The following is a 70988-nucleotide window of genomic DNA, read 5'->3' as shown; positions in this document are numbered from 1 at the left end:
TCCGACAGTGCGGCGCACCCTCAGCACTGACCCTCCGACAGTGCACGCTCCCTCAGCACTGACCCTCCGACAGTGCAGCACTCCCTCAGCACTGGCCCTCTGATAGTGCGGCGCTCCCTCAGCACTGACCCTCCGACATTCCCCACTTCCTCAGCACTGAACCTCCGAATGTGCGGCACTCCCTCAGCACTGACCCTCCGACAGTCCCCGCTCCCTCAGCACTGACCCTCCGACAGTGCGGTGCTCCCTCAGCACTGGCCCTCCGACAGTGCGGCGCTCCCTCAGCACTGGCCCTCCGACAGTGCCCACTCCCTCAGCACTGACCCTCCGACAGTGCCCACTCCCTCAGCACTGACCCTCCGACAGTGCCCACTCCCTCAGCACTGACACTCCAACAGTGCATCACTTCCTCAGCACTGACACTCCGACAGTGCGGCGCTCCCTCAGCACTGACCCTCCGACAGTGACCGCTCCCTCAGCATGACCCTCCGACAGTGCCCACTGCCTCAGCACTGGCCCTCTGACAGTGCCCACTCCCTCAGCACTGGCCCTCTGACAGTGCCCACTCCCTCAGCACTGGCCCTCTGACAGTGCCCGCTCCCTCAGCACTGGCCGTCCAACAGTGCCCACGCCCTCAGCACTGACCCTCCGACAGTGCCCACTCCCTCAGCACTGGCCCTCTGACAGTGCCCGCTCCCTCAGCACTGGCCCTCTGAGAGTGACCACTCCCTCAGCACTGACCCTCCGACAGTGCGGCGCTCCCTCAGCACTGACTCTCGTGGCAGTGGGTAATTTTGGCAATCTCTGTTTTGTTTTCCTCTGCTGTGCCTGTGCCCAGTTGAAGAACTCCGTTGTTGAAAAGTTGAATCGCCCGCTGCATGTTTACCATGCGATTTCATATCGCTCTCAAGTGGTGGCTGGACAGAATTACTTCATTAAGGTCTGTAAACAGTATCCACCTGTTTTCCTCTGACAGTTTTATCCTCACAGAATCTACATAAAAGCTCCATCTGAGGAAGAGATAAATTTTAAAAAGTGTTGTGCCTGTTCAGCTCCTCAAGACTGTTCTTGCATTTTTCGGGATCTGACATTGTCCTGAACTCCTCTTTTCTGCTGACCCCCAGGATGTCCTTCTTCCTGCTTGTAGCAGTCCCCTGCCTTTGTGATCTGCTGTCACACTTGTATCTCTTATCTCATCCTTACACATACGCCGGAGCATGCCCTGTGACATCCATTCAGTTTCGGGCTGCCCCCCTCTTCCTCCTGCTGTCCATGCTGCTTTCTCTGTTTCGATCCGATCTGATCACATCGTCCATCCACTGACATCCTAGCTACACTCTTCCCTCTCGAGTTCCCACCTCACTTCCAAATCCAGCGTGCGCTTCACCGTTCTCTGTTACAAAGGCTTTTTGTTCCTGCCTTTGGTCAACATCGAGATCATATCATTGGGAAAACTCAGTCAGCTCCGCGCTTGAAAATGGTTGAACTCTGTTGAGCCCGGTTTCTCTACCTTTACCCCATTGGAATAATGTCTCAGGTAACTAGGAACACATTCCTCTGTGTGTATTTGATCTTAAATTTCTGGAACGCCTCCAGTAAAGGACAAGAGAGATAGTAGCAACTCATAGACAACTGTGAACTGTAGGGCCTGGAGGGGGCTACAGAGATAGAAAGGGGAGTAAGAGCTTGGGGGACTTACAGAGATAGGGAGGGGGTGTAGGGGCTGGAGGGGGTTACAGAGATAGGGAGGGGGTGTAAGGACTTGGGGGACTTACAGAGATAGGGAGCGGGTGTAAGGTCTGGAGGGAGTTACAGAGAAAGGGAGGGGGTGTAGGGGCTGGAGAGGGTTACAGAGATAGGGAGGGGGTGTAGGGGCTGGAGGGGGTTACAGAGTTGGGGGGGTGTAGGGTTTGGAGGATGTTTTAGATATAGGGAGGAGATCTTGGGGATGGAGTGTCTTACAGAGACAGGGAGGGGTGTTCGGGCTGGAGGACCTTTCAGAGACAGAGATCGTTTCTGGGGCTGGAAGTGGTTACAGAAAAATATCGGTTTGTCGAGGTTGGAAATACAGTCCTGAGGCATGGTACACCGTCAGAGGGTCAGTGCTGAGGGAGCGCCGCACTGTCGGAGGGTCAGTGCTGAGTGAGTGGGCACTTTTGGAGGGTCAGTGCTGAGGGAGCAGGCACTGTCCGAGGGTCAGAGCTAAGGGAGCGGGCACTGTCAGAGCGTCAGTGCTGAGGGAACGCCGCACTGTCGGAAGATCAGTGCTGAAGGAACAGGCACTGCCGGAGGCCAGAACTGAGTGAATACTGTACTGTCACAGAGGTGTTGTGCTGAGGGGTTTTGCTTCATGTTGTATGCGTCAGCTATGAGAAACATTCTTTGTAAACTCATTGATGTGTTTTTATTTTGAAGGTTGTGATTGGGGATGCAGATGATTACATACACATGCGGGTGTTCCAGCCACTGCCCTCTTCAGATGCCAAACTGTCCCTGGAAAAAATCCAGACAGACAAGAAACTGTGTGATGAGCTCGAATACTTCTAGGATAGGCCCAGAGCATCGCTTGAGTCTCCCTTCCCTCACGGTCAAATGACGTTTGTGAAGAAATTCCCTGCCTTTTCCTTTTATTTTCATCTTGACCACTGTACTCTCCCTGCCTCACAACTGCCCCCACCCCAAATAGACTGAAGTGGTTTAAGAACCATTAGCTCACTATTAGCTTCTTCAGGGCAACTATTAATGGAGCAATAAATGCTTGTTCTGCGCTTCTTTCTAATGCTAATGGCATAAGTGATTCCAACTCCAAAAGCCCAATTCACCTTGAACACAAAACATCTCCAATGAGAAAAGGATTGCAATTCCCATAGAATCTTGCTCTGTACAAAATTGCCCCAACTCATTCAAGGAAATTTGAAGATCTGAACAGCCCCACTGACATGTCAGTCTGCCAATGGAAACCCCTCATCCATGTGACTGGGCTATTCAACTGTAATTGCATCGCACAGCAGTCAATAAAAGAATTTTGAAGCACTTACTTGTGGCCACTGATTCTATCAATTTTGGAAGTGCGATCAGATGGGTTCCAGAAACAAAATGGCTTTAGCTGAGTGACCTGAGAAGTACTAGCTTCCAACTGAAGACAGGGAAAATGGTATGACAGGTTATCATTTGTAAGTTGGGTTTTGAAGTTGGATAAAATGGAGGTGTGGATTCAATTCTGTTAAAGTACTTTCCCCCCAGTGGTCAGAAAGCCATTTGGAATGGTGAACTAAAGGTATCATTTCCAAGAAAGCCTGTGACTTTAGTTGAGTTCTAATTAGATATCTATGGTGATAGCTGATAAAGTAAATGTTAAACTTTTGTGGCATGCAGGAAAAAAAGGACCAGGGGCACGAATTGGTTGAATACATTTCTGAACAGTCATATTTACAGGACAGAAAAGCTGTGTCAGCCCAGCAGTAGGGAAGTCTGCTCATTTGCATAAAGTTCCAGCTCAGGAGACAAGTTCGTAAAGTGTCTGGGCTGTGAGAGTTTGTGTCAACTTTTCTAAAGTTGTCAGAACTGGAAAGATGTTTGGGTCATCTGCGCTGCAAAAATCTCTCAAAGCCGTATGAGCTGTAAAGCGTCCATTAAGTTAGAAATTAAAGTTAAGCGAAGAGTGACACTTCATTGGGAATGAGTATCGGTAAAGGATATTGTGCGGAGATATGTGAAATTTTGTTTTCCTGTTGCTGATAAGATCATTTTGTTGTGTAAGGGCTTTAGGACACTGAAATAATCTTTTGTAGATGTCACAGAACTGTAGCTCACCGATAACCTGATAAGCATATAACTACAGAACAAATAAGACAAATTAGTCTTAAATAATCTAACAATAAGGTTAGAGTTGTGTATATGGATGATTGCCAGGCATTTTAACTGAATCTATAATAAATAGTGGTATAAAACTCTCAAAACTGAAAATAGATCTTCAATTTTCATTCTCCTTGGCCAGTCTGTCTTCAACGCAAATTCTGACATAAAACCGATTAATCTCTATTTTGTCATCGACATCAAGATTTTTTCTTCCTATTGAGTGATAAACTTGTGTAGTTCTAACAAAGAACAGAGGTAGCCATGAGTGATTACGTTCAGTAACTAAGCAAGCAGGTGCAAAAATGATCTATCAAGCCAGATCTTACGCTGGAATTGGACTTGTTCATGTAGGACCGTGATGTCTGTTTCAGACAGGCAGTGTTTCCATTGGCTCTGGTCCCATTTTCTACATTCCGTCAAATGTTGCCTTCATGTCAAGAGAAAATAGCCCTCACTCCTCACCTGAAGTTCGGTTTTATCTAGTCCATGTTGAATGCAAGGACTCAACTATAGTCACTTATCTTGTTGGAAACGACACTTTTAGTTCACTGTTCCAAATGGCTTTCTGATCACTGGGAAACAAAAATACCTTGACAGAATTGAATCCACACCTTCGTTTCTTTCTCAACTTCGAAACCCAACTTAGAGATGAGGCCAGGAGCTGAATGGACCTAGCAGAATGCCGAATGAGTTTCAGAGAGTTGGTCATTCTTTTACAAAGATTTGTTGATGGCACCTTCCAATGCTGAGCTGATAATTGAGAGCAGTTGGTGTGGCCCTTCAGCGTGTAAAGGATACAAATCTGAAAGCTACATGTTGCTTGGTAGATGCCAGTGTTGTTGTTGCACAGTGGTGCCAGGGCTACAGCCAATTTGAGAGCAGCAGTCTTCAGCGCCATTGACAGAATGTTGTCAGGGCCCATAGCATTGGCACTATGTCGCGCCTTCAGAAACTTCTTGAGCTCCAGACAGATTGAATAAAACTGGCATCAGCAATGCTATGGACCGCGGGCAGGACAAGATGGATATTCGACTCAACGGCTCTAGCCGAGGTTTGTTGCAAAAATAAAAATTGACACATGCACATTGAGCATAAGGACATTTCTGGAGCCTTGGCTCCCCTTCCAGTAAGTTGGTGAATGGTCATATTACAAAACACATTCGGATGTTGAAGAATTTCAGACAGATGAGATTAAGTGGGTGTGGGGTCATTTGTGGTAATGTCAGATGGTCAGCACTGACGTACTGCCGCACTGATGGAGGGTCAGTACTGAGGGACTGCCGCACTGTCGGAGGGTCGCTACTGATGGACTGCCGCACTGATGGAGGGTCAGTACTGAGGGACTGCCGCACTGTCAGAGGGTCGGTACTGAGGGACTGCTGCACTGATGGAGGGTCAGTACTGAGGGACTGCCGCACTGTCAGAGGGTCGGTACTGAGGGACTGCTGCACTGATGGAGGGTCAGTGCTGAGGGAGTGCCGCACTGTTGGAGGGTCAGTGCTGAGGGAGTGCTGCACTGTTGGAGGGTCAGTGCTGAGGGAGTGCCGCACTGTTGGAGGGTCGGTACTGACGGACTGCCGCACTGATGGAGGGTCAGTACTGAGGGACTGCTGCACTGTCGGAGGGTCAGTACTGAGGGACTGCCGCACTGTCGGAGAGTCGGTATTGAGGGACTGCCGCACTGTCGGAGGGCCGTTACTGAGGGACTGCCGCACTGTTGGAGGGTCAGTACTGAGGGACTGCCGCACTGTCAGAGGGTCGGTACTGAGGTACTGCCGCACTGTCGGACGGTCAGTACTGAGGGACTGCCGCACTGTCGGAATGTCAGCACTGAGGGACTGCTGCACTGTCGGAGCGTCAATAATGAGCAAGTGCCACACTTTTAGAGGGTCAGTACCGGGGGAGTGCCACACTATTGGAGGGTCGGGTCTGAGGGGGAGCCACGCTGTTGGAGGTCAGTGCTCAGGGAGCACCGCATTTCCATAACCTAAGCTGTACATCCTTGTGCACTATGGGACAATCTCGCATGACCAAACTACCTAAACCTGTATATCCATGCATAACCAAATATAGTAAGGTGAGAGATGACAAGGTGTAGAGCTTGATGAACACAGCAGGCCAAGCAGCATCAGAGGAGCAGGAAAGCTGATATTTCGGGTCTGGACCCTTCCTCAGAAGTAGGGGAGGGGCAGGGGATTCTGAAATAAATAGGGAGAGAGGGGGAGGCGGACTGAAGATGGATAAAGGAGAAGATAGGTGGAGAGGAGACAAACAGGTCAAAGAGGCGAGAATGGAGCCAGTAAAGGTGAGTGTGGGTGGGGACATAGGTGGGGTTCAGACTGACCTATCCCACTAACCGATAACTCTGCATTTCCTGCCACCAATCCACCCTAACTTGCACATCCCTGGGCATTATGGGACAAACTAGCATGGCCAATCCAACCTAACCTGCACATCCCTGGGCACTATGGGATAATTTAGCACGGCCAATCCACCCTAACCCGCACATCCCTGGGCACTATGGGACAATTTAGCATGGCCAATCCAACCTAACCTGCACATCCCTGGGCACTATGGGACAATTTAGCACGGCCAATCCACACTAACCTGCACATCTATTGACTGTGGGAGTTTTCCGAAGCACCTGGAGGTACCCCATGCAGACGTTGGGAGAAGCTGCAAACTCCACAGTCAGTTGCCAGAGGTTGGGATTGAGCCTGGGTCCCTGAGGCTTTGAAAAACAGTGACACACCCTTTCTCTGTACTTAGACAGAAAACTTCTGAACTGTCATTTAAAGATTTGTTTGTTTTTTTTTTCTCTCTGTTGTGATAAAACTCTGTTCTTCTGTATAAGAAGGCTCATGTGAATATGTTCAGTGACACACTAACACGGTTTCAATGGTTCTTTCCTCAGCACTGACCTTTTTAGAATGTAGAGCTCACTCAACACTGATGCTCTGACAGTGCGCTGCTCCCTCAGCACTGACCTTCCAATCGTGTGGCATTCCCTCGACACTGACCCTTCAACAATGAGGCATTCCCTCAGCAATAAACCACCAACAGTGTGGCACTCCCTCAGCACTGACCCTCCCTCAGTGCTGGCTCTCCAAGAGTGCTATGCTCCCTCTGCACTGACCCTCCAGCAATGCTCCACTCGCTCACAGCAGACCTTCCAACAATGCAGCACTCCCTCAATACTGACCGTCCAACAGTTCATTGTTCCCTCAATACTGACTCTCCGATAGTGCAGCTCTTCTTCAGTCCCGACACTCTGACAGTGCAGCGCTCCCTCAGCAGTGACACTCCATCAGTGTGGTACTCCTTCAGTGCCAAAATAAACCCCTGCCAACTGCTAAGTTTTGCTGAATAAAGCAAGATTCTTATGGTATGCTGTTCCAATACAACAAGTCTCACTTATATAAAGAAAAGAGTTCAGCTTTTCAAGCAGCTGCCAGGTTACTTGTCTTTGGGCATGTTATCTGCCTTCTCCATTGATTCTTCTGTCAGGAATATTAACCAAGTAGTGTCAATATGTTGAAAAGCAGAGTCAATTTTTCAGATCTGGTGACCCTTCATCAGAACGGCTCTGAGGAAGTGTCACCAGACCCGAAATATTGACTCTGCTTTTTTCCTTCACAGGTGCTGCCAGACCTGCTGAGCTCTTCCAGCAATTTCTGTTTTTGGACCAAAGTGTGACTTTGTTTTTTTAGACGGCGCTTTCTGTAAGACATAGACGAGGCTGTGAGAGCCAGCAATTGTCTCCTGAGAGCTGAGGGCTGCCGGTGCTGGCAGATGGCAGTAAGCTCCGGGGTTTTGTCCATCTGCCCCCTTCTTTTATACCCTTGATGATATATCAACATTTCTTACAATAGGATAGTCAAAACCGTCAGGTTTAAATTTAATTGGTTTTTGGTAGCTAAGTGCCTCATAGAAATTGATGGACTAAATTCAAAAGCCTATTTCCTTGGTAAACAAAAAAACTATGCTTTGGCCTGCTAACTGTACAGTCTTTTGATGCAAATGTTTCAATGCAGGTGCATTGTAGAATCATGGAATTTCACAGTATTGAAGGAGGCCAAGTGACCCATCGTGTCTATACCTGCCCCTGAAAGAGCTAACCATCTAGTCCTCTTCTTCAAACCTATCTCCACAGCCCTCTAACTCTAAGTCTTTTAAATACATATCCAGCTCTCTTTTAAAACCTCCTATGACATCTGCCTTCACCCCTCGCAATGGTATATTCCTAATCCTGAGTAAAGAAGTTTCCTCCTCATCTCACTCCTATTTCTCTTGATGATAACCCTGAAATTGTGGCCCCGACTAACTGTCAGACCAACTGGTGGAAACTTCAAACGAGCTTCATTACCTGGTGTGAAGTTCCTGCCTTCGTCCGCAAGGCCTTGCGCAATGTTCCAATTCAAAAAAACAATCCATGCCTTCTCAAAAGCCTCAATTGAATCTGCATTCTGTCATGTTTCCCTGAAATGCAGCATGTCAGCTCTCAGTTCCCTCCATCTGGAGCACACCTCAAACGGATAAGGAACATACTAAAAGCCATTTTTTGGAACGAAATGGGATATTTTTGTGGAACGAGAAGGGATTTTTTGTGGAACGAGAAGGGATATTTTTGTGGAACGAGAAGGGATATTTTTGTGGAACGAGAGGGGATATTTTTGTGGAACGAGAAGGGATATTTTTGTGGAATGAGAGGGGAGCAAGCAGCAGGTCAGTGATTTAGCCCCAGGCTGCCTTTGTCTGTTTCTTTCTTGCCCTCCTCATACTGGACCAGGACCTGAAATAAACACAGATACAACACTGCACTTTCAAATCTGGAGCACGCTGAACATGTGTTTAGTATGCAAATAAACAAAGATTTTATGCAAAGGTGCAAGGCTTTATTGCACAGAAGAATGGAGGATTATTGCATCATGAATGCAAGTTTAACTGAAACTCATGCGAATTAATAAAACCAGCAAGTTTACTTTTATGAGCTTGAAATTTTGACAAATCAACATAAGTCGATTATACAACTTAACATAAGTTTATTGCTCAATTTTGATGTATAATATAACTGACCATAGATGTTTAGACTTATCATAATATGTTAAGATTTAATCTGCAATTTGAGAGGGAGAAGGGAGAATCGGAAGTGTCAGTATTGCAGTTGAATAAAGGGAACTATGGAGCTATGAGGGAGGAGCTGGCCAAAGTTCAGTGGTACAGTACCCTCACAGGGATGGCAGTGGAACAACAATGGCAGGTATTTCTGGATATAATGCAGAAGGTGCAGGATCAGTTCATTCCAAAGAGGAAGAAAGATCCTAAGGGGATGCAGGGGCGGCCGTGGCTAACGATGGAAGTTAAGGACTGTATAAAGATAAAAGAAAAGAAGTATAACATAGTAAAGATGAACAGGAAGCCAGAGGACTGGGAAACTTTTTAAAGAGCAACAGAAGATAACTAAAAAGACAATACGCAGAGAAAAAATGAGGTACGAAGGAAAACTGGCCAAAAATATAAAGGAGGATAGTAAAAGCTTTTTTAGGTATGTGAAAAGAAAAAGAAAATGTTAAGACTAAAATTGGGCCCTTGAAGACAGAAACAGGTGAATTTATTATGGGGAACAAAGAAATGGCAGAAGAGTTGAATAGGTACTTTGGATCTGTCTTCACTGGGGACGACACAAGCAATCTCCCAGATGTAATAGTGGCTGAAGGACCGAGGGTAATGGACGAACTGAAGGGAATTTATATTAGGCAGGAAATGGTGTTGCATAGACTGTTAGGTCTGAAGGCTGATAAGTCCCTGGGACCTGATGGTCTGCATCCCAGGGTACTTAAGGAGGTGGCTCTAGAAATCGTGGATGCATTGGTAATCATTTTCCAATGTTCGATAGATTCAGGATCAGTTCCTGTGGATTGGAGGGTGGCAAATGTTGTCCCACTTTTCAAGAAAGGAGGGAGAGAGAAAACAGGAAATTATTAACCAGTTAGCCTGACGTCAGTGGAAGGAAAGGCGCTGGAGGCGATTATAGAAAATGAAATTATGACTCATTTCGATAGCAGTAACAGGATAGGTAAGAGTCAGCATGGATTTATGAAGGGGAAATTGTGCTTGACTAATCTTCTGGAATTTTTTTGAGGATGTAACTATGAAGATGGACTAGGGAGAACCAGTGGAAGTAGAGTACCTGGACTTTCAGAAAGCCTTTGATAAAGTCCCACATAGGAGATTGATGAGCAAAATTAGGGCACATGGTATTGGGGGCAAAATACTGACTTGGATTGAAAATTGGCTGGCTGACAGGAAGCAAAGAGTAGTGATAAACGGGTCCCTTTCAGAATGGCAGACAGTGACCAGTGGGGTACCACAAGGTTCGGTGCTGGGACTGCAGCTGTTTACAATATACATTAATGATATAGACGAAGGCATGAAAAGTAATATTAGCAAATTTGCTGATGACACAAAGCTGGGTGGCAGTGTGAAATGTGAGGAGGATGTTCTGAGAATACAGGGTGACTTGGACAGGCTAGGTGAGTGGACGGATGCATGGCAGATGCAGTTTAATGTGGATAAATGTGTGGTTATCCACTTTGGTGGCCAGAACAGGAAGGCAGATTACTATCTAAATGGAGCCAAGTTAGGTAAAGGGGAAGCAAAACGAGATCTAGGTGTTCTTGTACATCAGTCAATGAAAGCAAGCATGCAGGTACAGCAGGTAGTGAAGAAAGCTAATGGCATGTTGGCCTTCATAACAAGGTGAATTGAGTATAGGAGCAAAGAGGTCCTTCTGCAGCTGTACAGGGCCCTGGTGAGACTGCACCTGCAGTATTGTGTGCGGTTTTGGTCTCCAAATTTGAGGAAGGACATTCTTGCAACTGAGGGAGTGCAGCGTAGGTTCACGAGGTCAATTCCCGGGATGGCGGGACTATCATATGCTGAAAGATTGGAGTGACTGGGTTTGTATACACTTGAGCTTAGAAGGATGAGAGGGGATCTGATTGAGACGTATAAGATTATTAAGGGATTGGACACTCTGGAGGCAGGAAGCATGTTTCTGCTGATGGCTGAGTCCAGAACCAGAGGACACAGTTTAAAAATAAGGGGTGGGCCATTTAGAACAGAGTTGAGGAAAAGCTTCTTCACCCAGATAGTGGTGGATATATGGAATGCTCTGCCCCAGAAGGCAGTAGGGGCCAAGTCTCTGGATACTTTCAAAAAAAAACGGATGGAGTACTTAAAGATTGTGGAATCAAGGGTTATGGGGATAAGGCAGGAACAGGATACTGATGGTGGATGATCAGCCATGGTCTTAATGAATGGTGGTGCTGGTTCGAAGGGCCGAATGGTCTCCTCCTGCATCTATTGTCTATTATCTATTATCTATTATATACGTCCTTCATTCATAATAACATTTCAAAGGACAATACAGGGCCCCTGCACTTTTTTTGTCGACAGTTTAAAGACAAAAGCTGGAAAGCAGCTGAGTAAGTCACGTTGTGTTAAAGATGTTTAAACTCACACATGCACATACGATTAAATACTGGAATCACTCTCTGCTGAGCTCTGTGAATATGTCTCAGATATTTACAGAGTCACAGCTTGATCTCCATCTGCTGGGGCTTGTCAATATCACACATGCAGTTGCACCTTCATCTCCATCTGCTGGGGACTATCAATGTCACACACAGATCATCGCAATTTGATCTCCATTCAATTCGTATCTAATTCGTATCGATTTATGAATATCATTTCTCATTCAAGGTTGATATTGAACCAAATATTATTCCATAATAAAATGTTCATTTTTAATTTATCATTAATTTATCCATTTATCATTAATAGTCAATTGTTGATTTTGATCCGTTCTTTAAAGAATGATGATCCTTCTTTATCATTCATCTTTAAATTTATGTTTCATAATTTGCCTAAATGCAGAGACGAATTATTTCTTTTTAAATCTATTTTTAACGCTCAGAGTTGTCCACTGATCCAGAGTTATTAGTGTTCCGGGTTCAGGCCCAACGTTTAGCAGCAGCCGGAAAAATGGCGGCTCCCGTCCCACAATCCAGCGCGGTTATGAAAGGCCTCTATCACTGACACGGGGCCCCTCCGCTTCCGAGAGGAGACGTATTGATGGCAGCTTGCGGGAAGATGCAACCACGCCCACAAGATGGCCGCCGCCTATGGCCTGGAGGACTGACAAGGAGGGGACTGGAGGGGACAAGAGGTAACTTTGGTAAGCCCCAGAGGAGGGCGCTGCAGCGTGTCAGAGAGCGACCCCTGTCTATCACTTTGAGTCCAAGTGCAGGAATACGGTTTTCTTTCGTTAAAGGTTCATCCAGAGGATGCTCGCTTTGCCCAGCATTTATTGACACTCCCTTCCATTTGCCCCTTGAGATATTGGTGGTATGCCACCTTCCTAATTCGCTGCAGTCCCTTCAGTGGAGGTTAGATTCCACCTTGGGGCTTATGGAGGGAGTTCCAGGATTTTGACACATGACACTGCAGGTGGCAAAGTTTCCAGGTCGAGGACTCCCAAACGCCCATCTGATTTACGTGGGCTTTGAATTCAACCACAGTGGAACTGGGAATGAAAGCAAAAGTTGCTGGGAAAGCTCAGCAGGTCTGGCAGTATCTGTGAAGGAAAAAAAAAGAGTTAATGTTCCATTAACACTGAGGAAAGGTCACCGCACCCGAAATGTTAAATCTGATTTTTTGTTCACAGATGCTGCCAGACCTGCTGAGCCTTTCCAGCAACTTCTGTTTGTGTTTCAGAGATGGTAGGAACTGCAGATGCTGGAGAATCTGAGAGAACAAGATGTACAGCTGGATGAACACAGCAGGCCAAGTAGCGTCAGAGGAGCAGGAAAGTTGACGTTTCGAGTCTAGACCCTTTTCTGAAGGTTATCTCTCATTTCTGTTTTTGTTCCTGATTTACAGCAACTCTAGGTATTTATATGGTAGAACTGGGAGTAGGAATAGGCCATGAGCACAGGAAAAATCTGAATGAGCAGGCATATAGTGGAAACAAAGACAAAATAAGATGTTTAAGAAAGCCAAGACAATAAGATGTGAGGCTGGATGAACACAGCAGGCCCAGCAGCATCTCAGGAGCTCTGATGAAGGGTCTAGGCCGGAAACGTCAGCTTTTGTGCTTCTGAGATGCTGCTGGGCCTGCTGTGTTCGTCCAGCCTCACATCTTATTGTCTTGGATTCTCCAGCATCTGCAGTTCCCATTACCTCTGTTTAAGAAAGCCATATGTTTCTTGGGTAATGAGTGTCTCAGTTTGTGTGAGTAATGTGGAGTAACAGATAATTAACAAAGTAAAACAATCTCTTCAATCCTATTAATGATGTAACATTTTCAATGGGCTGAATGTCCTCCTCCTATTCAAATAGCTTCTAGTCCTTATGATTTTATGTTGAATTATGTGACATGCTAAATGGGGCGAATGGCCCACTGAGGTTCCTGTATCATATGGCCCTTATGTAGAAAGATTTAGGAGGCCTCTTCCTGATACTATTTTATAAGTTTCAATCAGAGTGTTTTGTTTTGTTCCTGCTCTGGGAGGTACTGATGGGCTCACAGTCACCTACTCTCCCACCCCATGATACTGACCCTCTTAAATTCCAGCAAACCCCTGTTGCCATACAGCTTCTTTCTGCTCCTCCACCCACATTCCTCAATCTCATCAAACCCCTCACATAGGCATAGATAGAGTTGATAGCCAGAGACTATTTCCCAGGGCAGAAATGGCTAGCACGAGGGGTCATAGTTTTAAGCTGGTTGGAGGAAAGTATAGAGGGGATGTCAGAGGCAGGTTCTTTACGCAGAGAGTTGTGAGAGCATGGAATGCGTTGCCAGCAGCAGTTGTGGAAGCAAGGTCATTGGGGTCATTTAAGAGACTGCTGGACATGCATATGGTCACAGAAATTTGAGGGTGCATACATGAGGATCAATGGTCGGCACAACATCGTGGGCTGAAGGGCCTGTTCTGTGCTGTACTGTTCTATGTGCTATGTTCTATCCCCTCACCTCCCTGTTGTTGAAACTCTTCAATCTTCACACCCTGCTGTTGCTGCCTCTCCTCATTCCTCCACCAGCAGCCCACACCCGCTCCCCCCCCCCCCCCCCCCCCCGACACCACTGTTGCTGACTCTCTTCAATCTGCCCCACAGCTTCCCCTCACCCTCCACTTGGCCAAAGTTGTCTATCTCTTAAGCTGCAGGCAAGGATGCCCCTAGGTATATTGGCAAGGCCATGCAGGTGCAATGACAATGGATGAATGGACACTGCACAATAATCGCCAGACAGGGACATTCCGTTCAAGTCGGGGAAGACTTCAGCGATCAGCATCATTCAGCCTCGGATCTTCAGTTAAACATCCTCCAAGGCAGACTCCATGATACATGACAATGCAGAGTTGCCGATTGGAGACTGATAGCCAGGTTTGGTACCCATGAGAATGGCCTCAATTAGGATCTTGTGTTCACGTCACACGGCAGGTGACCACCCCCCCCCCCCCCCACCCGCCCGACACTATACACTCTCACACACTCACATGCACGCGCACACACACGTTCTCTCTTTCCCTCTATCTCACACACACAAATCAATGGAGTGGATTTGCATTTGCAGATTTTTAATTGCAGATGTGTGCTACCTTTTTCTAAAAGCACAAAATTTGTAGACAACTAATGTGGCATTTTATAAATTCCTACATGAGAAATAAAACCAGTCTGACTCCAACTTGATACACAGCCAGGTTCTAAACGAGGCCTCCCACTTGAAATGATTTGTCCGACCCGCGATGTCACCTCTGGTACACTTATAAAATCTTCAGTTATCTTGGGGCCGTGACTTGAAAGAAGTTCTGGGATTTCTGTATTAATCCTTCCCAACTAATAAAAGATTTAACAGCCAGCTTGTTCGGTCCATTCGCATCGGTTCTATGACCCTTGTATCATTTGGTGATAAATTCTGTGTGTGATGCTACCTCTCTGAAGGAGCGAGACTCCAAAGGTTTGCATTTTCAAATAAACCTGTTAGACTATAATCTGGGATAGTAGGAAGTGCAGATGCTGGAGAATCTGAGATAACAATGTGTACAGCTGGATGAACACAGCAGGTCAAGCAGCACCAGAGGAGCAGGAAATCTGACGTTTCGGGCCAAGACCCTTCTCCAGAAATGGGGGAGGGGAAGGCAATTCTGAAATAAATTGGGGGTGGGAGGCGGATGGAAGATGGATAAAGGAGCAAATAGGTGGAGAGGAGACAGAACGGTCAAAGAGATGGGAATGGAACCAGTAAAGGTTAGTGTAGGTGGGGAGTTAGGGTGGGAATTGGTCAGTCCAAGGAGGACGGACAGGTCAAGGGGGCGGGTTGATGCTAGTAGGTAGGAGATGGGGTTCAGGCTTGAGGTGGGAGGAGGGGATAGGTGGGAGGAAGGACAAGGAGATGTGGACAAGTTGAGCTGGTCTTGGGATGCGGTGTGGGAGGGGAGATTTTGAAGCTTGTGAAGTCCACATTGATACCATTTGGCTGCAGGGTTCCCAAGCAGAATATGAGGTGCTGTTCCTGCAACCTTCGGGCGGCATCATTGTAGCACTGCAGGAGGCCCAGGATAGACATGTCGTCTAAAGAATGGGAGGGGGAATTGAAATAGTTCATGACTGGGAGGTGCAGTTGTTTAGTGTAAACCAAGTGTAGGTGTTCCACAAAGCGACCCCCAAGCCTCCGCTTTGTTTCCCCGATGTCGAGGAGGCCACAACGGGAACAGTGGATACAGTATACCACATTAACAGATGTGCAGGTGAACATCTGCTTGATGTAGAAAGTCTTCTTGGGGCCTGGGACGGGGGTGAGGAGGGAGGTGTAGGGGCAGGTATTGCACTTCCTACGGTTGCAGGGAAAAGTGCCGGGTGTGGTGGGGCTGGAGGGGAGTGTGAAGCGGACAAGGGAGTCCCAGAGAGGGTGGTCCCTCCGGAAAGCAGATATGGGTGGGGAGGGAAAAATGCCTTTTGTGGTGGGGTCAGATTACAGGTGGCGGTGGTGTCGGAGGATGATGGGTTGGATCCGGAGATTGGTGGGGTGGTACGTGAGGACGATGGGGATTCTGTTTTGGTTGCTATTGCGGGGAGGATTTGTGAGGGATGAGTTGCGGGAGATGAGGCTGAGGTCATTCTCAACCACCAAGGTTGGCGGGGGGGAAGTTGCAGTCCTTGAAAAACGAGGACATCTCAGATGTTCAGGAGTGGAACTCGTGTACCTGGGAGCAGATGTGGCGGAGGCGAAGGAATTGGGAAGAGCGGATGACATTTTGCGGGAAGGTGGGTGGGACAAGGTGTATTCTAGGTAGCTGTGGGAGTCGGTCGGCTTGAAATGGATATCAGTTACAAGCTGGTTGCCTGAGATGGAGTCTGAGAGGTCCAGGAAGGTGAGGGATGTGCTGGAGATGGCCCAGGTGAACTGAAGGATGGGGTGGAAAGTGTTGGTGAAGTGGATGAACTATCCAAGCTCCTCATGGGAGCACAAGGCGGCGCCGGTGCAGTCATCAATGTACCGGAGGAAGAGGTGGGGATTGGGGCCTGTGTAGGTGCGGAAGAGGGACTGTTCCACGTAACCTACAAAGAGGCAGGCATAGCTGGGGCCCATGCGGGTGCCCATGGCCACCCCCTTAGTCTGTAGGAAGTGGGAGAAATTGAAAGAGAAGTTGTTGAGGGTGAGGACGAGTTTGGTTAAGTGGATGAGGGTGTCGGTGGAGGGGGATTGGTCAGGCCTGCGGGACAGGAAGAAGCGGAGAGCCTTTAGGCCATCTGCATGAAGAATGCAGGTGTACAGGGACTGGACGTCCATGGTGAAGATGAGGTGTTGGGGGCCAGGGAATTGGAATATAATCAGGTGTTGGGTGAGTTTTGACCCTGTCCAACCCAGTTCAACACCAATACATCCACACCACCCCTCCCCCTTCTTTGAGGAATGGTTGGACCGTGACATCACATGAAACCCCTCTATCAGTGCAGCATGGCCTTCATATCTTCTGTTTTGTAGGGTGAATTTAGAAATTAGGAATCCATCCCGTTCGCACAACCCCCTTAATGTATGATTTTCTCATTAAAACGTAAATTATTATAACTGGATATTTGGGGCTAGCACCTCTGATTCAATGTCCTTGAAAAATCAGCGTGAATTGGATTCAGAGCCGAGCTGACGTCCCCTACCTTTTGAATCGATCAGTCTCTGGCCTGTTCCATTGCGGATAATCTCTCACTAATGAAGAAGGGCTGTTTTTTTTACTACAATTTACTTATCAATTTCAAGATGTTGTACATTGTAAAAAGAACATAGCTGTAGTCTGAATTGAATAAAAGTGAGTAGGGTGATCAGAATCACGACAATCATCAAATTAGATCAACTGTCTGCCCTAAAGTCTTTCAATGGTGAGACCCAGCCTGCTAGTTATTCCAATTGGAAAAAAGGGGAGTAGAATGCTGATGGTTGTGTTAAAATACTGCGCACAGAGCATTACATGGGTGGATGGGTCTCAAGGTATGCAAATATAATAATAAGCATGAGTCTGCTTGTTGAAGGAGGAGAACTACGGTTGCTTCTGAGTGTCTGTTTTGGAAACTCGCCCCATTCCCCCATTTATGAGGGAATGGTCTGTGCCAGCATGCGGGGCGGGGCTATGGTTGGTGGGCGCGGCTGAGCGGTGAGTGGGCGTTGCGCTGACACACGTGGGCGGGGCCCCGCTCCGTCTTGAGTCAGTGGGCGGGGGCACACTGTGGGCGTGGCTCCGATGTGTGGGCGGGGCGATGTCAGTCTGTGGGCGTGGCCCCGGCGGACCGCCCTTCCCGTCGCTGCCGAGCTGACAGCCTCAGTCGGCGGGCGGCGGCGGCGTGGGAGGTAGGTGTGTGTTGCGCTGCGTGTTTGCAACGCAAGGCCTGGCTTGGGGCCTATGGCAGAGAGAGACCAGGGAGTTCCGGGAGGGAAAAGAAGCGACGAAAACAACAGCCCTCTCTAATTGCGGGTGGGGAAACGAGAAAAAGAGTATAGAACCAGAGGGAGGTAGATAACTTCTTTCTTCGCGCTCTACGGACACCTGTTGCTGGGGCAACAGTCCCCGCTGACCTTTGACCGTGGTGACCTCTCACCTCTACTTGTCCTCCCTGGGAGCAGCCTGGGATGGAAATGAAAGAGGAAGGGACCACTTCCTGCTGGCACAGCAACCTGGAGAAGAGTAGGAAGTGCTAAACTTTCAAACAAAGTTCACTCCCTGCCTGCTTCCCTAACCTGCTTTTCCTCTCACCCATCCCTTCCTTCCACCCCAAGCCGCACCTCCATCTCCTACCTACTAACCTCATCCCACCTCCTTGACCTGTCCGTCTTCCCTGGACTGACCTATCCCCTCCCTACCTCCCCACCTATACTCTCCTCTCCACCTATCTTCTTTTCTCTCCATCTTCGGTCCGCCTCCCCCTCTCTCCCTATTTATTTCAGAACCCTCTCCCCATCCCCGTCTCTGATGAAGGGTCTAGGCCCGAAACGTCAGCTTTTGTGCTCCTGAGATGCTGTGTTCATCCAGCTCCACACTTTGTTATCTTGGATTCTCCAGCATCTGCAGTTCCCATTTATCACTCCCTCGTTCTGTTTGCCCTGAGCTTGGAAAAGGGTTGACTTTCTGTCTCAACCCCGGACCGGGGTCATGCAACCCAGGATGCAAAGGAAGTGAGTGCTGATTACTTCTTTGGTCATCTCTCTATTCCCCACACTGCCACCCCCCAACCACCACCACCTCACTATCTCAGACCCAGACTGGCAAAGTTACCTGAGATAATGGGAACTGCAGATGCTGGAGAATCCAAGATAACAAAGTGTGGGGCTGGAGGAGTACAGCAGGCCTGGCAATGTCAGAGGAACGGGAAACTTGATGTTCTAGGTCGGACTGGCCTAACCCCTGAGATCCTCCAGTAGCTTCTGTTTTGTTTGTTTTTTTTTAGTTTCAGATCTTGTTCCAGCGTCCATGGGTTTTCGTTTGTTTCATTTCTTCACCCTGCCTCACTGCTTTTTTTTTGTCTTTTGTGGTCTAGGATTTGAAAGGTGGGGATGTCGACTTCCTGTTTGGATTGAGCCTCGCGAGGGAGGGAATTCTGCTGCACCTTGGGTTCGGGAGGATTCTTTTCCTGAAGCAAGGAAGAGAATTTCTTGCATTAGCGTCGGTGCCTTACAGAAGAATTGAACTGTCACGTCTGAGACTACCCCTGGGCAGGTGGGGAAATGGCATTCCTGATTTTCCACACTGTGTTTTGAGGTTCTAGAGTCGTGAGGAGATCCTGAATTCTAGGATCCTGAGAAGGGTGTCGTTTGATATTGGGATTCCGTCCATTTGCCAGGGTGAGGTGGAAAGGAGATCAGGCTTCCAATTGGATCACCATGTGTGGGGACGGAGTTGGCTGAGTGTTGGAGCAGTTGGGAGTTTATTTTGAGACAGGCTCATCCTTTCGAAGATAAACGCTCCCCCAGCTTATTTTGGGCAAGGAAGCTGGACACCAGGACCCCATTTCCATAACTGCACTTCTACCAGGAAGATTTGAAGGATCCTGGCTTGTTTTCTGCGCCTTGCCGACAGGTTATCAGTGGCTCCTGCGTTGGGTCACACCTAATTTGGAGCCGCCATACCAGGGAAAAGATTGGTGCTCCCTTTCAGTGGGATCGGACTGTGCACAAAGGTGTGCATTGGCGAGGAGGATTTGTTGTGAGTGGAGGTAGTGACGCCACGGTGTTCCTCTGACGGTAAGTATAGCACAACCCAGGCCCCATGAATTCCCCACAACTGTCTGACATCGCTTAATGGAATGCCAGCTCATCGCCCTCACCATCTGTTAGGCTCTCACAGGGTCATGCCCCAGTCCAGAGTCCTGGCCCAGTGCCCATGTGGATGGAGTGTGACGCTGTTGGAGATGCCATCACTCAGATGAGCGTCAAGAACCCTGTCAGCCACTCATGGGTGTGCTTTTGACAGAGAGGAGCTTCCCCTCCCCAATATCTGTACGTGCACTAAAGTGTCTCTTGACATCTGGAAGCATAGAATTTTATGGTGCAGAAAGAGATCGTTTGACCCATCCTGCCTGTACCAGCTCCCGAGAAAGCTACCCAGCTAGTCCCACTCTCCAGTCCTATCTCCGTAGCCCTTGAACCACTTCACTCTGTAACTTAGTACGTGACTGTTAGTTTTATCAATGCTGTATGTGTGTGCAAGCTTACTCTGTGCCAGTTGGCCACTGTGTTTCCTTCATTAGGATAAGTGCCTACGCTTCCAAAAACACTTAATTGACTCGACAGCACTTGGTGACATCCTGACATTGTGATATGTGCTGGACAAATGCAAGACCTTGTTTCCATTGGACAGTAGAATGTAGAAATCACCCATTCAGCCCATCTTGTCGAATGAGTTAATCCCACATTCCCCCAGCACCATGATCTTTCCACTCTTGTTTGAGTGCATTTCCGACTTTTGGATTGCTTTACAATTCCCTTTTCAAAGTTAGTGAACAGGAGTGTGTCATTTGTGACCAACCTAACGCTGTCTGCTGTGCTGCTTTCTTGTCTACTTTCTATCCCATTTGGCTCCCTTGTCAATTGAGTGGCTAATCGATCTCAAAATGTTCAGTTGCCTTGCTTCCCCTTCTCTCTGTGTGAGAGAGAAATTCTACAGTCACAAAAACCCTCTGTGAGGAAAATATTCTCTTCGTCCCATTTATTTTTAAACTCCACCCCTTTCTAGTCTCTTCCAGAAAGGAAAGCATCCAAACAGATCTGCTTCCACCAGCCTTACGGGTGATAGAAAGGCGTCACACGGAGGGGTTTGAATTGAATTAGCTTTATTGTCAAGTAGCCACTCACGGCACCATGATAGTTACAAGCTACCTCGATATGGATTCTTCAGTACAAGTCCATGGGGAGTCGGGGGGAAACAAATTAAAGATCAACAAGTCCAGCATTGCAGATAGAAGGAATAACTTCGTAAAATAGAGAAATAAAAAGTTAAGAACAACCCAGTCCACTCTGGCACCTAGACCTTGATTCCAGACTGTGCCAGGCTTCACCTCGAGGCCGGGGGACCGCTCTGAAATCGCCCCGAGGCCGGGGGACCGTGCTGAGGCCGCGCCAGCTGCCCTCAGACATGAGTCACGAAAAGCTAGTATCTAACTTTTTAAGCAGGTAAAGGGGAATGCAGAAGGACCTTCAGCCTTTACCTCAGAGCAAACAGAGTATGGAAGTTCTGCAAGAGCTATACAAGATGCTCATCAAACCACAGGTACAATACTGTGATAGCAAGGTGTAGAGCTGGATGAACAAAGCAGACCAAGCAGCATCGGAGGAGCAGGAAGGCTGATGTTTCAGGCCTGAAACATCAGCCTTCCTGCTCCTCTGATGCTGCTTGGCCTGCTGTGTTGATCCAGCTCCACACCTTGTTATCTCAGATTCTCCAGCATCTGCAGTTCCTACTATCTCTGGTAGAATACTGTGAACAGTTTTGGTTCCCTTGGGTACCGGCCACTGGCGGCAGTCCAGAGAAGATTTCCTAGATTGACCTTTCTTTCAGAGAGATTTTCTTATGATAAGTAGTTTGGGCTTGTACTCATGGGAATTTAGAAGAATGCAAGGTGACCTCTTTGAAACATGCAAAAACCTTATGGGACTTGACAAAATAGAGGCAGAGAGTTTGTTTCCACTGTGGAAAAGTCTAGGACCAGAGGACGTGAGCTGAGTAAAGGGCCGCATATTTAAGACAGATGAGGAGGAATTTTTTCTGAGGGGTGTGAGCCTGCGTATTCTTTTGTACCATCAAGGCTGGGGCCATTGAGTATACTCAAGGCAGCGATAGACTCATTTTTAATCAGGAACGTAATCAAGGATTATGGGGGGAAAGGCAGGGAAATTGATTATTGGATCAATCGTGAGGTCATCAAATAGCGGAGCTGACGCACTGGGCCGAATGACTTATTTCACTCCTACAGCTAATGGTCATATTGTCTAAGACTGACGTCAGGATAACCCACTGTTTAAAAACACCAAAAACAAACGTTCTCTTCTTTGAATCTTAAATTGAGTTTTAATCTGAGTCCTCTGGTTATCGCTTCCTGTGCATCTACTCGTTCCAAACCCTCCTGGTCTTGAATACTTCAGTCTTGTATCTCCCACCCCCTTTGGAATGCAGAATCACAGCAACAAGTGGAGGTTTAGTAGTGACAACCTTGTTTTAAGCACTGTCAGTGTCTGTCGGTGAAATAAGCGATCTGGGGCCCTGTAACGTCCGTGACAACAACACCGATTTGGAGCCTGCACCTTTGTTGTTCTCTGTTTGTGGCTTGGGAAGGGTCACAAGTAATGTTTCCAACTTTGCAATGGGGTCAGTGCATGGCTACAGATGTTGTCTTGAATGAGCTCTCTCGCTCGCTCTTGCTCTCCCTCTTTCAGTCTCTCTGTCGCTGTTGATCTCTCAGCACACCCCCCCCCCCCCCAAACCTGGTTTCATATTAACCATTTGCCGTTGGCCTGTTTTGAGTGAAATCCCTTTGCAGCCAGTGTCTGTGCTAGAGCTCTCGCAATGTGCTGTTACATTCCAATTTTAGACTGTGATTGTTCAGCTGTGACAGACTTGCATTTATGTAGTGCCTTTCGCAAGATCAGGCCAAGCATTTTGCAGCCCCCCCACCCCTTTACAAGTGTTGTCACTGTGGCCAGTGTGCGCTGCAAATTCTCACACTCGGACATCTGATAATGACCAGGTGATGTGTTAATTCAGCGATGTTGACAGAGGGATAAAGATTACCTCTTAGCCAGATCAACATGGCATTCCCATCCAGGAGATTGTGCAGGCACCATCACAGTTTCAGGCCTGTCCAAATACTTCTGGTAGTGCTGCTGTCCCTCTGTCGGTGCGGTGCTTATCTCATATGACATGTGAGCTTGGAGCAGGAGTAGGCCGTTCATCCCCTTGAACCTGTTGCACTGCCAAAAGGTCATGGCTGATCTGATAACTCCACATTCCAGCTGACCTTTGGTAAGGTTTCACCTCCCTTGCTTATGAACCGACCTCCCCTTAACATTTATTAAAGGCTGTGTTTCTCCTGCCCTGACGAAAAGTGATCTAGATGCAAAATGTTAGTTTGCTTTCTCTGCGTGGATGCTGCATGACTCGCTGTGATTTCCAGCATTTTTTTTTTCAGTCTGCTTCCACTGTCTTTTGAGAGATCCCAAATATTCGTGACGCTGAGAAAAATATTACTTCCCACCTTTGTATTAAATGAGTCACTCCTTACTACTGAAGCATAGGAGACTGAGGGGTTTCCTTATCAAGGTTTATAAAATCGTGAGGGACATAGATAAGGTGAATATCAAAGGTCTTTCTCTCCCAGCGTAAGGGAGTTCAAAGATAGACGTCATGTTTTTAAGGTGAGAGGAGAAAGATTGAAAGGGGCTTGAGGAGCACCTTTTTCACACAGAGGGTGACCTGTACATGGAATGACCTGCCAAAGGAGGTGGTGGATGCAGGTATAATTAAAAAAGACAATTAGAAGACATGTGGACTACAACATGAATTGGAAATTTCCATAAGACGTAGGAGCAGAGATTGGGCCATTTGGCCCATTGAGGCTGCTCTGCCATTCAATCATAAGTTCCTCAACCCCATTGTCCTGCTTCCTCCCCGTAACCCTTGATCCTCTTGATAATCAAGAACCTATCTATCTCAGTCTTGAACTGACTCAATGACCCGGCCTCCACAGTCTTCTGTGGCAGTGAATTCCATAGTTTCACCACCTCTGGCTGAAGAAGTTTCTCCTTATCTCCGTTCTAAAAGATCTTCCGTTTACTCTAAGGCTGTGCCCTCGGGTCCTAGTCTCTACTGCCAAGGGAAGCATCTTCCCAATGGCCACTTTGTCCAGGCCATTCAGTATTCTAAAAGGTTAGATTCCTCCTAAACTCCAATGAGTGTAGTCCCAGAGTCTTCAAATGTTCCTCATATGTTAAGCTTTCCATTCCTGGGACCATTCTCGTGAACTTCTTCTGAACCCGCTCAGGGCTTTAGAGCAACACGGACCAAACGCAGGTAAGTGGGATTAGTTTAGTTTGAGAAACTTAGTCGCCGTGGGTTTCCGTGCTGTATGACTCTCCAAACAGCAACCTCTCGTTCTAGATTCTTCCGCAAGAGGGCCCATCCATTTCATGTGCTCCCTATCAAGACCCTTAAGGATTGTGTACGCGTTGCCTTAATTGAAACATCCTCTTCTAAGCTCAACCGCACACAGGCCTAACCTGTCTAGCCCACTCATTCCAGAGACCAGACTGGTAAATCTTCTCTGACCTGCCTCCAAAGGATTTTTGCCCTTCAAATAACGGGATCAATACTGTGCACAGTATTCTGGATATGATCCCACCAGTCCCCTGAATAAATTAAGCATACTTCCCTACTTTTGTGTTCAATTCTCCTCACTGTAATTATGACAATCTGTTCACTTTCCTGATTACTTGCAGTCCCTGCATGCTAATCTACTCTGATTCACATACGATGACACCCAGATCTCTCCACACACTCTCTCCACTGAGAAAGCACACTTGTTTTTATTCTGTATGCCAAATTGGCAAGTTAACATTTTCCCCCATAATGCTCTTATCTTGCTAAATCTTTGTTCAGTCAATCTATCCCTTTGTCAAGTATGTTAATTTCACGATTCTATCTTTGTGTCATCAGCAGATTTAACAAATGGACTTTCCATTCCTCCACCCAAGTTATTTATATAAGTTGTAAGCTGTTGGCACCGTGTCCTGAGACACACCACACATTACATTCCTAGTGAACAGGAAAAGGTCCATTTATACCGACAGCTTCCTGTTAGTCAGCCAAGATTTTATTCATGCCAATATTACCTCCAAAACCATTAACATCTGTTTTGCAAAATAAGTTGAACAAATGACTTTTGAAAATCAAAAAATATGTTTAACCACAGCACCTGTTACTTCTCCAAATCACACCACTAAGTTGGTTAAACATGAGTTCCCCTTCATAAAACTATGTTCCCTCTGCCTATCTGCATGTCATTAATTGTTTCAAACCTCTCCCGTGTGACACATGTTCAGAGAATTGACCTGTGAGATTTCCTGCTTCCTGTCCCTTCCCCTTGTTGACTGGAGGAGTTATGTTTGGTACTTTGCAGTTAATGGAATATGCTTTGAATATAGGGAATTTTGGAAAATTAAAAGCAACGCATCAACTATCTCACTGGCTGCTACTTTTAAGGAAAAATTGCCAATTCAGTTCAGCCAGCTCTACTTTCATGCTGTCCTAAGCTTCAAATACTTGTCTCGGACTAACTTTCTGATGAAGGGTCTAGGCCCGAAACATCAGCTATTGTGCTCCTGAGATGCTTCTTGCATTATGCCACATTATGCTTTGTGGTTTGGTCCACAAGGTGCTGTTCTGAGGCCCCTGACCCCCATTCAACACCACCCCCCCCCCCCCCCAAACGCCAGGAGGGCCATAAAAAAGCGGCTCTTCAAGCCTGCTACCTATTCAATAGGACCATGCCTGATCCAACATTTTCCTGGTAAATTGTTAGAAAGTGTGAGATCATGCACTTTGATAAGAAGAACAAAAGCATGGACTATTTTCTAAATGGGGAGAAATTCAGAAATTCCGAAGTGCAAAGAGACTTGGAAGTTCTAGTCCAGGATTCGCTCAAGAAGTAGTTTGGAAGGCAAATGCAACTTTGGCATTTATTTTGACAAGACCTAAGTATAAAATCAGCGATGTACTTCTAAGGCTGTGGTCAGGCCACATTCGGAGTATCGTGCACAGTTTTGGGCCCCATAATTCAGGAAGTATGTAATGGCCCTGGAGCAGGGTCAGATGAGGTTCACGAGAATGGCCCCAGGAATGAAAAGCTTAACATGTGAGGAATGTTTGAGGACCCTGGGTCTGTAGCTGATGGAGTTTAGAAGGATGAGGTGGGATCTAATTGAAACTTAGAGTACTGAATGGCCTGGACGGAGTGGATGTTGGGAAGGTGTTTCCATTGGTAGGAGAGTCTAGGACCCAAGAGCACAGCCTTAGAGTAAAGGGAAGACCTTTTAGAATAGAGATAAGGAGCAATTTCTTCAGCCAGAGAGTGGTGAATCTATGGCGTTCACTGCCACAGAAGGCTGTGGAGTCAGGCCATTGAGTCAGTTTAAGATGGCGATAGTTTAATTGTCAAGGGGATCAAGGGTCACAGGGAGAAAGTGTAAGAATGGAATTAAGAAACTTATCTGCCGTAGTTGAACGGTGGAGCTGACTTGATGGGCTGAATGGCATAATTTCTGCTCCTGTGTCTTATGGAAATTTCTCATGTCCACTTCCCTGCTCTTTCCCTGTAACTCATGATTCCCCAACCAAATGCAAACCTATTATCTCTCTCAGCCTTAAATATACACAAGAGTTTTCTGTAGCAAGGAGTTCCCAAGACACTCACCTGTCTGCGAGAAGACATTCCTCTTCATCTGGGTCTTAAATTGGCGTCCCTTTACTCTGACAGACTGCCCTCCCGGTCCTAGAGTCTCCTGCGAGGGGAAACGTACCATATCCAGGTTTGAATCCTGCCGTGGCAGATGCTGGAGTTTTAATTTAGTAAGTACCTGGAATTAGGAGTCTAATGATGACCATTGTGGATTTTCAGGGAAAACAAACCCATCTGAGTGACTGAGCTGCCATCCTTACCTAGTTTGGCCTACACGTGACTCCAGACCCACAGCCATTTTGTTGCCACTTAACTGCTCTCTGGACAATTAGGGATCAGCAATAAATTCTGGCTCAGCTAGTGCTGCTCTCATCCTGTGAATTATTGAAACTCTGTTTGGAGGTTGACAATAGAGAGAGGGGAGAGAGACCGATCCACATCCACTGAGCTTACGAATAGCAGCTAATAGCCAGAGGGAGCAGATACGCTTCTGTCACGCAGCAATCTTCATCCAGTTCCCTCTTCCTTTCAGATTCCTGATGGAGCCTCTCCAGTCGGTGTCTCTGATGAATAAGCTGAAGGGTCTGAGCCAGGAGCAGCTCCGAGAGGTCCTGCACAGCCAGGAGAAACAAGAGACCCTGGTATTGGACAGTGAGGAGGTAAGAGAGTCAGCCTGCTTTCTCAGTCGCAGCGAGTCTCAGTTGGGTAACAACGTCTTTTAGCCCATCCTGCTGCTGAGTCCTGGACGGGCTGTCTTCAGGCCAGGTGTATACCCAGGGTAGGCGGTGCAATCCATCAGCTCTGTCCCTGCAAAGCACAGCAGCATTCTCTCAGCATCTACCCTGTCCGTGGTCGTCGGGAGACTTGCCTGACCGCTGATGGCATTTGGAAGAGGAGCCAGTCGAGGCCATTCTGCCCCTCAGCCCCGCTGAGGGCCTTGCTGACTCCTTTGACCTCACCCTACTCTCCTGCCCTAGCCTTAACAGTCTTATAGCAACAGACTCCCTCCTGCACTGATTGTCTGCACGTTTTGGAACTCTCACATCTCTGAGGCGCCTTCGTCCGGGAGCATGGCTTTTGTTTTTCACGGTTTGGGGGGGTGGGGGTGTGGGCAGGGGGGGGAGGGGTTGATGGGGGGTGTGTGGGGATCCGGTTAAGCGTAACATTGTTATTGGTCCCTGCCCCAAGCCCTGTTTTTGAGCTCCCTGCTCCAGCCGAGATCGTCACAACCTACAATCAGCCTCACCATCTCAAATCAGCACCGGCATTCAGACTGCCCTGTTTCTGACTCTGCGCCTCCGTCTTTTCTGCTGTTCTCGCCCTCCTCTTCGAAACTGGAAGCAAAGCTGCCCCTGCCAGCTCGCCCTATCCACTGCCTTTGCCATTCCTCCGCTGCCTTCAGGCTATGATATCCCGAGCTTCTCCCCCATATTTTAAACTCCATGAGAGCATTGTTATTATGTTTGCAGATGACACAAAGATAGGTGGTGGTGTGGAGGATGCAGGGAGGTTGTGGTGGCGGTGAGGGGACGGCAAAGAAATGGCAGATGGAATACAGTGTGGGAATGTGTGAGGTCATGCACTTCTATCAGAAGAATAAAGGTGTAAGCCTTGAGAAACCTGAAGCACCAAGGGACTTGGGAGACCTCGTTCAGAATTCTCTTAAGGCTAATGTGCAGGCTCACTTGCTGGTTTGGAAGGCAAATGCAGCGTTGACACTCATTTCGAGAAAGCTTCGATACAACAGCAAGGATGCACTGTGAAAGCTGTATAAGGCTTCAGTGAGAACACATTTCAAATGTAGTGAGCGGTTTTGGGCACCACATCTCAGGAAGGATGTGCCGGCATTGGAAGCCCAGAGGGGGTTTACAAGAATGATCCTGGAGATGAAGGGCACATCGTATGAAGAGTGGTTGAGGGCTCTGGGTCTGCACTCAGTGGAGTTGAGAAGGATGAGCGGGGATCTGATCCAAACGTACTGAGAGGCCTGGATAGAGTGGAAGTAGAGAAGCTGTTTACCCTAGTAAGAGAGACTAGGATTGAAGGGATGGCCTTTTAAAAGTGAGATGAGGAGGAATTTCTTCAGCCAGAGGGTCATGAATCTGTGGAACTCATTGGCACAGAATGCTGCAGAGGCCGTGTCATTGAGTCTCTTTAAGACAGGGGCAGGTACTTGATTAGGAAAGAGATCAAGGGTTTTGGTGAGAAGGCAGAAGAATGGATTCGAGAAATTTCAGCTACAGTCGAATGTTGGAGCAGATTCGATGGGCTAAATGGCCTAATTCTACTCCATACCCTCGGCTGTTATGAGCCACACCTTCAGCTGCTTCAGGCTTCGATCTGTGAAGTACGCTGCCTCCAGCTGTCTCTGGTTTGGTGACAATCGAAAGTTGGAGTAGAAAGGAGAGAAATGACGAGAGAAGCCAAAAGTGACATGTCACAGTGGAAATTTCCCCAGCTCGGTGATTAATGCAAACCCTGATGAATAGGAGAACTTGTTTCCTGACTTACTGAAATCTGAACCAGCTCCGTCACTGACCTGCTGAGTTGTGCATCGAGTGTAAGTTTTGTTTTCTGTAACTTCCTCCCTGCATTCGGGAAAACTGCCCTCTGAGACACGTGAGGACATGGGCCCAAGCCCTGCCTTGGGTGAGTGGGGTCCTCGGAAAATAGTCACAGGTGGGAGGGGGGTGGGGGCATGAGTTAGAAACAGTGCCCTGGTGGAGAGAGGGGAGAGGCAGTGGGGGGAGAAGTGGAGGCAGATAAAAGGGACTGCTGATTGTAAGCCGGGAGAGAAGTAAATACTGAGAATGTGCCAGCAGGAAACGTGAACAGTTGAAGATGGGTTGACCGTGCTGGGAGTAATCCTTACATCACAGGACCTGGGTGCCGGGGAGTGGGTAACAGCCATGAAGGGTCATGTTCGTGTTCTGAAATTGATAAACTCAATGCTAAGCCCTGGGGACTGTGAGGGACCTGGGTGGAATATGAGGTTTAGTTCTCCCAGCTTGCAATGAGCTTTGCTGGAGCACTGCAGCAGGCCTGAGACAGAAATGTTAGCGTGGGGAACACAGGGGCGTGTTGAAGTGGCAGGCAGCTGAAAGATCAGGGTCATTTTTTTAAAAAAACAGAGAGAGAGGAGATATTCCTCAGAGTGGTCGCACAGTCTACGTTTTGAATGTAGACTAGATTGTGGGAAGTGCAGGTAAAGTGCTGCTTCACCTGGAAGATACGTTTGGGCCCTTGGATGCTGAGGAGGTAAACGGGCAGGTGCTACATATTGAGGAGGAACGGCCCAGGGAGCAATCACGAGGTAATGCTGACAAAGGAGGTGAAGACGGAACAAAAACAGAAGCAGCTGGAGGAACTCAATAGGTCTGGCAGCAGCTGCGCAGAGACAGCGGACTCAATGTTATGCCTCCAGTCACCCTTCCTCAGAACCGATATACCGAGGGGATGAGGGGGGTAGGTAGTGGGTGGCAGAAATGGCAACTGATGATGTAAAGTGAGGACTATAGGGGCATTATCGCTGTTGTGGGAGGGAAGACAAGAGATGAGGGCCAGGTGTGGGTGATGGGTCAGACGTGACCGAGGACCCCCTCAACCACAGTGGCGGTGAATCCTCCTTCAGTTGAGGGAAAAACTGGACTTGCCTGAGGCCCCTCCTGCAAAAGCTGGTGTCGTCAGAACAATCGCACTGTTAATAAAATGGCTTGGAGAGTGGGATGGAGTCCATACTGAGTTGAAAAGATCCTGCAGAACGCAATTGTCCAAAGATGTGCGGGTTAGGGTGGATTGGCCGTGCTGAATTGTCCCATAGTGCCCAGGGATGTGCAGGTTAGGGTAGATTGGCCGTGCTAAATTGTCCCATAGTGCCCAGGGATGTGTAGGTTAGGTTGGGATTGGCCGTGCTAAATTGTCCCGTAGTGCCCAGGGATGTGCAGGTTAGGGTGGGTTTGCCACCTATGAGGGATGTCCTTCAGATGACTGGTGTCAACTTAATGACTGTGGGAATTCTGAGTTGGATGACAACTGGGGTGGCTCAGTGTCCTGATCTCCTGGGCCCTCAAGTATCTGAAGAACAGATTCCATGCATAGCTCCTTTGTGGAATCTTGCTGTGTAACATCAGTTGCCATAATGCAGTCTGTCGTCAGCGGTGAGGCTCGGCTGTGGAGAAGGGCTAGCTGAACCTGCGGGGAGCCAGGGCGGTGGGGGGAGGTGTGAAATACAGGAGGCACCTCTTTGCACGAAAGTCGAGCGCACATGTGCCAGCTGTTGCACAAGACAACTTTGGGCCCCAAATATCTGTTGTCTTCTTGATTGGGCTGGTAAGATTATCGAGGGGTTTATAAAAGCAAGGGTGCAGATTCATGCGGCCAAGGGACTGAGCATCCAAAATCCAACGGAACGGCAAAGCCAAGGGGATGCTCTGCGGAGGGTCGGTGCACACTCAGTGGGTCAAATGACCTCTACGCACTTGTAGGAATTCTGTGTCTGCGAACGTGAAGACCTGAGGATTGATCCGACAGAGTAGTTTCCGAGGCTAGGAGGTGCTAGTGGGGTCGCTGTCTACTTGGTGGAGTCAGGAAGAGCCGCTGGAGCCGGAAACTTCGGAAATAGCGGTAACCTCTTCGGATGAAGGGGTAGTGCGCATATGCCACCTTTATTCCAGCTTACATGAGAACACCAGACGTTGGAGCTCGATCAGAGCTCATCGGACTGAGATCAGCCATTTATTTGGGATGGGGGAGGCTGCTGAGGGCGCAAAGCAAGTAGACTCTGTGTCGCTGTAGTGGTGTCGAGCGGCCTAGGGTCGAACTTCATGACCAAACCTGATTGTAGAAGCTGAACGGCATCCTGCTAATCGCATGCCCCCATCTTGGGATGGACCAAATGGCCTCTTCCTGTTCTTGGCTCAGTAATTGTTGCCTTCTCTTCTTGTGTAATGGCCCTGGGGATTTGGTGGAGTGGGGGGTGCAGTTGACAGTGAGGTCTGGGTTTAGTTATTTGTGCAGAAGTTTAGTTGAGACGCTGAGAGACACAAGTACACGAAGCACGAGCTGGAGATGGCTGTGAAAAGGAACAGATTTTTTTTATTGAGTTTTTTTTGTGTTCGGGCTGATATTCTCTGCTACTTGGAGCAGTAATTATTACAAATGAGCTGCCAAAGGAAGTGGTGAAGGCCAGTACAATTGCAACATTCCATTGGCATGGGCACGTGAATATGAAGGTTTCTGAGGGATATGGTGCTGGCAAACCGGATGAGATTAATTTAGGATATCTGGCCAGCACAGATGGGTTGGCCCGAAGGATCTGTTTCCAAGCTGTTCAGCTCTATGGCTCTGTGGTCTCCTCAGAAGGCTCTCAAAAGAATCTAGAGAAGGATCTGCAGGTGAACCTTGTTTTTATTCCTTTTTTGGGTGGTTTTCTGGAACTTCTTGTAGTTCTGGCCAATCAGGGAGACCCGCTTAATAGTTTGAAATGTTATCAGTCATTTCGATGGCTTACCACTGTTAGTTTCTTTGTGTAGCAGGAGCTTTCTGTCTGGGCCCTACTTTGTTTAGTGGGTAAGTTGTTGGGGGTATGTGTGGCCAGGATAACTATTGACTTTTATATTGTGCTAATGTAATTAGCCCCTGGCCGCTGTGCTTGCACGATGTCTGGTCTGTGGATTTTGTCATTTTGGAGTTTTACTTGGCCAATGTACCCAGCATCCCTTGCTGCTTGGCCAAGTTAGCGATTTAGCTGCATGGCTGCTAAACCTTGATGAAACACAGGAAGGACACAGTTCTGAGTTAGTCTAGCTGGGGCCTAAAGTGGGTAATTCGGAGCAGCTTTTACATCAATGCTTTGCATGTTTGTTCTGTTCTTTTCTATTTAACCCGTTTTTCTAATCAACCTGTTCAGAGGTTACTATACACGTCTGCTGGGACTTGAACCCAGGAGCTCCCGGTTTGGGGCTTAGCACGCTGCACAAGAGGGCTCAATTTGTTCTTTAATCTGTCTGTGCAGGCAGCTCAGTGTTCTCTCCTCCTTGCTAGGTTGGCACTTCATCGGGCCCGATCAACTCTGTCTGTTTCTTTCCTGCACGCTCACACGGCACACAGTGTTTACAGGGAGCATCAAGAAGGGGCGAGCTGAGTCTCTGGCTCTGTTTGAGCTACCCAGGACCGGTTGAACCAGACGGGAAAGCTGCAGGGCTGCATTCCCAACCTCCCAGCTGCAGGTGAACAGAGCTCGCACACTGCACTCTTTCCAGTCTACTTCGGGCCTGGACAGCCAGTCGATGATGGCTGACGTGAGAGAGAATGACGAAATAAAACGATTGTCCCCTCAAAAGGATGGGTCTGGAGGATGAGTGAATGGACTGCAGCGGCTAGTGTTTTGTGGTAAAAGGCACTAAAAGCGTCTGAAGAATTCTAGTGGTAGAAAACCAAAGGGGTATCAATAGAGAGAGAAATTTCAAACTATCATGACCCAAGAGGAAATGGTACTGGATTAAAGGATAACTGAGTCCCCTGGACCTGTAGGCCTGCATTCAAGGTGTTTGGCAATTGGCTGTAGAATTAATGGACCACGCACACGCACACGCACACACCCTCATCACCCATCATCTCCTTTTCTTGAGCATTTGCCTTCCTTGTGTTTTCACTCTCACTTCCTGCATCTTTTCCTTGTGCTCCCCTCTGTAACACACACTGGCAGGGGCTGACTATGAACCAAGCCCTTTGACTGGATGGTAACTGATCAGAGTGAATATCTGGTAGAATGACACCTTCCATGACTTGTGTGTCTGTGTACTGGGCTTCGGTGACCCCAGACCACCTAGAAGGAAGCAGATTTAAAACCTGCAAGTTCCCACCTAAGCCAAATACCATCCTGACTTGGGATTACGTTGCTTTTCCTTCAGTATCACTGGATCAAAGTTGCAAATCCCCTTCCTAACAGCACTGTGGGAGCATATGTTCAAAAGAATACAGTTGTCAAAGAATCTGGCTTTCCCCCAACACCACCTCCGGTCACAGATTGCTGATATGTGTCCCCATCACCTTGGCTGCCCACAGCCTCAGTGCTGTCAGGGGCCTGCCAACCATTTCTCACTCCAGCATGAATCATTTTCGCCCCTTACCCAGTGGCCTGAACACTTAGCCATATTGTGGCATTGTGCAATTGCTGCTCCCCTCCATCATGAGGCTGTGATCTGTGCTGCCCCCCCCCCCCCTCCCCCACCATCCACCACCCTCCAACCACCTCTGTTGTGAGGCTGTGTGATTTCCCTCTGCACTGGGGAGTGCCCTGACCACCTCCGTTGTGGGGCTGTGTGATTTCCCTTTGCACTGGGAAGCACCCCCACCCTCTGCCAACGTCTCTCCACTGGGCTCTGCCTGACCACCTCTGTTGTGGCTGTCTCTGATCTCCCTCTGGTCATGATGTCTCTCTGGAGGTGATCATCGTGAGGTTTTATGATCTCTATCTCTCCTCACCTGGGCCTCCAAATGTCCTCATTTCGGGGCTCTGTGACCTCCCTCCACACTGGTCGCCTTTGATGACCTCCATCGCGGGGCCCTGCCATACCTCTGCAGTCTGCCCTCCGACCACCTCCATGGTTGGGGCCTGTGATCTTTGTCCCCCACCTTCCCCACCCTACACTGAAGTGTGCCATCGCTGTCCGAAACCGCCTCATCTTCCTCTTGTCTTTTTCCCAGGTGCAGAACCTGCAGCTGGAGCGGGAGATGTCACTGGCAACCAACCGCAGCGTGGCAGAGAAGAACCTGGAGTTCAAGCCACGACTAGAGGGCGGTAAGGGCCGGCTCCAGGAGAAATACACAGAGCTGCGGAGGCTGTATGAGACAGTTGAGGAGCAGAGGAAGCAACTGGGTGCGTACACGTGTGCACTGTCGCGGCCGGAAAATGAGCTTAAACTTTGGAAGGAGTTCCTCAAATTTCCCACAAGGAGTTGTCTCCAGCTTGTAGAGCCATTCCACGCATTGCTTTCTCTGCACTTGCTACATTCACTTCATCTTGAGTGCAAGGTGTCCCGAAACTCAGAAATATCACCATGTGTAATGAAGATGCTAACAGATTTCAGGGGAAGGTACGAGTGTACTAATTAGGGGCAGGAGCAGACCACTTGGCTGCTCAATCCTGGTCCACTGCTTCATTGAATCACGGCTGATCTAACTCCGACCTCGACTCCACTTTCCCATGTCAGCCAGAAATCCGTCCAACTCCGCGTGGAGCATATTCAACAAAACGGTCCTGATTGTCCTCAGGCCCAAAGCCCGAGAAGCCTCGAAAGCTGGGAAACCCCTCCTTAACTCTGCCCCAAACAGGTGACCCACTCATTTTTAAACTGTGCTCCCCTAATTTTTGATCCCGCCCCCCCCCCCCCCCACCAACACCGGAGGGGAAACATCCCCTCGGCCCCTACTCTGACAAGCCCCTCAGAATCTTTTGATGGCTTCCACGTGGTCAGCTGTCTTTCTTCTGAGCGTGTGTGCATAGGCCCTTTCTTCGCAAACAGCCCTGTCATCCCACGAATTAGCCCCAACGCAGGTTCTGTCCAACGACCTTCCGTAGGCTGAAGAAGGGGCAAACACAGTGTAGCATGCTCAAGGACAGTGCAGTAACGGAGCAGCTCCATCAGCCCACCACATCCCACTTTTCAAAACCCTTTGCCTCTACATGTTCCTTATCCCTCTATTTCCTGCCAGTTCATCTGGCAAGATGCCTAAGTGTTGCTGTTGCATCTGCTTCCACCACCAATGGCAGTACATTGCAGGTACTTGCCGTGTTTTGTGTAAAACAAAAACGCTTGCCTCTCCCATCTCCTTTAAACTTATCGCCCCCTTTTACCCTAAGCCAATGTCCCTTAGGGGCAACACAGTGGCTCGGGGGTGAGCACCGCTGCCTCAGCGCCAGGGACCCGGGTTTGATCCCACCCTCGGGTGACTGTCTGTATGGAGTTTGCGCATTCTCCCCGTGTCTGTGTGGGTTTCCTCCGGGTGCTCCGGTGTCCTTTCACAGTCCAAAGATGTGCAGGTTCGGTGGATTGGCCGTGCTAAATTGCCATGGTGTGCAGACATGTGCAAGCTAGGTAGGTTAGCCATGTTACAGGGGTTGGGTCGGACTGCGTTACTCTTGGCAGACTTAATGTGGATTTTATGGGCTGATTACCTACTTCCACATTTTGAGGATTCTCTCATTCTTAGTGATTGACATTGCGACCCTGGGAGAATGACTGACTCTGATTATCCATTTAATCCAGGCCCCTCATAATTTTATTAACTTCGGTCAGGGCACCTGTAAGCCTCCAATGTTCAAGTGAAAACAGACCCAATTTGTCATCCAAACCATGCAACATTCCGGTATAGCTTTTCGCACCCCTCTCCAAAGCCTGCACATCGTTCCAGTAGTGTGGCAACCAGAACTGGACACAAGATTGCACGTGTGGCCTCACTAAAGTTCTATATAGCCACAACATGACTTGCCAATTCTTATAATCCGTGCCCCGATTGTTCAAGGCAAGCATGCCACCTGCCTTCCTGACTACCTTATGCGTTTGTGTTGTTACTTTCAAAGAACTGTGGATCTGTAGGTGTAGATTTCTCTTTCTCTCTCTGTTAATGCTTATAAGTGTTCTGCCCTCTGCGGTGCTTTTCCATCTTGCATTAAATCTTCCAAAATGAGGGAGTACACTGCATGCATACAGACTAGAGAAGCTAGGATTGCTGTCCTTATAGCACAGAAGTTACAGGGAGATTTGATAGAGGTGTTCAAAAGCAAGGAAGGTTTTGATAACAGTAAAATAAGACGAAACTGGTCCCAGTGGCAAGAGGTTCAGTATCCAGACGGTCATGTAAGTTAATGTCTGATAGCCATCTATTCACAAGCCCTAACACTAGTTTATCAAAATTAGGAGTGCTTTTTTTCCATAACCAAAACAGTCCTCATCTTCCCTAAATCCTATTTTCCTTCGAAATGTTTTTGAATTGTTATTGAAAGGTTTCTTTATTCATTTGTTCACAGGATGGGGGCATCGCAGGCTGGGTCCTACTTGTTGCCCACCCCTAATTGCCCCTTGAGAAGGTTGTGGTGAGCTGCCTTCTGTTTTCTTTTGAACTGCCGCAGTTCAGTTTGTTGTAGCTGCACCCGTAAGTCTGTTAGGGAGTGAGTTCGAGGTGACGCTGAAACAGGAGTGATGTATTTGAGATGGAGATGGTGGGAGGAGGTTGGTGTGATGTAACCGCTGTCATGGATGGTTGTGCTGAATGGCCTCTGAAGGCTGTAAATTTCTTCGTCTTATGATCCTAGCTGGTAGCAACAGCGGACAAGTTTCTCCTGGAATGAAACCCAATCCTATAGGCCATAAATTTTTCTTTGCAATCTGTTTACCGTGATAATCATTCTCCGAGCAATTTCTGAAAAGGCTGCCAATGTATTTTTAACAGTAAAGCACAGACGTTTGAGACTCGCAAACAAAACTGCTCTGCTACACAAGAGCCGTATGAAATTGTCTAGTTACGTAGGACATAGAACAGTGTAGCACCCCCAAGGCCCTTCAGCCCACAATGTTGTGCCCACCTATTATCCTACTAAGATCAATCTACCCTGCATATCCTACATGCCTATCCATGAATCACTTAAAAGTGTTTGAAGTGTCTGACTCTACCACCACCACCACCAGCACATTCCACACACCCACCACACTCTGTGTGAAGAACCTACTTCTGATATCATCTCCCCTATATCTTCCTCCAGTCACCTTAACATTATGCCCCCTCATAATAGTCATTTCCACCCTGGGAAAAAGTCTTTGACTGCCCACTCTCTTTATGCCTCATCATCTTGTACACCTCTGTCAAGTCACCTCTCATCCTTCTTCATTCCAGTATAAAAAGCCCTAGTTCCCTCAACCTTTCCTCATAAGACCTGCCCTCCAATCCAGACTGTATCCTGGTAAATCTCCTCTGCACCCTCTCTAAAGCTTCCACATCTTTCTTATAATGAGGTGACCAGAACTGAACACAATATTCCAAGTGTGGACTAACCAGAGTTTCATTGAGCTGCTGCATAACCTCGCAGCTCTTAAACTCAATTCCCCTGCCAGTGAAAGCCAACACACCATACGCCATCTTTATAACTCTATCAACTTGTGTAGCAATTTTGAGGGATCTATGGACATGGACCCCCAAGATCCCTCTGTTCCTCCGCACTGCCAAGAATTCTGCCATTAACCCTGTATTCTGCATTCAAATTTGACCTTCCAAAATAAACCACTTCACACTCCTGCGGGTTGAATTCCATCTGCCACTTCTTTGCCCAGCTCTGCATCCTGTCAGTGTCCCATTGCAACCCACAACAGCTCTCCACGCTGTCCACAACTCCTCCAACCTTCATGTCACGGGCGAACTTACTAACCCACCCTTCTACTTCCTCACCCAAGTCATTTATGAAGACCACAAAGAGCAGAGGTCCCAGAAAGGCTCCCTGTGGAACACCACTGGCCACCGAGCTCCAGGCTGAATACTTTCCATCTACTACCACCCTCTATCTTCTATTGGAGAGCCAGTTTTGTACCCAGACAGCCAAATTTCCCTGAATCCCATGCCTCCTTACTTTCTGAATGAGCCTACCATGGGGATCCTTATCAAATGCCTTGCTGAAATCCATATACACTGCACCCATATACACCGCATCCACTGCTCTGCCTTCATCGATGTGTTTTGTCATATCCTCAGAGAATTCAGTAAGGTTTGTGAGGCATGATCTGCGCCTGACAAAGCCATTCTGACTATTCTAATCAAACTGTGCTTTTCCAAAATAATCATAAATACTATCTCTTAGCATCCTCTCCAATAATTTGCCCACCACAGGAGTAAGACTGACCGGTCTGTAATTTCTCAGATTATCCCTATTCCTTTTCTTGAACAAGGGAATGACATTTTCCGCCTTCCAATCTTCTGGTGGTACTACAAGTAACATCTGTAAAAACAGCTCTTTTCCCTCAATGATGGTCTTGCAGATTCTCAGTCACAGTGAAAATTCAACTTCTGTCCATACATCAAGGCTGCTTGTTCATTTGGCTTGGCTGTAATTGATTTGTGTAAATCTCTGTATTCACTCAATGTTATTGCTTTAGTTCAGGCGTCCTCCTGTAGCCCTTCAGCAAACTAGTAACATAAGTCACTTATTTCTCAACATAGGTGTTCCTAAACATTTTTACAGGCATTTGTTTCTGGACGTTTTCTCTTCCACTAAATCACTCAGGCAGAACTTTTCATCTGTCTTGACTGTTATGGAGACTGCTAAACTGCTGTTGTTATAGACCTGCACTAAAAAAGAAACCTACGCCTTGTGTTTCAAAATGAAATTGTTTCTGCCTCTTTGAGTCATTGGATGTTATGTTGTCAGACAATAATACCTCAATGGTTTATCTTCTCTCTCCAACTTTGTTTCTAATGCATAGACCTGTTCACTGCAAGAGTTTTAAGGAGCTCATTTAAATGGATGTAAACAAACTTCCAGACAATCAAATAACACTAGCTATAAGAAAATGCAGCTATTTCCTCCCTTTTTAAATTGCACAGTGTATAAATACTTAAAACTGCAAGCGATGCATGGTTCTTTGACATTGCAACCAAAATTTTGAAAGACTAAAGATAATTATCACAAACTTTCATTACAAGCTACACAAAAAATAAACAAGATGCACAGTTTGTCTCTCCATGGCTATGTAACTGAAATGCACGGCCTCTGCAAGTTTATTTCCAACTCACTTTAGATCTAAAACAGATTAGTGCCATTTTCCATATGAAACGTGTTCTCTGGCAGCGAGTGACTAGTTGTTGCAAGTAGAAGGGCAGCTAGGAATGAGGTCAGCACAGAGTTATTCATTTTGTAAACACAGATCTCTGTCATCTTTGCAGAAAGATTTTCAAAGGCAGCAAATACTGATCATCTGCTGTTGACACTGCAAGCAGAGGGAACCAAGATCGAGGAAGAGTCTGAGGTGAGTGGCTGGTTCTGCTCTGTCAGGGAGTGAGGACAGGCTGGAGGTTGGAGGTTTCCCGCTGCATGTTGTCTGGATGGGCCAGAGGTCTGTGTTGATGTCAGTCTGGAAGGAGTGGGTTGCATAGAAAACAGCAGTAAGCGTGGACCGCTGTAGGATCCAAGAGGAGGTTACAGGGACAAGGAGGGATGTAGGGGCCAAGGGTGGTCGCAGACAGGGAAGGGGCTGAAGAAGGTTACGGAGATGAGAGGCGTGTAGAGGTTGAAGGAGGATGCAGAGATATAGAGCAGTTGTTGGAGTTGAGGAGGTGATAGAGATAGGGAGGGATTGTACAGGCTGGTGGAGGTTGCGGAGATGGGGAAGGGGTGTATGGGCTGGTGGAGGTTGCGGCGATGGTCAAGGGTATAGGACCTGTACTACCCTTTGTGTCGAAATGCTTCCTAAAATCTCTCCTGAATGGTCTGGCCCTAATTCTCAGATTATAGCCCCTAATTCTAGAATCTCCAGCGAGTGGAAATATGTTATCTTCATCTACCCCGTCCTATCTATTCCTGTTAACATTTGATCAGATCATCCCTTAACTGTCTAAATAGTAGAGAAAACATGCAGAAGTTTTATAATCTGTGCTCATAATATAACGACTGGACTTCAGCTCTGATTCTTAGTAACCTATGTGGTACTCCTTCCAAGCCTTCGTCTGTAACCTGTTGCTATAGCATTTCAAGAGCTCATCCAAAGACTTGTTAAATACTGTGATAGTTCCTGCTACTGCCTTGCTTTCAGGTGCTCCCTGGAGCAATTCTTGTGATTTTCATTTCACACTCTCTCTAAAGCCTTCAAATCCTTCCCAAAGTGTAGTGCCCAGAATTCAACAATTTTCCAACTGAGGCTTGGTCATTGTTGTACAAAAGTTTATTCTGTTTTCTGTTTTTTTTTGTTGTTCGATGTGCCTCTGTTTTATAAGATGCAGAATCCCATTAGTCTTCAGTTCTGGCAGCATCTGTGGAGAGGAGAGAAACAGAATTAACACCTTGAGTTTAATGGTTCTTTCATCCCTTAGTTTCCCTTGGAATCTTGTCCTCTGTGACAATCTCACTTTTAGAGTCATATAGCATAGAAACAGCCCTTTCGGTCCAACCTGTCCGTGCTGAACGTAATCCCAATCTAAACTAGCCCCCTACCTGCCTGGCCCTGGCCCACATCCCTCCAAACCTTTCCTATTCATCTACCTATCCAAATGTCTTTCACACATTGTAAATGTATGCAAATCCATCACTGCCTCAGGAAGTTCATTCCACCCTGTGGGTGTAAAATAAAATTTGCCCTTCTTTTTGAAATCTTTCTCTTCCCACTTTAGAAGTGTGCCCCCTTGTCTTGAAATTGCACATCCTAGGGAAAAGGTAGCATTAATGTTTTTAATGATAGAATTATTTATATCCCTCATTGTAAGGTCATCTCTCAACCTTGTACACTACAGTGAAAAATGTCTCGGCCCATCCAACCTTCGTACCTGGCAACATCCTGGTAAATCGCTTCTGAGCTCTCTCGGGTTTAATAATATCCTTTCTATAACTGGGTGACTAGAACTGGACACAGTGCTCCAGGAGACACCTCACCAATGTCCTGGACAAACCTCAACGTGATGTCCCTATACTCCGTTTGTAGCAGTGGAGAATTTCAGGGAGGCAATTCCAGAGCATTAGGAGCTTGCAGCATCTGGTAGGAAATTCTTATCGTACCGGAACAGGGTTAAGGTAGCAAGTCTATTTGCACTCTTTCTACCCCCCCCCCCCAACCCACCCACCCTTGGCAGGGCTGCCCAGCACAGCGGGAGGGGAAGCAGTTCTGTTTCACCTCACCTCTGGTATTCCAGAGCTCAGCGTGTCCTGTTCTTCAGCCACGATCAGCACCGTTGCAACCCTCGCTGTGACCAGGCGCCAACGTGACCGTGTTTTAATGGTCTCTGCTGGCAGGCCATGCAGGTGTAGAATGTGGGAGCCGCGAGCAAGAGCGAAGCGCCCTCCCTTCCTCAGCAAAATCTTTCTGAGCTCCAGGCTCGACCGTTGCAGCAGATTGTTCCGTCGGTCTCCACTGTCTGGCCCGTACAGGGCCTTGGTGAGACCACACCCTCGAGCACTGTGCACAGTTTTAAACTCTTTATCTGAGGACGGATGCTGTTTGTTGCAGAGGGAGAGCAACAAAAGTTTCCCAGACTGATTCCTGGCATGGCAGCACTGTTACGTGGAGAGAGATTGGATCGGATCAGACTATATTCCCTGGAGTTCGGAAGATCGAGGGGGCATTTCTCGTAGACACGTACAAAATTCTAACAGGACTAGACAGGATAAACACTGGAAAGATATTCTCCTTGGTGGGGAGTCCAGGACTAGGCATCTCCGTCTGAGTAATCGAGGTCAGGCTGTTTAGGAGTGAGATGAGGAGAAATGAGGGGCCCATGAAATTCTCGACCAGAGAAAGCGTTTGAGGCCAAAAAGGAGTTGTACATAGTTTATTGTGTCAAACAGATCTCAGGGTACGGGGAAGAAAGTGGATGCAGGCTACTGAGTTGGAGAATCAGCCGCAATAGTATTGAATGGTAGAGCAAGCTAGAAGAGCTGAATGGTCTACTCCTGCACCTCTGATATTTTTCCATCTTACCTCCTGACCTACGTTAGTTGTTTTGTAGCCTCCTTTTGTAGCCCCCTCCAGCCCCTGCCCCCCCCCCCCATCTCTTGAATCCCCTCCGGCCCCTGCCCCCCTCCCTATCTCTTGAATCCCCTCCGGCCCCTGCCCCCCTCCCTATCTCTCTAACCCCCTCCAAACCCCTGCCCCCCCCCCATCTCTGTCACCCCCTCTGGCCCCTGTCCCTCCTCCCTATCTCTGTAAACCCCTCCGGCCCCTACACCCCCTCCCAATCTGTTACTAGACCATCTTTGCTTCCTTGAAGGACAGTCCTAAAGTTGATTGGGTTTTTTTCCAGTCATTTAATCATGAAACTCTTTCTGTCCTCCTGATTTTATACAGGTGGGATTTGGATACATCCACAGCATTAGTCTGCGCCTCGGTAATGTTACCACGATGCTACCATTCCTAATGTCATGAGTGCAAGATGCTTACTTAGACCATTCCCATTATAAATGACATATTTACATAGATAAATCCCATTATCAATGGTTTACAGTATGACACATTTAATGCCACAATATAGGTCACTGAGTGTGACATGTTTATGTAAATAATTCCCTCTGTAAATGGTTTTATGCAATGAGGCAGTTATAAAGCAGTTCCTATAATGTCAGTGAAACGTGACATTTTTACACAGGAATTCCCGTCCTGATGTCCCTGTGGGCAGATCCCTCAATAAGCTGGTTGTCCAATTCCTGTTTTGTCTTTCAGGAGCTGGCAGAGAGGTTCCTCGAAGGGCACTTTGCCCTGGAGGTGTTTTTGGAGCAGTACAACGAGCAGCGAAAGGTGGTTCACCTCTGCCGGGTCCGGATTGAGAAGCTGCAGGAGATCCTGAGCCAGCCCAGGCAACCCCTGGCCACGGTCCTGCCCGGCCCCCCCGACATCCTCTCCGAGCCCCAGCCTAGCCCGAACCTGCCCCAGCGGCCCCCGCCGCCCGTGCCCCGTCCCCCAGCCGCGCAGGCCCTGCCCTACGACCCCAACCCGGGAGCGGCCGGCGTCACCCGTCAGGTGATGCCCCCTTACCCCCCTGCGGCTGCCCCCCCTCAGTTCTACCCCCGGCCTGGCGAGGCTCAGCGCCCTCCCTACCCCATGCAGGGGCCGTTTCCAGCTGGGCAGCCCCCTTACCCTCTCTACCCCATGCCCCCTTATGGGTACGGCCCTCCGGGACCTCCCCCTGTGCCACCCAGGCCTGGGTACAGACCCCCACAACCTACTTACCGTATGCCCCAGCCTTACTGAGCATTCGGAGGACTGTGGCAGTGTGAGCCACCAAACTGCTGCTGCCGGTCGATACCTGACTGTATGCGTGTGTAAATATTATATAGACTGTAATATTTATTTTGTTGTATCTGAGTTATGTAATGCAATTTGTACATTTCGACACTTTACACAAGCACAGGGCTGTGTCCCTCTGCCAGTGCGACGTATGCATTGGTCTTCGCCCCACGCCTATTGGAGACCAATCCCTTCACCGCTTTTGGCTGCTGCACCGCTGCACGATTCATCCGGTTAGGCCCAAGGTCCAAAGGTCTCGATTTTGACCCAACAAGGGTTGAGCAAGGATTTCTGTACTTCGGGAGGGCCGTGCCGTCGGAGGGTCAGTGCAGAAGAAGCGCTGTGCCTGTCACACAAACCATCTTCCAAACCTAAAAGCGGAGACTCCCCCTGTGGATGGATGTGAATATTGTCAGGAAACACTATTGGAAGGAAAGCAGGATGTTCTCCCCCGAGCCTGTTGTCTGTCCCTTGGCCAACTTGTATTGAAGAGAAAGGAAGTGAGATGATCAGCGATTAATTACACTGCTGTTTGTGGAGCTTGCTGTGCTGAAATTGGGCACCATCTTGTCCATGTGAGTGCCATTTTTGTAGAAAAAGTACTTCATCGGTTTTATAGCTCTGTGAAGTATTGTTTGATCAACACTGACTGCATTGATGCAAGTCTTCTTAGCTCTCAGTGCCGAGCATGCTTTGAAAGCAGAGAGATTCAGGGTGCAGACTGAGGAGAGGCGTAGGTGGCATTCCCACAGGCTGGAAGGTAGGGTCTGAGAGACGTGATCAATTTCACATGTGGAACAGCTTCCTGGAATGCAGCCACAGCTTTTACTGGATCATCCTACCCTCCCCTCACTGGATTGGTCCCGTAGCTCGATCGGAGGAGTTCATTCAGCCCCTCGGGCTTGCTAACTAAGGACCAGGAGTAGATTATTCTTGCAATTTCTCTCTCTCTCTCTCTCTCTCTCTCTCTCTCTCTCTCTTTCTCTCTCACCCACCTCTGATTCACTGCACAGTAAACAGGAGCAGGGTCTGTTGGAGTTGCTAGCTTTTGGCCAACATGTTGAGCTAAGACTCTCGCTGCGCTTTGTGGGTTCTGGTCTGTGCAAGGGGTTGCCTTCTCCCAACTGGTGTTCGTTGGCCCTCTTCCTCCTCTTCTGTCTTCACCGCCTGAACTCTGCCGTAGCTGGAGCCTTGGTGTTCAGTGAACCTCCTATGCTGACCAGTCCGCTCGGTTCAAAGCCCTATTCTGCCCTGCACGAGGCAGGTCACAAGTTCAGACAGTGTCCCCTGCCCATTTTTGTACATGGGAGTGATCTCAGTGGGTGCTTCTCCCTGCAGTTGCACAGCGGCCTGGATTCACTAGAGACCTCAGGCTGAGCTGGTGGGGCTAAGGGTGTGCCAGAGCTTGAAATGCGGCATGCTTAGGCCTCACAGCCCCTGGATGTGGTGGGAAGGAGTGAAATACAGCAGGACGTGATGCAGCCAGCAGAATGGATTGACCTACCATGAGGTTGATTCTGAGCTTGCCTTTTCTAGCTTTATAAACACAACATTGCGTGTGGGGTGTTGTGAGAGATGAATGTACTCACTATTTACACAGATAATCGTTCATTGACTTTGTCTTGCAGAATTTCCTGCTGTTCTCTTGCACAGCCTGTGATCAGCAAATTGATTGGAACAAATCCAGGAGTGTACTTAAAATATAATGTAAAAGAAAATCGCTGCCACAGTTTCCAAATTAAAGTTTTTGCTTGGCTCACTGCTTGTTTGTTTTGTTTTGTTTGTATCTACACCTGTACTTGTGTCAAAGCTGCTTTGAGATACTTGTTTTTTTAACGTGGGTGGGGTGGGATTTGCTCATTACAGTTACGCTCAGCACTAATTGCAGGGTAGAGCTGCCTTTTCACCGTCTCCCATTAAATACTCTCAGAAATTGATCGCCAGTCCCAGAGTGCCACAGCGAAAAGCTGTAACGAGCTCCTGAAAAGACCGATACGGGATACGTTCGATAGGTACTCTGTCGACTAGCACTTCCTGGGAGCGGAGAAACTACACAGTTCGTCACAGCCTCCAACACATTATCGAGCGCCGCCGCACCTCCACTTCTCACCTTCAAGTAACTGCTAAACCTTAAACAGACCATCGATCGCAGCAAGCTGCCCAGCCAGCTGCCCAGCCTTCCAGGTAACATCGACCACAACACTGTACAACGCTGTAATGGTAACCTCTGCAAGACAAGTCAGATCATCGCCATGCACACTACCATCACACGTAGGGGAATACCATCCATCACGTGCATGGCAGATACTCATGTGACTCGACCAACATGGTCTGTCTCAAACGCTGCAGGCAAAGGTGCCCCGAGGCATGGTCTTTTGGCAAAACCATGCAGACGCTATGATTACAGATGAATGGACACCATGCAACAATCACCAGACAGGAATGCTCCCTCCCAGTGCGGGAGCACTTCAACTGTCAAGGATGTCAGCCTTGGATCTCAGGTAAACGTCCTTCATGGCTGACTTTGGGATAAACAACAATGCGAGGCTGGTAGCCAAGTTCGGTCCTCATGAGGACGACCTCAACCACGATCTTAGGTTCGTGCCACACTACAGGTGACCCCACCGTACTGTGCGCACACATGCACACAAACTCCCTCAAGTGCTTGCGCACACATTCTCTTGCTCTCCCTCACCCACCTGTGCACCGTCTCTCTCACTCTCCCTGTCTCTCTCTCACACAGGCTCTCCCACTCCTCCCTCCCCCTCCCCCCTGCCACGGGCGTGCTCGTTCTTTCCCTCCGTCTCTTGCGCAGAGACTTTTGCTTCACCTTTGCACACTGGTGAAGTTCTGGAAGGTGGTCGATGTTGTTCCGTTGTTTAAGAAAGGTAGCAAAGACAGGCCAGTGAGCCTGACATCAGTGGCAGGCAAGTTATTGCTCAGGATACTGAGGGACAAGATCAACCAACATTTGGATATCAGAGTCTGATTAGTGATAGCATAAATTTGTGGGTGGAAATTCATGTCTGACAAATCATCTAGAGTTTTTTGAAGAGATAACTTAAGAGGATACATGGGGATAAGGCAGTGGATTTTGTCTGTATGTACTTTCTTAAGGCCTTCGACCGGGACCAAATCCTATATTTGTTATTTACGTAAATGATCTGGATATGCAAGTTTGTGGATGATACAAAATTAGAAGGTATCGTTGATAGTGAGGAAGGTTATCAAAAATTACACAGGGACCTGGGTCAGATGGGGAAGTGGGCTGAGGATTGGCAAATGCAATTCAATACAGATAAGTGTGAGGTGTTGCACTTTGGAAAGTCAAACCAAAGTAGGACTTATACAGTAAATAGTAAGGTCCTGAGGAGTGTTGTGGAACAGAGGGACCTGAGTACAAGTACGTAGATTGTTGACAGTGGTGTCACAGGGAGACAGGCCGGTGACGAAGGCATTTAGCACGCTGGCCTTCATCAGCTGACACGTTGTGTACAGGAGTTGGGACTTATGTTACTGTTGTACAAGTCGTTGGTGAGGTCGCACTTGAAATATTACGTACAGTTTTGGTCACCCTGTTACAGGAAAGACACAGTTAAACTGGAAATTGTGCAAAGATTTACGAGGATGTTGCCAGGACTACTAGGTCTGCGTTATGGGGAGAGGTTGGCCAGGATATTCCTTGGTGTGTAGGAGATTGAGGGTGACCTTATTGAGGTGTATACAGTTATGAGGTGTATGTATAGGGCGAATGCACACCATCTTTTTTTTTCCCCAGGTATGTGGAATTGAAAACTAGAGGGCACAGGTTTAAGCTGAGAGGGGAAAGATTTAAGAAGGACCTGAGGGGCAACTTCTTTTGTGGAGAGAGTGGTGCATTGGTGGAACGGGCTTCCAGAGAAAGTGGTTGAGGCCGGTACAATAACATTTAAAAAGCATTTGGATGGGTACGTGGATGCGAAGTGTTTAGAGGGGTATGGACCAAATGCAGGCAATTGGAGCTTGCTGATTGGGCATCATGGTCAGCATAGACCAGCTTGGCCGAAGGGCATGTTTCCATTTTATACCACTCTATGACTCGACAACGCTGTCCTGTTCAAACTCTCCCAGGTTCGGGACAGCATGGGATTAGATATAGAGTAAAATCCTCTCCAGTCCTTTAAAACTGAAAAGAAATGGAAAATAAAGTTGTCTCGAAGCCGACCCCATCAGAAAATCCTGGGACAGGTTCAGCGCAGGGTTAAATACAGAACAGAGCTCCCTCCACTCTTAGAAATAAAAGTAAACTGTAAGTTAAGTTCACTCAGCACCATTCCCAACAAAAACTGCCAGATCAGGGACAGCAGAGGGTTAGATACAGAGGAAAGGTTCTTCTGCAAGGTCCCCGTAAACAGTCCCAGGGACAGGGCCAGCATGGGGTTAGATACAGAGTAAAGTGCCACGACACTGTAACCATCGAAGGTTCCCAAAACAGGCTTAGGGTGGAGTATGATACAGAGTAAACTTTTCTCTACTCTTTTAAAATGAAAGTAAAGCTCCCTTGACACTTTTCCATGAAATACTCGTGGAATAGAGTCAGCAGAGGGTTCAATACAGGGTAAAGCATTGCCCACGCTTTTAATATGTAAGTAAAGCTGCTCTGCTCTTAAATTGAAATTAAATTTCCCTTGACACTGTCTCAGGATACATACAGCATAGGGTCAGGTACAGAACTGAGCCTCCTCAGTGTTGTCACCATCAATCACTCCCAGGGCAAACACAACATGGGCTTAGACACAGAGCATATCTGTTTGCACTTTCCTCCTCAAACATGCTTTAGGAAGGCAAAGTGCAGATTAGCTTGAGTTTCCATCCTGCATTTCTGGCATGATACGCACACATTTGCCTCATAATGTAGGTTTTTGTACATAAAGGAACCCACGACGCCACACTAAGGATGTGGATTGAATTGTAGTAATAGTTTCCATTCAATCATACTTGCTTTGGTTACCATTTGAGTGGTTTGGTTTGCTCCTGGCTACATACCTTCAGTGAATTAACTTTTTCACGTTATATTTTCCATACATTACATCGGAAGTGCAGAATTTGCTCAAAGAGGACATTCAAGTGAGTGCTGAATGAATTGACAACCCTTTGCACGAAATTCTGAATCTCCTACTCTCACCAGAAACCTTGCCACATTACAGTCTATTATAGAATCCCGACAGTGTGGAAGCAGGCCATTAGGCCGATGGAGTCCACTGTGACCCTCTGAAGAACATCCCACCTAGAACCACCATATTTCTGTAACTCCTCACCTAATCTGCACGTCCCTGAACATGACAGGACAATTTAGCACAGCCAATCGCTGGACACTACAGGACAATTTAGCACGGCCAATCCACCCTAACTTGTCAGTTCCCACCAGCTCTTAGCTGAGTAAACCTGCTCTGCTCTATCATCCCTTACATAAGGGGACCAAAGCTGTTTGTAATATTCCAGCTGTGGTCTGCCTAGACCCTTGTGTAATTTTGTACCCCATTTCCTTCAAAATAAAAGCCAACATTCCACTTGCCTTTCCCTGGAACTTGGATGCTAATTTTTTGTGTGTTCTTTTTTGCACGGAGGTCTGTCAAGTCCTTCTGTCGTGCGGCTTTCCACAGCTTTTCTCCATTTAATACGATTCTGCGCTGTGCACAGGAGAAATGGTGAAACGTGAAAACTCAGCCTGAACTTATCATTTTAAGAACTGGAGGGGATGGGATAGTAATTGAGAGGTGGGAGGGTACAAATGGCAGGAAGGGGGCAGGGATAGGAGGAGGAGGACTGGGGAGTGAAGGCAAGGAGAAGGGGAGGTGGACTTCAGTCATGTTTGGAACACATTTCCGACTGTGCTGCACCAACTGAGGAAGAAAGCTCAGGGGCCATACAGCGTGGAAGAGGTCCTACAGCCCATTGAGCCTGTGCTGACCCATCTACACTAATCCCCAGCACTTGGCCCCAGAGCCTTGAATGCAATGACATTTCAAGTGTTCATCCAAGTACTTTGTGAATGTTATGGGGTTTCTCATCGCCATTCCTCAAAGTGGAGGTGATGGCCTCGCGGTATTATGGCTGGGCTGTTAATTCAGATAACATTCTGGGGACGTGGGTTCGAACCCTGCCAATGGTGAAATTTGAATTCAATAAATATCGGGAATTAAGAGTCTAATAATGGCCACAAATCAGTTGCCAATTGTTGGGAAAACCCATCTGGTTCACTAATGCCCTTTAGTGAAGGAAACTACCATCCTTACCTGGTCTAGACTACACGTGACTCCAGACCCACAGAAGTGTGGTTGATTCTTAACTGCCCTCTGGGCAATAAATATTGCCTAACTAGTGATACCCTCATCCCATGAATGAAAAAAGCAGGACGGGAAAAAAACTCTCCTTCCAGAACTCCAGTACCCTCTGGGTGAGAAATCCTCAAATCTCCTGACATTCACTTCATAATTCTGTCAAACTAATTTTTGACCCTTCGACCAAGGGGCACAGCTGCTTCCTATCGAACCTGTCCATGCCCCTCATAACCTTACACATCTCTTTCAGACTCCCCCTCAGCTCCGAAGAAAACAACCCCAGCATACCCAGCCTCTCTTCATCGCTGAAATGCTCCATCCCAGGCACCATCCTGATGAATCCCCTCTGCACCCCTTTCCTGCGCAATCCCACCCTTCCTGTAGTTTGGGGAGCTGGAACATGGGATATGTTCAGGGAGTCATCCAGTGGGAAACAGAAACTCACATGGAATCTCTGTACTGGTCAGAGCGTACTCTCTTGAAGGATGATAATACAATGGTGGGCCCCAGTGATACATTCTTCCAGTTCTGCCCATTGCCCATTGTAATGGCTTTGAATAAAAATCTAGCACATAACAACTAGTAACTGGAGAAGGCCAGTCAACCTCTTGAATCTGCTCCACAATTTAATACAATCGTGGCTGATCTCATCTTGGCCGCATCTCCACTTTCCTGCCCGCTCTCCATAACACTCCAACCTTTTACTGATTAAAAATCTTATCTCCTCCTTAAATTTACTCAATGTTCCAGCATCCAGCACACTCTGGGGGAGTGATTTCCCCATATTCAGGATCCTTTGAGAGACGTAATTCCACCTCATCTCTGTTTTGAATCTGTCCCCGTGAATTCTAAAACTAAGGCCCTTTCTAGAATGCCTCCGTGTGAGGAAACATCCTGTCTACATCTATGTTGTCAATCCCCTTTTCAGTATCTTATGGAATTCAATTTTATCTCCTCTCACTCTACTAAACTCGAGATATGTCAGGCTAAACTACTCAATCTCTTTTCATAAGGCAAAGCCCTCATTTCTGGAATATATATGCATATCACAGATGAGGGGAAACATTACAGGAAGAGAGGCTGGGCTGTTAGCCTTTTAAGCTGAGAACATTTGGTAGGGTTTGATATCACTGAACATGATGGGACATCATTGAAGGCATCAATAGCTCGGGAACAAAATGCTTCTACTGTGAGGGCACAGTACAAAGTGAAGAGCTGGATGCTGATGTTTCCGATCTGGACCCTTCTTCAGAAATCTGATGATTTCTGTGTCTGTATCTGAGGAATTCTAGCCTGTGGTGTTCATCCAGCTCTACGCCTTGTCATCTCAGACTCCAGCATTGGCAGTTCCTGTTATCACTTTCCCACTGTTGGGAAGAGCCCATGTTGTTTTTATTCTCTGAGTGAGCTGGAATGCCTGAAACTAGTGTATTTATTCACTAGATGAGGACATTGCTGACCAGGCAGCATTTATTACCCATCCCTAATTGCCCAGAGGGCAGATAAGAGTCAACCACATTGCTGTGGGTCTGGAGTCATATGTAGGCCAGACCAGATAAAGATGGCAGTTTCCTTCCCTAAAGGGCATTAGTGAACCCGATGGGGCTCCCCCTGCCAAACAATGGTCATCGTTAGACTCTTAATTCCAGATTTTGATCAGATTCAAATTCCCACCATCTGCTATGGCAGGATTTGAACCCATGGAGCCATCACCTCCCTCCGTTGAAGGAAGTAAAAGTTCAGAATTAACAAGGCAGACGAAGAATTGGAAACAGACATTGTTGGAAAAGCTCAGCAGGTCTGGCAGCAATCTGTGCAGAGAAAGCAGATTTTAATGATTGAGGTCCTTTCTCTGCAGACGCTAGCAGTCCCTGCTGAGTTTACCTGACCAGTTCTGTCTGCTGTTTCAGATCTCCAACGTCTGCAGTTCCATGTTTCTTTTTTACTATCCTCCAACCCAAGAGCGATGAGAGATCAGTGAGGCACTTGAAGAGCAGGGGAGAGGGACTCGAGTTGACAGATGGAGAGCGCTCGGGAGAGGGAGTCGAAGCACTCTGGCAAAAAAGGGCAACACAGGCTCGATTCCAAAAGAACTGTGGATGCCGTAAGTCAGGAACAAAGACAGAAGTTGCTGGAAAAGCTCGCCGGATCTGGCAGCATCAGTGAAGGAGAAAACAGTTAACGTTAACTCTGTTTTTTTCTCTCACAGATGCTACCAGACCCGCTGGGCTTTTCCAGCAACTTTGTTTGATACTCGATGAAGCTCGCCATGGGACAGGGGAAGCGGCAGGAAAGAGCTGTTCGGCAGGGGGTGGCTTTCATTGTCTCCAGCAGCAGCATGCTAAGGGATAACAAGGCCTCATGGATGGTTTTATTTTGCCACAGAGATAGCAGGAACTGCAGATGCTGGAGAATCTGAGATAACAAGGTATAGAGCTGGATGAACACAGCAGGCCAAGCAGCATCAGAGGGGCAGGAAAGCTGACGTTTCGGGCCTAGACCCTTCATCAGAAATGGGGGAGGGGAAGGGGGTTCTGAAATAAATAGAGAGTGGGCGGGAGGTGATGATGGAAAGGGGATAATGGAGCAGATAGGTGGAGAGAAGGCGGGCAGGTCAATGACATGGGGATGGAGCCAGTAAAGGTGGGTGTAGTTAGGGAGTTGGGGTGGGGGTCAGTCAATGAGGAGAGAGGGACAGGTGGGTAGGTGGGAGGATGGACAGGTCAAGGAGGCAGGGATAACCTGGGCTGCCGTTGGGATGAGGTTGATGGAGGGGGAGATTTGGAAGCTTGTGGAGTCCCCATTGAGACATTTGGGCTGCAGGGTTCCCAAGCGGAATATGAGTTGCTGTTCCTGCAACCTTCGGGTGGCATCGTAGTGGCACTGCAGGAGGCCCAGGATGGACATGTCGTCTGAGGAATGGGAGGGGGAGTTAAAATGCCTCGCGACATGGAGGTGCAGTTATTTCTCGTGAGCTGAGCGGAGGTGTTCCACGCAGTGGCCCCCCATTCCGCTTGGGATCCCTGCAGCCCAATGGTATCAATGTGGACTTCACAAGTTTCAAAACCTCCCTCCCCCCGACCGCATCCCAAAACCAGCCCCGCCTCTTTGACCTGCCCATCTTTTATCTCACCTATCCGCTCCTCCCACCACACTGACCAACCTCCACCCCTACTTCCTACCTACTAGCCTCATCCCCGCCTCCTTGATCTGGCCGTCTTCACTCCCAACTACCCACCCCTGCCTGCCAACTGACCAACCCCACCGCAACTCCCTTGCCACACTCACCTTTACTGGCTCCATCCCTGCCTCCTTGACCTGTCTGTCTTCTCTCCACCTATCTGCTCCGTTATCCACCGTCCATCTTCGCCTTCCCTTCTTTCTATTTATTTGAGTCCCCTTCCCCTTCCACATTTCTGAAGAAGGCTCCAGACCTGAAACGTCAGCCTTCCTGCTCCTCTGATGCTGCCTGGCCCTGCTGTGTTCTTCCAGCTCCACACCTTGTTATCTCAGCTGATCCCAGGGTTGTTAGGATTCTCTTGTGAGGAAAAGGTGAGTTGGTTGATCTTGTTCTGGTTGGAGTAGGGAGGAATGAGAGGTTAACATCATGAAATATGTGGGTGGCATGGTGGCTCAGGGGTGAGCGCTACAGCCTCAGCACCAGGGACCCGGGTTCGATTCCAGCCTCGGGTGAGTCTCTGTGTGGAGTTTGCACATTCTCCCTGTGTCTGTGTGGGTTTCCTCCGGGTGCTCCAGTTTCCTCCCACAGTCCAAAGATGTGCAGGCTAGGTGGATTGGCCATGCTAAATTCCCCGTAGTGTTCAGGGGTGTGTGGGTTATAGGGGGATGGGTCTGGGTGGGATGGGGCAGTGTGGATTTGTTGGGCCGAAGGGCCTGTTCCCACACTGTAGGGAATCTAAACTTGAGGAAATTGAAAAGGGTAGTTACAGAAGACAATTGCCCCTCATGGCAAACTCCAGGACAAAATCTCAGAGTAAAGGTGTCTCACACGTTAAACAGAAATGAGGAGAAATTTCTTCGCGGGGAGTGAATCTGTGAAATTCTTTATCACAGAGGGCTGGCGAGGCTGGGTCATTAATTCATTGGAGGTTGAGGCTGATTTTAATTCGGTGAGGGGAATCGAGGATTGTGGGAGAAAGGCAGGAAAATGGATGAAAAAGACTTAAGATCCAGGAGCGGGAGCACCGTGTGCATTTCTGCTCGCCCTGTTATAGGAAGGATATTATTAAAGTGGAGAGGGTTCGGGAGAGATTTACCGGGATGCTGCCGGGAATGGAAGGTTTGAGTTATGGGGAGGGGCTGGGACTTTTTTTTCACTCAAGTGTTGAAGGGTAACCTCAGAGGGGTCTATAAAACCACGAAGGGTATAGATAAGGTGAATGGCAGTGTCTTGGGGGTTGGGGATTTCAAAACTGGGGGATATACTTTTTAAGGCGCGACGAGAAAGATTTAAAAGGAACACAGCGGGGGGAGCAACTTCTTTATTAACGGAGTGGGTGGCTCACGTGTGAAATGAAAATCCAAAGGGTGCAGTTACAATCAGATAAGTACAAGGATGAGAAGTGTTTGGAGAGATATGGAGCAAGTGCAGGCAGGTGGGACTAGTTTAGTTTGGGAATTATGGTCGGCATGGGCTGAATGGTCTGTTTCCTTGCTGTATGGCTCTATGACTTTAGGCCATTCGGCCCTTCAAGACTACCCTTCCATTTAATGTGATTGGAACTGATCTCATCTCATCCTCAACTCCCCTTTCCTGCCCGCTCTCCATAACCCCTGCTAATTAAAAATCCACCTCCTGCTTTCATTTGCTCAATGTCCCAGCATCCACGCCACTCTGGGGATCAGATCAGTGATGATGTTATTGAATGGCAGAACAGTCTCAATGGGCTGAAGGAATTGGCCCTGCTCTGATGACCTATGCCCAGGGCATTGGTGAGGTCACTTTGGGTCTCCCGGCTACAGGAACGATGTTGCGAACCTAAAACGATTCTGAAACGACGTACAAGGGAGTCGATGGGGTTGGATGGTTTGAGCTACAGGGAGAGGCTGAAATAGGCTTGGGGATGTTTTCCCTGGAGCGTCGGAGGCTGAGGGGGTGAGCTTATAGAGGCTTATAAAATCGTGAGGGGCGTGGATAGGGTGAACAGCCAAGGGCTTTTCCCCCCAGGGTAGGGAGAGTCAAAAACTAGAAGGGCATGGGTTTAAGGTGGGAGGGGAAGGGTTTCCAAGGGACCGAAGGGGCAGCTTATTCAGAGAATGGTGCGTGTGTGGAATGAGGTGGCAAAGGATTCGGTGGACACTGCAACAGAAAGGCATTTGGATGGGTAAATTGACAAGAAAGGTTTAGCAGGATATGGGCGAAATGCTAGTACATGGGACTAGGATATCTAGATGGCATGGAAAAAGTGGGCCGAAGGGTCTGTTTCAGTTCTGCGCAACTCCACGACTCTATGCCCCTATCATTGCAATTCCTTGTGAGCCAGGCAGGGGGCGGTGCTCCCCAGCACGACACAACTGTGACAGATCTCTGCCGAAAATCAACACAGCGAAAAAACAGAAATGTCATCATCTCCTCACAAGGGGTTATGTCTCGTTGGATCATCGCAAGCTAAGTCGAACAGTTAACTGTGCAAGTATGCGACCCCAGCTGAATTCTCCCACTGGGCAACAGACTGTTCGAAAAGGCTTGATCAGGGGCTATCCCAGCTTGACCAGCGAACTCTGAACAGTCCACTCAGTTGGCCATTCCGCAGCCTGCAAGCCCACGTCTCCTGAGTTGAAGGCCCATTTAGAAATGTGACGTTAAAATCTGCAGGACTGCACCCAAGCAGTATTCAGTCAGTGCTCAGGGAGCGCCTCACTGTCAGAGGGCCAGTGCGGAGGGAGCGAGCACTGTCGGATGGTCAGTGCTGAGGGAGTGGACACTGTCAGAGAGTCAGTGCTGAGGGAGTGGGCACTGGCAGAGGGTCAGTGCTGAGGGAGTGTGCATTGTCGGAGGGTCAGGGCTGAGGGAGTGGGCACTGTCGGAGAGTCAGTGCTGAGGGAGCGGGCACTGCCGGAGGGTCAGTGCTGAGGGAGCGGGCACTGCCGGAGGGTCAGTGCTGAGGGAACGGGCACTGTCGGATGGTCAGTGCTGAGGGAGTGGACACTGTCAGAGAGTCAGTGCTGAGGGAGTGGGCACTGTCGGAGGGTCAGTGCTGAGGGAGTAATGCACTGTCAGATGGTCAGTGCTGAGGGAGTGTGCACTGTCGGAGGGTCAGTGCTGAGGGACTGGACACAGTCGGAGGGTCAGTGCTGAGGGAGCGCCGCACCTTCAGAAGATCAGTGTTGAGGGAGTGCCACACTGTCGGATGGTCAGTGCTGAGGGAGTGGACACTGTCAGAGAGTCAGTGCTGAGGGAGTGGGCACTGGCAGAGGGTCAGTGCTGAGGGAGTGTGCATTGTCGGAGGGTCAGGGCTGAGGGAGTGGGCACTGTCGGAGAGTCAGTGCTGAGGGAGCGGGCACTGCCGGAGGGTCAGTGCTGAGGGAGCGGGCACTGCCGGAGGGTCAGTGCTGAGGGAACGGGCACTGTCGGATGGTCAGTGCTGAGGGAGTGGACACTGTCAGAGAGTCAGTGCTGAGGGAGTGGGCACTGTCGGAGGGTCAGTGCTGAGGGAGTAATGCACTGTCAGATGGTCAGTGCTGAGGGAGTGGGCACTGTCGGAGGGTCAGTGCTGAGAGAGCGAGCACTGTCGGAGGGTCAGTGCTGAGGGAGTGGGCACTGTCGGAGCGTGCGTGCAGAGGGAGCAGGCACTGTTGGAGGGTCAGTGCTGAGGGAGCAGGTTATGTCGCTGGGTTAGTGCTGAGTAAGCGGGCACTGTCGGATGGTCAGTGCTGTGGGAGAGGACACTGTCGGTGGGTCAGTGCTGAGGGAGTGGGCACTGTCTGAGGGTCAGTGCCGAGGGAGTGGGCACTGTCGGGGGGTCAGTGCTGAGGGAGTGGGCACTGTAGGAGTGTCAATGCTGAGGGAGCGGGCACTGTCAGAGGGTCATTGCTGAGGGAGTGCCACACTGTCGGAGCGTCAGGACTGAGGGAGCGGGCACTGTCAGAGAGTCAGTGCTGAGGGAGTGCCACACTGTCGAAGGGTCAGTGCTGAGGGAGCGCCGCACTTTCAGAAGGTCAGTGCTGAAGGAGTGCCACACTGTCGGATGGCCAGTGCTGAGGGACTGGACACTGTCAAAGGGTCAGTGCTGAGGGAGCGGGCACTGCCGGAGGGTCAGTGCTGAGGGAGTGCCGCACTGTTGGAGGGTCAGTGCTGAGCGAGTGGGCACTGTCGGAGGGTCAGTGCTGAGAAAATGGACACTGTCGGAGTGCCAGTGCTGAGGGAGCGGGCTCTGTCAGAGAGTCATTGCTGAGTGAGTGCCACAAGGTCGGAGGGTCAGGGCTGAGGGAGTGCCACATTGTTGGACGGTCAGTGCTGAGGGAGCAGACGCTGTTGGAGGGTCACTGCTGAGGGTGCGGGCACTGGCGGAGGGGCAGTGCTGAGGGAGTGGGCACTATCGGAGGGTCAGCGCCAATGGAGCGGGCACTGTCGGAGGGTCAGGACTGAGGGATTGGACACGGTCGTAGGGTCAGTGCTGAGGGAGCGGGCACTGTCGGAGGGTCAGTGCTGAGGGAGCGGGCACTGCCGGAGGGTCAGTGCTGAGGGAGTGCCGCACTGTTGGAGGGTCAGTGCTGAGCGAGTGGGCACTGTCAGAGGGTCATTGCTGAGGGAGTGCCACACTGTCGGAGGGTCAGGACTGAGGGAGTGGGCACTGTCGGAGAGTCAGTGCTGAGGGAGTGGACACTGTCAGAGAGTCAGTGCTGAGGGAGTGGGCACTGTCGGCGGGTCAGTGCTGAGGGAGTAATGCACTATCAGATGGTCAGTGCTGAGGGAGTGTGCACTGTCGGAGGGTCAGTGCTGAGGGAGCGGGCTCTGTCTGAGGGTCATTGCTGAGGGAACAGGCACTGTCGGATGGTCAGTGCTGAGGGAGTGGACACTGTTAGAGAGTCAGTGCTGAGGGAGTGGGCACTGTCGGCGGGTCAGTGCTGAGGGAGTAATGCACTGTCAGATGGTCAGTGCTGAGGGAGTGTGCACTGTCGGAGGGTCAGTGCTGAGGGAGCGGGCACTGTCAAAGGGTCAGTGCTGAGGGAGTGGGCACTGTCGGAGGGCCAGCGCCGCGGGAGCGGGCACTGTCGGAGGGTGAGTGCTGAGGGAATGGACGCTGTCGGAGGGTCAGGGCTGAGGAAGTGGACACTGTTGAAGGGTCAGTGCTGAGGGAGCGGGCAGTGTCAGAGGGTCAGTGCTCAGGGAGTGGGCACAGTCGGAGGGTCAGTGCTGAGGGAGTGGCCACTTTCGGAGGGTCAGTGCTGAGTGAGCGGGCACTGTCAGAGGGTCATTGCTGAGGGAGTGCCACACTGTCGGAGGGTCAGTGCTGAGTGAGCGGGCACTGTCAGAGGGTCATTGCTGAGGGAGTGCCACACTGTCGAAGGGTCATTGCTGAGGGAGTGCCACACTGTCGGATGGCCAGTGCTGAGGGACTGGACACTGTCAAAGGGTCAGTGCTGAGGGAGCGGGCACTGTCGGAGGGTCAGTGCTGAGGGAGTGCCGCACTGTTGGAGGGTCAGTGCTGAGCGAGTGGGCACTGTCGGAGGGTCAGTGCTGAGAAAATGGACACTGTCGGAGTGTCAGTGCTGAGGGAGCGGGCTCTGTCAGAGGGTCATTGCTGAGTGATTGCCACACGGTCGGAGGGTCAGGGCTGAGGGAGTGCCACATTGTTGGACGGTCAGTGCTGAGGGAGTAGACGCTGGTGGAGGGTCACTGCTGAGGGTGCGGGCACTGGCGGTGGGGCAGTGCTGAGGGAGTGGGCACTATCGGAGGGTCAGCGCCAATGGAGCGGGCACTGTCGGAGGGTCAGGACTGAGGGATTGGACACGGTCGGAGGGTCAGTGCTGAGGGAGCGGGCACTGTCAGAGGGTCAGTGCTGAGGGAGTGGGCACTGTCGGAGGGTCAGCGCTGAGGGAGCGGGCACTTTCGGAGGGTCAGTGCTGCGGGAGCGGACACTGTCGGAGGGTCAATGCTGTGGGAGCGGTCACTGTCAGAGGGTCAGTGCTGAGGGAGTGGGCACTGTCGGAGGGTCAATGCTGTGGGAGCGGTCACTGTCAGAGGGTCAGTGCTGAGGGAGCAGGCACTGTTGGAGGGTCAGTGCTGTGTTCGCGCCGCACTGTCGGAGGGTCAGTGCTGAGGAAGTGGGCACTGTCGGAGTGTCAGTGCTGAGGAGCGGGGTCTGTCAGAGGGTCATTGCTGATGGAGTGCCACATGTCGGAGAGCCAATGCTGAGTGAGTGCCGCACTGTCGGAGTGTCAGTGCTGAGGGAGTGAAAACTGTCGGAGGGTCAGTGCTGAGGGAGTGAAAACTGTCGGAGGGTCAGTGATGAGAGTGTTGGCACTGTCGGAGGGTCAGTGCTGAGGAAGTGAACACTGTCGGAGGGTCAGTGCTGAGGAAGTGGACACTGTCGGAGTGTCAGTGCTGAGGGAGCGCGCTCTGTCGGAGGGTCATTGCTGAGGGAATGTCACACTGTCAGACGGTCAGTGCTGAGGGAGCGGGCACCGTCGGAGGGTCAGTGCTGAGGGAGTGGACACTGTTAGTGGGTCAGTGCTGAGGGAGCGCCGCACTGTCGGAGGGCCAGTGCTGAGGGAGTGGGCACTGTCGGAGGGTCAGTGCTGAGGGAGCGGGCACTGTCGGAGGGTCAGTGCTGCGGGAGTGGGCACTGTCGGAGGGTCAGTGCTGAGGGAGCGGGCACTGTCGGAGGGTCAGTGCTGAGGGAGCGCCGCACTGTCGGAGGGTCAGTGCTGAGGGAGTGAACACTGTCAGAGGGTCAGTGCTGAGGGTGTTGGCACTGTCAGAGGGTCAGTGCTGAGGGAGCCGGCACTGTCGGAGGGTCAGTGCTGAGCGAGCGCGGCACAGTCGGAGGGTCAGTGCTGCGGGAGTGGGCACTGTCAGAGGGTCAGTGCTGAGGGAGTGGTCACTGTCGAAGGGCCATTGCTGAGGGAGTGGGCACTGTCGGAGGGCCAGTGCTGAGGGAGTGGGCACTGTCGAATGGCCAGTGCTGAGGGATGATAAGGATAAAAATAATGTACTTTCATGGATTTTATCTTCATCTGCTGGTGTCCCAAATACAGCTCCAGAACTCCTACACCGTCCCCGTCTTCCGTACCACAGCTAAACATCTCCACATCATCATACCTGCAGCTCACATCTCAAAGAGCAAAATACAAAGCAAATTACAGCACAGCAACAGGCCCTTTGGCCCTCCCAGCCTGCGCTGATCCAGATCCTCTATCTAAACCTGTCGCCTATTTTCTCAGGATCTGTATCCCTCTGCTCCCTGCCCATTCATGTATCTGACTCGATGCATCTTAAATGACGCTATCGTGCCCGCCTCTACCACCTCCGTTGGCAACACCTTCCAGGCAGCCACCATCCTCTGTTTCAGAACTTTCCACGCATATCTCCCTTAAACTTTCCTCTTCTCACCTTGAATTCATGATCCCAAGTAATTGAGTCCCCCACTGTGGGCAATAGCTTCTCGCTATCCACCCTGTCTGTACCCCTCATGATTTTTTAGACCTCAATCAGGACCCCCCCCCCCCCCAACCTCCGTCTTTCTAATGAAAATAATCCTAATCTACTCAGCTTCTCTTCATAGCTAGCACCCTCCATACCAGGCAACATCCTGGTGAACCTCCTTTGCACCCTCTCCAAAGCACCCACATCCTTTTGGTAATGTGGCAACCAGAACTGTATCCAGTATTCCAAATGTGGCCGAACCAAAGTCCTATACAACTGCAACATGACCTGCCAACTCTTGTTCTCAATACCCCGCCCAATGAAGGAAAGCATGCCATATGCCTTTTTTACCACTCTATCGACCTGCGTTGCAACCTTCAGGGTACAATGGCCCCAACACCCAGATCTGACTGTCCATTAATTTTCCCCAGGGATTTTCACCAAAGGAGTCTATGTATCAGGAGTCACTGCCGACTCTGCTCCAGCCAACTAGACTCCAGTGAAACACCGATTAAAAAGAAAATGAAGCAAGGAGGTTGGAATTCTCTCTCAGAAATGACAACTGATGGCTTCCTCACCGAAATGGCTGTCCATGCTACCTGAACCCTCACGAACACACGCCTGACCCTCACCAAAATGGTCACCCAAGCTCCCCGAACTCTCACTGACACACGCCTGACCCTCACCAAAATGGCCACCCAAGCTCCCTGAACCCTCACTAACACCTACCTGACCCTCCCCAAGATGGCTGCCCCAGCTCCCCGAACCCTCTCTCACCTGAACCATGCCAAGATGGCGGCTGGTTTCTGGGGGATACCTGAGAGGTCTGCTTTCCCACCAAGGCATAAACACGGGGCCTGTGGGGCTCTTATTCTTGGCCTGATGCCTCCCCCAGAAGTTCGTAAATCCCCCACAGGACCCCCTCCTCCTCTGGTTTCTGTTCCTACCTTGTCTCACAATCTCCTCCTGCTGGTGGGGGCGGCACAAGTGGGGCTCAGGCCTGGTGACCTATCCCGTCCGCCCCTCTCCCCCAGATGTTGCTGTTCCCTTCCCACCTGACTGCGAACACATCCATCTGTGTTGATTAAGATTTCAATCAGCGGTGGGGTTGCTGCCAGACGCCCATTGATTCCAGTTTTGCTCAGGCTCCTGATGCCACACTCTTTCGAATGCCAATAGCTCACCTCTCCATGTCCAGTTGTAAATTTCATTGGTTGGAATTTAATTTCCCACCTTATTTCTGCAAATATGACTCTTGTATCGTTCTATCCCACATCAAAAAGTCACCTCACATTGATTGGAAGCAGTTGGTGCCTGCTGTCCAAACCCTGTGACACCCCATTAGTTGGGTTGTGCCGTTCAGAAAAACAGCCATTGTGAGTATGTAGAGAGAGTAGGAACTGTAGATGCTGGAGAATCTGAGATAACACGGTGTAGAGCTGGATGAACACAGCAGGCCGAGCAGCATCAGAGGAGCAGGGATGCTGATGTTTCTGGTCTGGAGCCTTCTTCAGAAATAGGGGAGAAGAAAGGGATTCTGAAATAAATGGAGAGAGAAACGGGGAGGTGGATAGAAGATGGATAAAGGAGAAGATAGGTGGAGAGGAGACAGACAGGTCAAGGAGGCGAGAATGGAGCCAGGAAAGGTAAGTGTAGGTGGGGAGGTAGGGAGGGGGTTTGGTCAGTCCAGGGAGGACAGACAGGTCAAGGGGGCAGAATAAGGCTGGTAGGTAGGAAGTGGAGGTGGGCGTTGAGAGGAAGGAGGGGGTAGGTGAGAGGAAGGACAGACAGGCTAGGGAGGACTGGTTTTGGGATGCAGTGGGGGAAGGGGAGATTTTGAAGCTGGTGAAGTCCACATTGATACCATTGGACTGCAGGGTTCCCAAGCGGAATATGAGTTGCTGTTCCTGCAACCTTCGGGTGGCATCATTGTGGCACTGCAGGAGGCCCAGGATGGACATGTTGTCTGAGAATGGGAGGGGGAGTTAAAATGATTCGCGACTGGGAGGTGCAGTCATTTGTCGTGAACCAAGCGTAGTGTTCCACAAAGCGGTCTCCAAGCCTCTGCTCGGTTTCCCCAATGCACAGGAGGCCACGCTGTCCTATTAGTTCATTCAGATTTATTATCACGTGTCCTCACGTACAAAAGTGCTGAAGTACAGTGAGAAGTTTTTGATGTCATCATATATCTTAGGCACAAATTCCCAGGTACAAAATATTTAAAAACAAGGCAGAAAGAAATGAAGAGCAAAGTTAAGAGTTAAACGTCGCAGTCAGTCTTAGCCATAAATTCAGAAACTCACCAAAGTTCCTCAGGCAGCACCTCCCAAAACCCACGACCACTTCCATCCAGAAGGACAAGGGACAGCAGGTACATGGGACCCCCATCTCCTGTAAGCTCCCCCTCCGAGCCACACACCATCCCGACTTGGAAATAGAGTGTAGAGCTGCATGAACAAAGTAGGCCAAGCAGCACCTTAGGAGCATGAAAGCTGACGTTTCAGGCATCTATGCTCGGCTTGCAGTGTTCATCCAGCTGTATACCGTGTTATCTCGGATTCTCCAGCATCTGTAGTTCCTATTATCACTGAAACAATTTTAACCTCACTGCGAAGCCTCTTCTAAGGATGCCTAACCTGAAGACGTTACCCTCCTCCCTCCGGACAAAGCTCAGGGGATCTCTGTTCACCTATCTTCTCTTCTATTCATCTTCTATCCGCCTCCCCCTCTATCCCTATTTATTTCAGAACCCTCTTCCCCTCATCCCCCATTTCTGAAGAAGTGTCTAGGCCCAAAACGTCAGCCTTCCTGCTCCTCTGATGCTGCTTGGCCTGCTGTGGTCATCCAGCTCTACACCTTGTTATCTCAGATTCTCCAGCATCTGCAGTTCCTACTATCTCCGACTTGGAAATATATCGCCGTTCCTTCAGTGTTGCTGGGTCAGAATCCCAGGAATTCCCTCCCTCAGGGGACATTGTAGGTCAACCACAGCACATGGGCTGCAGCGGCTCAAGGAGGCACCTTCTGAAGGAGGCAACCAGGATCGGGGTGGGGTCAATAAATGCTGGGCCCAGCTAGCGATGCCCACGGCCCACAAAATGAATAAATATGAGAAAAAAGTCACAAAGGAAAGAGATAAAGCTGAAGGTTCAGCGGTTGCAGTCTCCCCTAAGTGCTGAGCCATGCTGGGACCACACCTTCCTACGAGGGGTCCATCTCCTCCATTTTGACACACTGTCCCCAGCATTGGTCCCACACATGGAGAGCGATGGCCGAGTGGTATTATCACTGGGCTGTTAATCCAGGAGACCGCGGTAATGTCCTGGTGGACCCACGTTCAAATCCCACCACAGCAGATAGTCAAGTTGGAATTCAATAAAAAATATCTACAGTTGAGAGTCTAATGATGACTGTAAATCCATTGTCGAGGGTTAAAAAAAACCCCATCTGGGTCACTAATGCACTATTGAAGGAAACTGCCATCCTGGTCTGGGCCTACACGTGACTCCAGACCCACAGCAATGTGGTTGACTCTGAACTGCCCCCCCCGGGGCAATTAGGGATGGGGGGAATAAACGCTGCCCTAGACAGTGACACCCTCATCCCATGAATGAACAAAGAAAACCTCAGACCCCCGACCCCAGCGGCTGCCACACACTGGGACGCCCCAAAGCCCCCGATCTGGGCACAGTCAAACCTAGGGCCTGTCTTCGGCTCAGGATTTTGCCGCGGGTCCCAGATCAGGCTCCCGGCCACTGCCCGCCTCCAGACGTCTCATTGACGAGCCCATTACCGACACTGTCTTAGCTTCTTTCCGGAAGATGCGTTACAAAAAAAAAGAAAAATGATAAAACATGGGATGGAATGTGCCTGCTCTTTTTCCATGTTGTCAGTGATTGATGTGAATATAGGACAGCACAAGCCCTTCAGCTCACAATGTTGTGCTGACCAGTTACCCTAGTTAATTGATTGATATGATCATGGAACCCCTCCCTTCACCCCAACAATTCCACACCTGAACTCAGACATCCCATCACCCGTAACCTACACATTTCCCTGGGCACTGTGGGACAATTTAGCACGGCCAATCCACCCTAACCTGCACATCCCTGGGCACTATGGGACAATTTAGCACGGCCAATCCACCCTAACCCGCACATCCCTGGGCACTACGGGACAATTTAGCACGGCCAATCCACCCTAACCCGTACATCCCTGGGCACTACGGGACAATTTAGCACGGCCAACCCATCCTGACCTGTATATCCTTGGGCACTACGGGACAATTTAGCACGGCCAATCCACCCTAACCCGCACATCCCTGGGCACTATGGGATGATTTAGCACGGCCAATCCCACCCTAACCCGCACATCCCTGGGCACTATGGGACAATTTAGCACGGCCAATCCACCCTAACCTGCACATCCCTGGGCACTATGGGACAATTTAGCATGGCCAATCCAACCTAACCTGCACATCCCTGGGCACTACGGGACAATTTAGTACGGCCAACCCACCCTAACCTGCACGTCCCTGGGCACTACGGGACAATTTAGCACGGCCAATCCATCCTAACCCGCACATCCCTGGGCACTATGGGACAATTTAGCATGGCCAATCCAACCTAACCTGCACATCCCTGGGCACTACGGGACAATTTAGTACGGCCAACCCACCCTAACCTGCACGTCCCTGGGCACTACGGGACAATTTAGCACGGCCAATCCATCCTAACCCGCACATCCCTGGGCACTATGGGACAATTTAGCACGGCCAATCCCAACCTAACCCGCACATCCCTGGGCACTATAGGACAATTTAGCACGGCCAACCCACCCTAACCCGCACATCCCTGGGCACTACGGGACAATTTAGCACGGCCAACCCATCCTAACCTGTATATCCTTGGGCACTACGGGACAATTTAGCATGGTCAATCCCACCCTAACCCGCACATCCCTGGGCACTATGGGACAATTTAGCATGGCCAATCCACCCTAACCCGCACATCCCTGGGCACTACGGGCCAATTTAGCACGGCCAATCCCATCCTAACCTGCGCATCCCTGGGCACTACGGGACAATTTAGTACGGCCAACCCACCCTAACCTGCTCATCCCTGGGCACTACGGGACAATTTAGCACGGCCAACCCACCCTAACCTGCACATCCCTGGGCACTAGGGGACAATTTAGCACAGCCAATCCATCCTAACCTGCACATCCCTAGAACACTATGGGACAATTTAGCATGGCCAATCCACCCTAGCCCGCACATCCCTGGGCACTATGGGACAATTTAGAATGGCCAATCCACCCTAACCCGCACATCTTTGGACTGTGGGAGGAAACCCACGAAGTCACGGGGAGAATGTGCAAACTCCACACAGACAGTCAGCCACCTGAGGGAGGGATCGAACCCGGGTCCCTTGCACCGGGAGGCAGCAGCGCTAACCACTGAGCCACCGTGTGGTGTATGTTTGATTCGACTCCGAAGTAACCAAAATGTTATGTACCATTGATATCTGGCTCAAGACTTTTGGACCGCATGAGAGTCTTCTTACAACAGTAACTGGTTCAAAACTCTCTTCTGAACAACACCGTGGGTCCTAAAGATCGTCCAAAGACTGCAGCGTTTCAAGAGGGCAGCTCACCACCACCTTTTCAAGCAACTGAATACAGAATTTTTAAAAAAGCCTTCAAATGTTTATTTGCAACACCACCAAAAAACATGCAGATAAATGGGAACACTGGTTAACCAGAATATCTGACGATGGAGCACCATCCTGTAGATGCTGGCTCGCAAAGGTTTGCTGTGAACTCTTATTTATTCCTGGGTCCGAATCCGGGAATTCCCTCCCTAAGGGGTATTGCAGGTCTACCCTACAGCACATGGACCGCACCGGTTCAAGGGGGCACCTTCTCAAGGGGGTAACTAGGGATGGGGCAATAAATATTGAGATTCCCCTGCCACGTTCCATGAATGAATAAAGGTGAAAGGAAACTGTTCTTTCTCAGGATTTCTGAAACAATCAGGACACAAGTCGGGCTTTTCTCCTTTCAGATTAAAATGTCTTTATTGATGTTTCTATCAAGCACAATTCTGCTATGTACATGCTCAATTGAAAAGGAAAACATAGCCAAGACTAGTATCCCAAATTTGTACGAATGTGAGCTTTCGTACAGTATTTACAACCCAGAAGTGACCCCCCGGTCTGTTACAGAAGTAGAGCCAGTGTGCAGGCACCACAGCAAAGGAGCAGGCCATTTGACCCTTCGAGTCAATGCCTGCCCTCTGCCTCGCAAGTGCGTTCCTTTCCATCGTCCACCTCCATTCCCCTCGAAATCATTCCAGGTCTCTGCTAACGCAGGGAGGCCCCATGTCAACGTAGGTGACTCAAGGCTCAGGGGAAGTCAACACGAGAGATGAAACAGATCCCCAGCATTTCCTTTCTGTCAGGGTCTCTGATACCAGGGGACACTGGATTTCTGCCCCTCCATTGCTCCTTCCAAATCCACCCCCCCCCCCCACAAAGCAGGGAGATGTTAATACATTCTTAGATTCCCCTAATGCTTCAGGAATGCCCCCAGGGACTTGCAGGCAAGGGACAGCATTCCCTCTGGGATTACTGGCCAAAGACTGTCCAAAGTGGAGGATGAGCACCTTGAGACTCGGTCTCAGGGAGAGCTGAAGCAACATGCAATACCATACCCATGCCCCCTCCCATTTCCACCTTTTGCCCCAAGTGTGGGAGAGACTGGCGAGGCACCCAGCTATGGACTCACCCTGAGAGTACAAGAGGCTCAGCCTCATTTGAGAAGACGGCAGGCAATGACGAGAATCTGTAGAGTGCACAAAGAAGCCACTCGGCCCATCGAGACTAGACTGACCCGCTGAAAAGCATCTCACCCAGAGCCTAACCGCATACCCGCAGTTCCCATGACTAACCCACCCATCCCTGAGCACTACAGCACGGCCAATCCACCCAAATCTGCACATCCCTGGGCACTACGGGATAATTTAGCACGGCCAACCCACCCTAACCTGCACATCCCTGGGCACTACGGGACAATTTAGCACGGCCAACCCACCCTAACCTGCACATCCCTGGGCACTATGGGACAATTTAGCACGGCCAACCCACCCTAACCTGCACATCCCTGGGCACTACGGGACAATTTAGCACGGCCAACCCACCCTAACCTGCACATCCCTGGGCACTACAGGACAATTTGGCACGGCCAATCCACCCTAACCTGCACATCCCTGGGCACTACGGGACAATTTAGCACGGCCAACCCACCCTAACCTGCACATCCCTGGGCACTAGGGGACAATTTAGCACGGCCAACCCACCCTAACCTGCACATCCCTGGGCACTAAGGGACAATTTAGCACGGCGAATCCACCCTAACCCGCACATCCCTGGGCTCTATGGGATAATTTAGCACGGCCAATCCACCCTAACCTGCACATCCCTGGGCACTATGGGACAATTTAGCACGGCCAATCCACCGTAACCCGCACATCCCTGGGCACTATGGGACAATTTAAGCACGGCCAACCCACCCTAACCCGCACATCCCTGGGACACTATGGGACAATTTAGCACGGCCAATCCACCCTAACCTGCACATCCCTGGGCACTACGGGACAATTTAGCACGGCCAACCCACCGTAACCCGCACATCCCTGGGCACTATGGGACAATTTAGCACGGCCAACCCACCCTAACCCGCACGTCCCTGGGACACTATGGGACAATTTAGCACGGCCAACCCACCGTAACCCGCACATCCCTGGGCACTATGGGACAATTTAGCACGGCCAATCCACCCTAACCTGCACATCCCTGGGCACTACAGGACAATTTAGCACGGCCAACCCACCCTAACCCGCACATCCCTGGGCACTACGGGACAATTTAGCACGGCCAACCCACCCTAACCCGCACATCCCTGGGCACTACGGGACAATTTAGCACGGCCAACCCACCCTAACCCGCACATCCCTGGGACACTATGGGACAATTTAGCACGGCCAACCCACCATAGCCCGCACATCTTTGATCTGTGGCTGGAAACAGAACACCCAGAGGAAACCCACGCAGACACGGGGAGAACGTGCAAACTCCACACAAACTGAGGGTAGAATCGTACCCAGGTACCTGCCACTGTGAGGCAGCAGTGCTAACCACTGAGCCACCGTGCTGCCCAGTAGACGTACACAGGCTCTGGAAAAGACATGGGCAATTCTCCTCTGAATTCCTCCCTTTTGTACCCTTTGGTATCATCCTTGCCCTTCACCAAACCCCAATGCTACCACCAACCCAATCTGGATAACGGAGTCAACCCTTCCTACCTTCTCGGGGGCAAAACATAAGTTTTCTGTGGTTGGGGTGGAGGGAGGGGCCAGGGTGGGTGAGATAGGCATGTGTTGGGGAGCTAGTCAGGGATAGAACGTTTGACACCATCACAGCCCATGTAACCCACAGACCTTATGCCCACCTTCCATGTGTCATCTGTGTTGCAGACACATGGCAGAACCCTTAAGAGTACTATTAGGCAGAGGGATCTGGGTGTACGGGTGCACAGGTCACTGAAAGTGGCCAAGCAGGTGGGAAAGGCATACGGCATGCTTGCCTTCATCGGCCAGGGCACTGAGTTTAAAACTTGGCAGGTAATGTTGCAGTTTTACAGAACCTTAGTGAGGCAGCATTTGCATTCATTTCTGGTTGCCACGTTACCAGAAGGATGTGGTGGCTTTAGAGAGGGTACAGAAAATATTTGCCAGGATGTTGCCTGGTATGGAGGGCATTAGCTATGAGGAGAGTTTGGAGAAACGTGAGTTGTTCTCACTGGAATGACAGAGATCAAGGGGCAACCTGATAGAGGCCCTGAAGATTATGAAGGGCATGGGCAGAGTGGACAGTCAGAGGCTTTTTCCTGGGGTGGAGGAGTCAGTTGCCAGGGGTCATAGGTTTAAGGTGCGAGGGGCAAGGTTTAAAGATGATGTATGAGGCAATTTTGTTTTACACAGAGCGTGGTGGGTGCCTGGAACTCGTTGCCAGGGGACGTAGTGGAAGCAAATACTATAGTGACTTTTAAAGGGCATCTTGACAAATACACGGTTAGGATGGCAATAGAGGACCCAGAACATAGCGGGTTTTAGTTGTGAGGGGCCACATGTCAGCTTGGAGGGCCGAACGGCCTGTTCCTGTGCTGTAATTTTCTTTGTTCTTGTTTTAGTTTTTCAAGTCACAAACGTGTGCCAATTTGATCCACGGAGCGGTGACTCCAACACAGTGAAGTATTGCAGATTGCAGGCCAGATAGGGATGGTGGAACAAAGCCAGGCAGGCACACAGAACATGCAATGAGATGGGGAGATGTTCGTGTCGTGGTAACATTACCAGGCCAACAACCGCACAGGCGTCAGGACAGGATTGGCAGGGGCAAGCCCACGCAGCAACTAGTGGAATTTAAAACTCAAGAACCTTAACTGCCCTCTGAAATGTCCTTGCAAACTCAGTTCAAGGGGCAATAAGGGACGAGAGCAACAAATGCACAGTTTGCCAAAACTCCCACGAAAGAAGAGGAAAATATGGACGGCTCAGTTTTACGTCAACCAATGAGAGCTGTCATGGCCCAGATTCTTTCATTGGAAGGGAGGACGTGAGCTGGTTTCTTGGGGAAATGGAGAGGCCTGGGTGAACAGGTAAAGAGCATAACAGATGGGGAGTGGAAAAATGTGAGGTTTGGCAGGAAAAGCAAATGTTCAGGGCATTTTTTAAATGGTGAGAGGCTGGGAAGTGTCAGTGTTCCAAGGGACAGAGATGTCCTTGTTTGTAAATTATTGAAGCAAGCAGTTAGGAAGGCCAGCAGAATGCGAGGTTGACTCCAAGAGGCTTTGGGTACAGGAGTGGTGAGGTCTTGCTTCAGTTGTGTAGCAGCTTGGTTGGATTTTGCTTGTGCAGTTTTGCTTCATGTGTCTGAGGATAAATTGCATTGCCATAGTGGGAATGCAACAAAACTTTCCAGGAGGATGGTGGGACTGTCCTACGAAAGAGGGATTGGGCGACGTATTCTCTAGAGTCTCAAAGAACGAGAGGTGATCTCATTGGAACTTACGAAATCCTTGAAGGGGCAGACATGGTTCAAGGGAGTCTGGAATCAGAGGAAACAATTTAAAAATACAGGGAATTCCACTTCGGCCTGAGAGGAAGAGAACTTTCATTTTACTTAGACAGTAGTGAACCTTTGGAATTCTCTCCCTCAGAGCACCATGGATGCTCACTCTTTGAGCATGTGCGCCATTGGCCGAGAAATTATTAGAGAAGTTTCTGAGGCGTAGGCATCTGGAAAAGAATGAACTTATTAGGGGATAGTTAGCATGGCTCCTGGGGGAGGTCTTGCCTGACAAGTTTGATTAAGTTTCACAAGACTTTGTATGGGCTACACTTAAGAGTAAGGCATTCAGTTCTGGTCACCACATTACAGGAAGGGTGTGGAAGCTTTGGAGAGAGTGCAGGAGAGGTTTACCAGGACGCTGCCTGGATTAGAGAGTGTGAGCTATAAGGAGAGGCGAGATAAACCTGGCTTGTTTTTCTCTGAAGCAGCAGAGGCAGAGGGGAGTCTTGACAGCACTCTGTAAAATTATGAGATGCAGAGATAAGGTCTGACAGTCTGAATCACTTTCCGAGAGTTAAAGTACCTAATACTAAGCGGG

General features: G+C 49.4%; 2 protein-coding genes across 5 annotated transcripts in view; both read left to right on the top strand.

Annotated features, from left to right (window-relative positions):
• Positions 1–3037, top strand: part of LOC125449533 (cystatin-B-like) — a 4472-nt gene extending 1435 nt beyond the window's left edge. Inside the window, exons 2-3 of the mRNA XM_059642888.1 lie at positions 839–940; positions 2416–3037. Of these exons, the coding sequence (XP_059498871.1) occupies positions 839–940; positions 2416–2547 (234 nt within the window). The 3' untranslated portion in view covers positions 2548–3037. The remainder of the gene's footprint in view (positions 1–838; positions 941–2415) is intronic.
• A 14174-nt stretch (positions 3038–17211) lies between these two features.
• Positions 17212–45090, top strand: vps37c (VPS37C subunit of ESCRT-I). Of its 4 annotated transcripts, XM_048525448.2 has the most exons (7): positions 17687–17767; positions 18952–19654; positions 26322–26528; positions 26891–27017; positions 34066–34237; positions 39289–39371; positions 42768–45090. In XM_048525448.2, exons 4-7 carry the CDS (start codon positions 26898–26900, stop codon positions 43293–43295), a joined length of 903 nt encoding a protein of 300 aa, XP_048381405.1. In that variant the 5' UTR covers positions 17687–17767; positions 18952–19654; positions 26322–26528; positions 26891–26897; the 3' UTR covers positions 43296–45090. The 4 variants fall into 4 exon arrangements, with proteins under 4 accessions (XP_048381404.1, XP_048381403.1, XP_048381405.1 ...); XM_048525447.2 differs by lacking the exons at positions 17687–17767; positions 26322–26528 and adding an exon at positions 17212–17301; XM_048525446.2 differs by lacking the exons at positions 17687–17767; positions 26322–26528 and adding an exon at positions 17313–17410.
• The last annotated feature ends 25898 nt before the right edge of the window (positions 45091–70988 follow it).

This window comes from Stegostoma tigrinum, chromosome 46 (assembly GCF_030684315.1).
Source record: "Stegostoma tigrinum isolate sSteTig4 chromosome 46, sSteTig4.hap1, whole genome shotgun sequence".
NCBI lineage: Eukaryota > Metazoa > Chordata > Chondrichthyes > Orectolobiformes > Stegostomatidae > Stegostoma > Stegostoma tigrinum.
The sequence above is the reverse complement of the archived record's forward strand: the minus strand, read 5'-3'. Positions and strand labels throughout refer to the sequence as shown.

What these genes read in the sequence shown, in the direction of transcription:
- vps37c (XM_048525447.2), top strand. Translation starts at nt 26,898, where the DNA reads ATGGAGCCTCTCCAGTCGGTGTCTCTGATGAATAAGCTGAAGGGTCTG. An exon ending in GGAGCAGAGGAAGCAACTGG is followed by an intron (nt 34,238 to 39,288) that starts GTGCGTACACGT and finishes TCATCTTTGCAG; the next exon opens with AAAGATTTTCAAAGGCAGCA. An exon ending in AGATCGAGGAAGAGTCTGAG is followed by an intron (nt 39,372 to 42,767) that starts GTGAGTGGCTGG and finishes TTTGTCTTTCAG; the next exon opens with GAGCTGGCAGAGAGGTTCCT.